This window comes from Grammomys surdaster, unplaced genomic scaffold, assembly GCF_004785775.1.
Source record: "Grammomys surdaster isolate TR1022 unplaced genomic scaffold, NIH_TR_1.0 343, whole genome shotgun sequence".
NCBI classification, from domain to species: domain Eukaryota; kingdom Metazoa; phylum Chordata; class Mammalia; order Rodentia; family Muridae; genus Grammomys; species Grammomys surdaster.
The window spans coordinates 2,382,393-2,454,481 of record NW_021604762.1 but is presented as its reverse complement, the minus strand read 5'-3'; the positions used below and the strand labels follow the sequence as shown (position 1 = coordinate 2,454,481).

Here is a 72,089-nt window from a genome sequence, read left to right as displayed (position 1 = left end):
GGCCTAGAGCCTTGTCCTCTGGCCAGTGGTTTCATAGTTCAGATTCCCGTGACCACTGTAGGATTGGTGCCCAAGAGCTCCAGACCTTCTAGCTGAGTCCCGCAGGGAACATGACACCTTTGCAATCAGCACCAGGCCTACAAGTCCTTCTGGCTTGCAAGAAGATAGAATTGCCCCACATTCTGGTGGCCTCTAGTCTAATACTCTAGGTGATCACTGCCATGATGAAACAGTTGATTTCCCATTTCAGGTAAAGGGATGGGCGGGGTCAAAAATCTGGGCTGGGTGAAAAACAGCGAATGTTGAAATAAGGAGCAGGAACTGGAAATCTGATCTTAATAGTTATTGGGGGGGGGTGCCTACATTCTCCGCACCCGGGAAGCCTCCTACAGTGCAATTTTCTTGTCTTAGTTACTTTCTTTGTCACTGTGACAAAATACCAGGCAAAAACAACATAAAGAAGAAAGGTTAATTTCAGCTCACTCTCAGGGGATCTTCCATCCTGAGTGACAGGAACTTGAGACAGCTGGTCACATTGTACCTGTAGTTAAGGACGCAGAGCAAGGTGAATGTTGGTGTTCAGCCCCCTTTCTGCTTCATATTCAGCCCAGGATCCCAGCTTGTGGAATGATACCACCTACGTTTAGTGTGGGGATGGGTGGGTGCAGCTTCCTACTTCAATTGTCACAATATGGTACGTATTTTACCAACATGACCGGAGGTTTGTTTCCGTTGTGATTCTAAATCTCAAGTTAATAACCAAGATTAATCGTTACATAGGTAAAGCCAATTTGTAAGAAAAGATACTTTGGGGTCAAGATCAGCCTCACCTCTTCCTTCAGAAGGTACCAGATTGGAGTCCCTGATGAACGTTCTCACGTCAAAGCTGACCAGCAGGTGTAAGGAAGTGATCACCTCACTTTGAGTGGCTTCGTGGTGTACCTTCAACCTGCTATCGCTGTGGGGGGTGGACTGAACCCGATCAATGGAAGTTTCCTGGCTCCTGGGGTAGATGTTTACTAGGTAGTCTGGCAACCTAATTGCTCACATGATGGTTATGTGATGTGACTCCATAGTGTCGACTCTCTGCAGGTCTGAATGTCAAGCTGGGCAAAGGAGCAGGGTCATTGCAAATAATGTAAAGAAGCCGAAGGGTTGCCCCATGGCCTTGACCCCTAACCCCATGGACTAGAACCCTGTGCATTGAAGCTACTTTATCTTCTTTGCAGAAAGCCTAAGTCTTTTAATGTGTCATTCTTGGAGTGAGGAGAGCTTAACCTGGGCCCTTTTTCTGGAACCAAACAACAAAGGTTCTGTAGAGCAACCATGTTTTGAATCTGCCATGTAATCCTATGTGGAAAGGAAGCACTAGCCTGTTTTGCCTAAGACTGGCAATAGCCATCTCCCTGATGTGGAGCAAGGGTCAGAGCTGAGCCTCTGCTACCACTATAGCTGCCAGAGCATCTGCACGTGGGCGGACTGGGAAAGACAGGGGCCCTTTAGATGGTAAAGCAATACAGAACACAGAAGGGCCAAGAGGCCCCAAAAGCTTCTGGGTGAAAAGGCAAGGGGTAACCTCACCAGAACTCAGGAGGTTACTACAAAGGACCCAGAACACAAAGGACCCAGGTTATAGTAACCTCAGCATCGCTTTCTAAAAGACCCATACATTCCTTAACGTGTACTTGGAAGCAGAGATAGCAGGTGCTCTGCAAATATTTATAGCAGTGTTTTAAAACTCATTACATTTTATGAGTAAAGGTCTACAGTGAATGTTATAAAAAAGATAAATAACGAAATAGTGGACACCCAAAAAAGTGAAAGGTTCACCTAATTCCACTGTGCTGGAAATAAACACCGGTAAAGGGTTAGGGTAGTTATGCTAGGACTTTCTTTAGCCAATCATGTGTTTGTATAGTAAAGACACATGTAGGGGGAAGGGTGTGTCTGAACTCATCTTCCAGCTGTCTGTGACTGAAGAGCCCTCTGCCAGATTCTTTAAGTCAAAGTACCACCTTCTGCCACCTGGGGAAAGCTATCTCATCTCCTGATAGGATGGGGGTACCCCAGCTCTCATCTCCTGATAGGATGGGGATATCCCAGCTATGGCAGTCTTTCCAGTTCAGTAGCGGCAATCTTACCCTATCAATGGGGTCCCATGCCTGTCACCAAGGAACTTCTTACTTGGAGTCAGTATGGCATCTGAGACAAGGCATGATGGGTAGGAGGATTTTGTGATATAATCTGAAATACATACTCGTCCTCTGTTCCTGCCTCCTGGTTTCTGAAGCCCTTCCATATCTCCCTCCTTGGTCTAGGAACATTTTTGTTCTGAGATTCACTATTGTTTATTACAGTTTGTGATTAGAATGTATATGGGGTATGATTTGATGGTTTCATATATGCATACGTTGCATATTGACCAAATCAAAGCAGCTAACCTATTGACCACATGCACTCATCATTTCTTTGTGGTGAGAACCTCAAACCCTCTCTTCTAGCTATTTTTAAATTTATCATGCCTTGTGACATAACAATCTTAAGATCTTTGTCATATACTGAGTGATAGGAACCTGTGGCACAGACCTCCTAAGTCCTCTGGAATTTTCCAGATGATATGAGCATCTTGGGTTTTGTTGATGAATTTCTAGGTGGGCTGCTGAATGGTCTCAGGATGGGGGCTGGTTGCCAGAGGAACCAGTCATGTGATTAGATGGTTGGAACTTTCAGCACTCATCTACCCTTCCCCTGCCTCTAGAAGGGACTGAAAGTTTGAATTAATCACTAGTGGCTAAGGACCTAATCAGTCATACCTTTGTATGAAGCTTCCATAAATACCCCTCAAAGAGAGCTTCCAGATAACTGAACACATGGGGATCCCTGGAGGTGGTGAACCCAGAGTGGAGGGAGAAAGGCGAGTGGAGAAGGAAGATGCCATGGGTTAGGAGTCAAGGAAATGTGGCCCAAGAGTTGGCCAATTGGAGTTAAAAGCAGCCCAGCTGAAACATAGTACTTGGTGTTATCGATAGGAAGGTAGCATTGTAGTATTTATTGTAAATAATAAAAGTTGTGTGTCTTTTATCTGGGAACTGAAGGATCAAAGGCAGGGTAGAAACCCTGGATTGGGGTTAAGCATTTCTACAACACAGAAGGGATATGGAAACTTTTATTCTTCCCATATGCCTGGACTCAGTCCTACACATCTCTTCCATTTGGCTATTCATCTGTAACTTCTTTCATAAATTACTAATCATAATGAAAGCATTTCTGTGAGTTCTGTGAGCCTCTCTAGTATATTTATTGAAGCCAAATGAAGATGTGTAGGGAAACGTAATTACATCCAGTTCACCAGAAGTAGAGGAGAAGACTTTGATATTGGAATTGGAGGAGAGTCTTGTGGCACTTTAAACTGGGTAGCCTGGTACTACCTCCAAGTAGACAGTGATAGAACTGTGTCAAATGACAGGACATTTAGTTGACACCTATGGAGCATGATTACCTTGTGCACAGAGAAGTGACACCTACATATTTAGTGTTAGCATGGTGTTGAGTTGTGTGACATCAGGAAACACACTTGGGCTTCCATGTCACATAGGTTTCTCAGGTTGTTCTAGGCAAGCAACACCCAAGGGCCTTCCCAGCACTGATTTGTCTTTAAGGCCCAAGGATGGTAAACTTCTAAAGGCCACCCTCACTTACATTCTTTTGCATTGTTGTCTACCAGAGTATGTAAGGAGAAGGCTGATGGGTCTTGATCATATACTGTTTGTCTTAGGATTTATACTGCTGTGAAGAGACACCGTGACCACAGCAACACATACAAAGGAAAATATTTCATTGGGACTGCATTGCAATTTCAGAGGTTTAGTCCTTTATCTTCATAATGAGAAGCGTGGCAGCACACAGTCAGACAGAGTGCTGGAGCAGGTGCCAAAAGTTCTACATCTGGGATCAGCAAGGAACAGTGGAGAGACTGAGACACATTGGACATGGCGTGAAGTTCTGAGGTGTCAAAGCCCACACCCTACTGATGCACTTCCTCTAACAAAGTCACTCCTACTCAAACAAGGCCATATCTCCTAATAATGCCACTCCCTATGGGCCACTGGGGATCATTTTGATTCAAACCACCATACTGTCTTAAGAGTTTAAACACACTGACGTCTTTCATGGTAAAATTGGTTGACTATTTCAAGGTTACAAAGCTAGGTTGGAGAGCTATTCTGAAGGCCATGCTAAGATGATGGAAAAATTAGAAGATGCTGCTGTTACACACACACACACACACACACACACACACACACACACACACTGGATCTGGATTTACTTCAGTTGTCTGTGTCTTCATACAGCAAGACAGCTCCATCTTGGTTGTGTTTTAGAATACTCAGAGCCTAAATGAACTGGCCCCTGCTATTATAGAAATACAATGGATTAATTACAGAAAATAAATATTTAAAAATATTTCCCTACCATCACCTCCTAACATAAGTATCAAGTTAGTGTATCATTGGATTGTATTATGTCAGAATATTTGATTTTTAAAATGACTGTTTGAGTTGCTGACTTGAGTTCTAAAATACCACTAGATAGATTTTTTTTTTTACCTCAGTATCAGATAGAATTTCCAATAATCTCTGAAATAGTCCTGAACATACATTGCAATTCTGCACTATTTATATGAATCTCAATACTGATGATTATAAAATCAAAATATCGACCAGCCGTGAAAAACATTGAAGATGTTCTATGTCCTGCAGTATCAAACATTCAGTCTAGATTTGTTTTTTTATATAAAAAGAACAAGCCCATTCACCTTGTTAATATACAAAGTTGCTTTTAAGTTTAGTAAACGATAAAGTTATATGTATTTTCATGAATCATTTAAAAATAAGTATCCTTATGTTCACTATCAGTATTTGATTTGCATGCCTATTTTGTTTTTATTTATTAATTTATTTTTGAGACTCAGACAGATGTAGAACGTCTTATATGACCTTGTACTTCTAATCCTCCTGCCTCTACTTTCTATGCTGGCATTACTGACATGTTTCTACACAGGTGGTTTATGTGGTCTTCAGCATTGAACACAGGGTTCCTGCTGGAAGGCAAGTACTCTCCCAGTTGAACTGTATACTGAGTTTATATAACTATCTATCTAGAGTTTATGTACAAAGTTTCTTGGCCAAAAGCCACAGCAGACAAAAACTAAGAAGCTCTGGTATTCCCTCTAATAGTGTAGCTTAGAGCAGCATGTCCACCTATTCTGGTCTGAGAACCAGCATCATGTCCTTGATACCTGTGGTGGTCTGCATAAAAATGGCCGTACAGACTCAAAAAGAGTACATTATTGGAGGTGTGGCCTTTTTGGAAAAGTGTGTCACTGAGGGCCTGCTTTGAGGTTTCAAATGTTCAAGCCAGGCCCAGTATCACTCTCTTTTCCTGTTGTCTGCTGGTCGTAGCTACCTCTCCAGCACCATGTCTGCCTGCATGCCACCATGTTTCCTGTCATGAGACTAATGTACTAAACCTCTGATTGTAAGCCAGCCCCAACTAAATGTTTCCTCATAAGAGTTGCTGTGGTGATGTTGTCTCTTCACAGCAATAGAAACCTCACTTAGGCAATACTCAAATACAGAGCAGTCAGTAGAGGGTCTAGGAAGATAAATTGGGGCCTCCAAGTAAACGAGCTCTTGAAGGCTGATGAGAAGCTTGCTTCTGTGACTTTGTGGCCTTCCTCATGTAAATGAAGATCTTGACAGCAGCTGGATGGGTTACTCTACCCTATTGTCCAACTTTAGACAGATGGGAGACAAGTTGTCTCTGAGATCTCAAGGAGTCCTTAGAGGCCCCAGGCAGGTAAGAAGCACACACTCTGTCCCTGTCCCCTTCTAGATGGCTCAGGAAAGCTATCCAGTTCACCATTGTCTTGATTTTCTCCCATGAGTTAGGCTGTAGTCCGCTATTATTTGTGACACCCCCCCCATAGTTGACCCAAGTCTTAGCTCTCAAATAATGCCTGGTAGACTGATCTATGAGTTTTAGATTGAATCACAAATGGCTGACTCCCAAGCTTCAATATTGGAAGCACTGTAGACATGGGAACTCAGGAATTCTACAATCACAGAGTCCTGAGGTCGAACTCTGATTCTACCAATTTTCCATCATGACCTTGGATGAATGTCCTGTCTGGGCCTTAGTTATCTCCTTTTCCAAGTTTAGATATCAATATTACCTGCTCCATAGGACTGTTTGAGGATCAAATAAGACCATGCAAATAAAGCACATATTTCAGACCTAGCCTATGATAAGACCCTACTTGCTATAACCTGGTCGCTGCCAGTACATATCTACTGTTCTGGCTTTCTTCCATCAGTGGACTGGCACCACCATGCCTGCCCCCACCTTTACATCTGTTGCTTACTGCTGTCCCCAGATCCCTTTCCTCACCTCTATTAATGTCTGTATTAATGTACTTTAATGAGCTCTCTCACATATTCTAGTAATTTCTCTTGTTTTTAAGGCCATCAGAAGAGTTGAGAGTTCATGACTACTCTCAAGCTCGCTGACAAGGAATACTCACAGCCCACTAGAAATAGCATAGTTCTATCAGCCACTGCTCTTAACCCACTCTGAAGTAGGTCCTCATTGACAGGTGAGGCATGAGAGCTTGTATTATCCCAGCATACGGTCCTGAGTATGAGTCCTGCCAACTGCTGTTAAAACCATGGGTTGCATGCTGCTACTGTGAGACTGGCTGATGCTATTTATCTCTGGTTTTCTCAGTAAGTTTTTTTTTTCCAACCAAATCTTAAGACTTTTATATAAATACATTCACATGTTTTTTTTAAGTCCTTTGCAAGCCATCAAAGACCTATATTTGGGCTCAATTAAATGCCCTACTTAATTGCAATTATATTTAGACAATGTAACAGGGACTTACCACTCAGTCTGCACCAATCTTGCCTGGCCTTAAGAAATAAAGAAGGAAGACAGAAAAAGAGTCGCTACTTGTTGGTAACCTCTAGGTTTGGTCCCTGGTACCCTCCATCTCATTTGAGACTCTTAGCAACTCCCTGTGGCAGGCAGACATATTCTTTGCATCAAACTCAGATTATGGAATTTGCCCTGAGACAGATAGGTTGCTGGCTGTAGGTCCGGGGTAGCGTTCAGGATGATTTTATCTTTACTCTCTATCAGTCCTCTCTGCTCCCAACCTTTATCGGCAGAAGATAACTGCCTTAAGCTGCCCATTTGCCTGCTATTGATACATTCAGAGAGAGCCATCATCCCAGTCAAGGATCAAGTTGCACATCTGGACTACTGTGTCTATACAGACATTGCCACTATTGTGTGAGCATGGTAGCTTCTGTTCACTATGTGGGTAGAGTCAAGGAGAAGGAGACAAGCTCGTTGAATGTTTGGAACAAGGTGTCATGCAGATCGTATATAACAGCTGGCCTATGGCATACTGGTCCTTAAGGCAGTAACTAGTAAGATAGGCAAGGAGGAGGCAGATGTGACTGAGACTCAGACCCTATGCTGATTCCATTCTACCTGCCTTCTGACCCTGGTGCAAAGCACCCCAGTCAGTGTCCCAGCCTACAGTGGGCTTTGCCTTTATTGACTGCCTTGTCCTAGGGATGGGAACCTATCAGATGCTCATTCTTTACCTCCAGGCTAGACGGAAATCATCCATCATCTGGTCTCAGAGAGTGGTGGGGTGTGTTGGCCTGACTCCCAGATGTATGCATCTGGCCCTATGGCTCTCCACCACCTTGTGTCACATGCCTTAATTCTTTGCCCCTTTATTTCTCAGTGATGGGTTAGACGTGTGAGCTATGACCCATGTTACAAGCCTCCGCAACAGACCATTTAAGCCAAGACATTCTGGCATCTCCATGGGGATGCAGAGAAAACGAGGGGAAGCGTAAGTTGTTTGTCAGTCATTCCTCCAGACTCCCCCACGAAGAAAATGACCGTGGAGAGCTTCTTTGACCCTACTGCCAGCAACTCAACCAGATATTCAAACACCATACAAAGATGACAGCTAGGACTTGACTACTGTCCTCTGCACTTTATGAGCTTGAGCATCCTTAATTAATAACACACGATGCTCCCTCTCTTCCACACTTGGAGGGGCTCAGCACCTTCTCCTCGGTCACCCCTGCCCGCTGACTTGTAATTATCTTTCAGTCTTGTCACCTTTGGAAGACTGGGAAGAGAGCACTCACCCAAGCTGGGCTGGAGCCAGGCCTGTTGGAGGACAATGCACATCTCAGAGTCCTTTCTACTTATCCCTTGCCTGGAATGCCAGCTCCCACACGAGAGAGGAGCTCTCCGTTGTCAACTGAAAGGAGAGAGAACTCCATAACCTCTCGCACCCTCCAAGGCTTTAAATTTTCACGTCTTTTTAAACTTTGTTTCTGAGAGTGCCTCACTAGCTATGGTTTCTGGTTTTGTTTGATTGTTTGTTTGTTTGTAGCTACATCATGATGAATATTTTCTCTTAAAGATTTATTTATTTTATGTGAGTACACTGTAACTGTCTTCAGACACAGCAGAAGACGGCATCGGATTCCATTACAGATGATTGTGAGCCACCATGTGGTTGCTGGGAATTGAACTCAGGACCTCTGGAAGAGCAATGAGTGCTCTTAACTGCTGAGTCATCTCTCCAGCCCTGAATATTTTTAATTGTAACAGCTCATAGTCATGGGACACCTACTCTCGGCTGGCCCTGAGTTTACACACATATCCTCAGTCACACCTTAGTACTGTGTGAAGCAGCTATATTTACAGATGTGGGGATCAATGTTCTGAGGGGTTATCCCCCTCTATTTGATGTTAGAGGTCATACAGTGGCTAGAGACTAGTCTGGAAACTGGAACACAGGTCACCTGACACAAAGGCCCTCTTTCAACCATTGCTTTCTCTCTCCCTTCACTACACCCACAGTTCTCTGCATCTGTCTAGGAGCATTGTCCGGAAAGCATCCCCAAAGATCCTTGGTTTCTGATTTATCGTTTCCCCCATGCTGTTCCAGCAGCAGGCGCTTGCCTGCTGCGTGCGATGGCACTTGCTCCCTTCTCTCAGATAGACATGTAAGAATGGGAATGCTCCCGTGGTGATTTCGAGTTCTGCATTTCATGTTCAGAATCTTAAGGAGCTGTCAAATGTCTCCTGAAGTGGCTGTTGCCATTTTATATATAGTCCCATCAGAACTGTATGACAGTGATGAGTTTTCCTCATGTTTGGGAACTCCTCACCTCGCTCCTCCATTTTAACTCCAAGTTAACCTTTAAGACTCACCTTTCCCTTTTCCTTTGGCCAGCAGGTGGATCTCGCCCCCTGCCCCTCCACCCACCTAAAATAAACACCTACATGTCTAAACTCCATGTTCAGATGGCACCTGTTCCTGTTTACATTAGCCAGGTACAGACTAAGACACACATGCCCCCGCCCCAACAAACCCTACCCAAAGATGCCCAGCCCACAGTGACCAGAGGATATATGAAATCGCTCTTATCCCCCAGAGAGGCTGCACACAGAGACCATACAGGTTTCTTGTTCCTTTGAGAAACATGAGATCTAAAGGCAATGTGCTGAACATGCTGGTGCATGCCTGTGTCCCAGCCCTCATCGGGCAGAGGGCAAGAGGCCAAGAGGCCAGCCTGGGCTACACAGCATGCGAATGTAGGATTCTATCGGATTAGTAAGAGCAGGTTGTGTTACGGCATTTAATCTGCCTTCTTTAGGAAACGGTTCTGGCAGCTTCTGTGTTCACTTCAGCCTTCTGTCTTAGAAGCTCTATCTTAAAGGTTATGTGTCTTGCCTGAGATCACCTAGCAAACAGAGGAAGCCCAGCCTCCAACTCAGACCAGACTGTGTTTCTTGTGTTTTATTCCGCTCTCCAAAATGGCAAGATGCATGGTCTCAGGCTCTTTCTATCTTGTCATGACTTGTCAGACACTTCATTGAGACCCTTGCTTTCCTTTTACATCCTGTGTGCTTCCTGCTGGTGACCTAGACACCCTCAGCTTAGAGCCCTGCATCTGTCTGACCTGGGCTTCCAGGGCCTACCCTGGTCACATGGGATTCTTTTGGCAAAACCAGCGCTAGCGTTTGCTTTAGCTGTTTTCTTTTCCACATCATTGTTTCCATAGGATGTCTGTCTTCCCAAAATAACACGGGGCGTTCCAGGTAAACTCAGCTTCCGACTAAAATCTCCATTCAGCAGCGGTCTGAGGGCCTCTGGGTAGCCATCGTTTTCCTCCCATCCTCTGATCTCTCAGGCTCAGAGGGATAGGAGTTTGAGCCAGGTCTACTGTGAAGCCTGGAAGGGAGAGGCAGAGGAGATGAGAGGGATTTAGCCAAGCTCACTGACCTCTGGCCCCTGCCCCAGGACTAGAGTTAACAGCCATGTCTGAGGCCTTCTCAGTGCCTGACGAATGCTATGGTGGCACACACAGTGTATTTTTAATGTTCCTAATATATACAAATGTTACATACCTAGTAACATTCCTGACTGGCCTCATTGGCTTTGGGAATATGCCTGTTATGTCTATGTGCCATCTCTTGCATCCTTATTCCTGGGTCATAACACACTGCTGGCTTGCCAGCAGTCTCAGCCTTGAGGGAATTTTCTCTGTAGATCTTGTGAGCAAGCTGAGTTTTGTCTGATGCTTGCTTTCTCTCTACCACTTTCTGAGCATTTCCTGCAATTTCTCTTGATCTGTCTGACAGTTCATGTCCAGAAGAGCCGTTATTGTCCTGATTTGGCAGTTTTACAGTGTTTTTCTTTTCACTGAAAAAGAAAAAGAAGCCAGCTAACACAAGATCCTAGGGGCCAGAGTGATGGCTCAGTGGGCAAAACAGCTGCTGGGCAAGCCTGAGTACTTAAACTCGAGGCCTCAGAACCTAATAAAAGCTCAGAGCTGAGGGAGGGTGCTTATAATTTCAGTGATATCATGAGCACATGAGAAGAGAGGTAGGAGAATTTTGACTTAGCCCAGAATACAAAGAGAAGAAAATAACAGAGACACTTCTTTAAGTGAGAGGTGATGGATGACTGCCACCCAAGGCTGTCCTCTGACTTCTACATGTGTGCCATGACATGAACACACGCACATATGAATATACATATACACACATGAACACATGAGTGCTCACACATAAACACAAACATATACACACACAAACAAACATACACATACATATATGAAGGAACACACGGATACACATGAATGAACACACACACACAGAGACACACACACAGGCACACAGACACACACACAGACACACACAGGCACACAGACACAGACACACAGACACACAGAGACACACACACACACACACACACACACACACACACACACACAGATCTCAGCAGCTTCGATCCCTTGGGGAGATGACCTTAGGTAACCTCCAAAGGAACTACTGTTCCTGTCTTTGGTCCTGGACAGGAAGACTCCACTGCAGCATGAAGAAGCATCTTCTCTGGTCCCGCCTTAGGGGCTCGGCTGATGTTGACCAGTGAGTATGGTGTGTGACTACCACGGAGACCTGTTCTCATCACAAAAGACTTCCAGCACAGAGATAAACAAAAGGGATAAAGGAGCAAAGCCGCTGAGGCTTTGGCTCCAATGTCAGGATAAAGGAGCAAAGCCGCTGAGGCTTTGGCTCCAATGTCAAGCCAGTAGTCTTTTCCTTCTTAGCTCTAGTCCACCCGTCCTCCTGCCCAGGCCCTGTTGCTACCTCCTACTCTATCCATAGGCATCTTAGTCTGCATTTCCAAAACATCAGGGTCCTTAAGAAGACTTAACTGTAACATCTCAGCACATTAAACATCTGGCAATTCTTTAATATAGTCATGTCCAACTTTGGTCTAATTTTCTCATTATTTTTCTACGGCTTGGAAATTTATTTTCCAATATTTGTTTTAGTAGAAAAACTTGTCAAATACTTAAAAATATCTTATCTGTGTGTTTTCATGTCAGGGATTCATCCAGGGAGCTTGTTAAAATGAAGACTCTCAAATTCCATTTGGTTATAGAGGCTCCAGAAGTTCCCTTATCTGTGCATGTCTATCAGAATTCTAGCCACTTTCCCTGTCTCTGTTGAACTCTTTGGTCTCCCCTTTAAAGCACCTCCTTACATTGTGATTTAGTTACAGGGACTTTATTTTTTTTAAATGTCACCTGCTTTCTTTGTCTGGCATTTGCTTCTGCCTGGGACAGGCTCTATGACACCTCTATGCCCTCTTCTCTTAATTCTCTCCCATCCATCTTGGGGTGCCTGGCTTAGCATCGTGTCCTCTCTCTTGCTGTCTCTAAGAGTGATTGTGGGTCAGATGACCCTCTTGTCTCCTCTCCAGTGCCCCATCTTTCCTGTCACAACAGCAGCTTTGTCACAGTTCCTGGTCCTGCTCTTCTAGAAGACCAAAAACTCCCCGAGAGTGGAGACTCCATTGTCTTGTTTACCCGTGTAGGCCCAGACCCACCACGGACCTGGCCAACAGCCAGGATTTGGCAAATCATCATGGAAACAGAAACCAAATTCAGATGAAAGTTTATTTCAGTCACATAAACTAGGGACAGATCCACTAGCAGAAAACACCCGAGCTTTGACTGTGTCCTGTAGAAAATCTCAAGCATTCTCACATCTGGGCAAAGCACACACTCTAAACATCTATGAACAGGATGTTTTAAATCACATTTGCTGGCTACGTGCTGTCTTTTCTTGGCATCCACATACAGATACGCAACAGTTATCATTGGAGAATTGAGAACAGCAAATAGAGTTTCATCCATTAACTTAGTTCTTTCCTTTTATTGGGGAAAGGTGGTCACCCTCCATATTTATATCTGGCTCAAGGAAGGGCAGCCATGTCCCCTCTTCAAATACAGTCTCCTCATGCCATTGCTTTAAGAGACGTCTCCAGCCTTTCCCCAAGCACACTATATGATTTTCTGTCACCTTTCCCTGCTTCTGTGGAGCACTTTCTTGATGTGAGATTACCTATTTGTTCATGAGTCTCCTGCTTACTGTCTGTAGCCTTCCCTTACAACTCTTGTCTCTGGGAGAAGGCAGGATGGGGACTCCAAGCAACCTCAAGTACCTTTTTCTAGTCAGCTCTTGGAATTTCTACATCCTCTTGAACTTGATTTGGAGTAATTCTCTAATCACACCCTGCTCTGAAAATTAGCCATTCCTTCTGCTTCTGCTGAGAACTTGAGTCAGGTAACATTTTCAGAGAAGACCTTCACGTCCAACGCTAATGTAAGGTTGCTTTTCCTAACCTTTCTCAGCCATTAGGGAGCTATAGCATCACCTCATCCTGTTTGATCTTTTGTTTCTCACAACCATTCGATCCCGTCACTCTTCCACATGTACCAGAAAATGGTCAGTGAGCAGAAGGCCGCCTGTATTCACCTTTTCCATGTGGTGGGCTAAAGTCACTTTGTGCTGGAATCCCTGGAGCCCAGGAAAAACGGCTTGCAGTTTCCTCCTCCGGTCACAAGGGGGCGATGCACATTCCAGAGTCCTGATTCCTACTCAATGCCCTTTGGGAAGCTGGGAAAGCAGATGCATGTCCCTCCTTGAACAGCAAGCTGCTTGCAGGCAGAAGGAACTCATGAATACACAAACACATTAGATGGAGACCCACAACCCTTCAGAGACTCACAGGCTGTCACCAGTGGGGAGGCAGGGCAGGAAGTGGTTTTGAGAGCCACTCCCTCTGCTTTATAGACCAGAAAATAAAGGAACCTGTAGGATTAAAATCAGAACCATCTGGAATGCAGTCTCCTCATTCTTCCTTCAAGTCCCCCTATGCCATTCTATCTTTGATTCTGGGCTATCCTGGGCAGTGTGGAGAATGGCTAGACCTAGAACAGGTTTCTCTGGAAGACAATCATGGAGAAGGCAGGGAAGGAACTTAAGACTTGATTTCAAAGGCCTTGCCTTGAATCTTGATGTCCTAATAGTTTCAGGGCAAGGCCAGGGCCCCAGACTATTTCCCTCCAAGTCATAATCATAATTTGGTATAACTGTCTCTGTACTGCTAGGCAGTTTTAAGGATTCTATGAGGAATCCTAGCACAGGCTTAGAAACTCTGAAACACAAGGTAGATATGCAGCTAATTTAGTCAGACTGGCAAAGCTGCCTGCAGAGGTGGGAGAGCGTATACCCACAGGGCTTCTCCTAACCATTACAAATAATCCCAAGCTCTCATGGTGTTGACATCGCTAGTGATCTGGGTCTCCTTTAGTGAAGCATTTGCTTTGTGCTGGTGGAATGCTCTGCTCTTTGATGCTGCCAGGACCGTGGCTATTTCTGAGGAATTGATGTTGGTTCTCTGAGCCTCTTGCACCCCATAACACAAAGGTCAGTATTCCCAGCCCTTGACTTGGCTACAGCTTCAGGAAAGACATTCTACTCTCTTTAGGATGTTTTGAACATATTCAGCAGCAGGACAATGTCACTGCTACTGTGATAGATTTGACACTCCTAGGAGGTACTGACAGGGTGCCTACTCAAAATGTTACTCTAACCCAATGGACCCCAGACTGGCTAGTGCCATGATGAGTGGCAAGGTCATAGGTCAGGTACCAAGGCATTCAGATTATTTCCTCCCTGATACAGGTGCACAAGGCTAAGCAACCATCTGGGAACAAGGAAAGAGAGGTCTGGGTACATCCATTCACTCTCCTGATCTCAAATGCATAGGCCCTGGATAGTGGGTCATCAATGTCTTCTGTGGGATAAAATGACATCTTTGTCTCACATGGCATATTTATTCACAGTTTCTTGAAACCTCAGAGCAAGCCTACTTCCCTCAGATGCAGGTGGTTCAAATGTGCCCTGGGGAATTCTGGATAATCAACAGAGTCTTTGCTGCTTGTCAAGCAGGCTTGAGTGGGTACAGGCCAGGATAACCACCATCCCTTCAAAGATGCCCCCCCTTTGGTGGCTTGCAAAATTGCAGATGGCTTTTTGTGCAATTGGATTGAAATTCCATACCTAAAAAATAAGTTTGTAAAGTGTCCCGTTAAAGAAAGAGGGACAATTGAGGATCTCTGTCCTACGTGACCTGCATGGATTAGCTCACAAGAATCCTTTGAGTAGACATGGCTAGTCCTACATCAAAGACAAAGAGACCAAGGCTCAAGAAAAAGAAGGGATTGACTCTAAGGGGGGGGGGGGATGATCCCAGGACTGTAAGCCAGGTATGGCTCCAGCCAGCATCCCAAGACCCACAAAACCATTCCACAGAGGAGTGGGGAGCTATAGGTCTAGGTTCGAGTCCAGCTCTGAGCTCTTCATACTCAAATGTTCCCTGACTTGGTGTGCCATGTCATTGTTTTCTTCCCCAACCACATAGGACTGCTAATAACACCAGCGAGAGGAGACAGGAACCCTAGCAGTCAGTGCTCTGCTACAGGGTCGTGGGAGACAGCTCAACAAGACTCCCACAACCTCAGCCTTCAATCCGGATGCTCCAGCATCACATCCAGCATCCTCACTCCCAGACCTCTCATGTTGGAGTCATGAACCACAAAGGTGAACTTTCCTTGGATGGTCCGGGAGTCTTTTGCTCTCAAGATTCAAAGCTTCAGGGGTCTATGTCAGGTGCTGTGGGAGGGTGACACATTCTTTTCCTCCTCTGGCTTCTTTAATTAGCTCAGAGCAATACCTTCTGGAGGTTCTTATCAGTGCTTCCTGATAAGGTAATTAATGGGCTTCTCAGCTCCCCTGAGCATCCTGGGGCCCCAGAGGGCTGTGCTCAAAAGGAAGGTGCTAATTAGTTCCTGTGTGATTATCTGGTGAAAGTAACAGAGCCAGGTCTGCAAATCCAGGTGGAGCCTTTATCCTCCCTGGGGGCAAGGCTCAGGCTCTCTGACTCTCCTTTCTTTTGGCTTGGTGCCAGGTCATCCCACAAAATTCAGTCCCACCCATACCAGCCCCTTTGCTACTTTCAGCCTCTGCAGGTGGCAGCCTACGACAAGGGCCTAGCCTTGAGTCCTCAAGCCAGTCACCTGGAAGCTCCTAGAAGTCTCCTGGAATCAGAGCTAGATTGCAAATAGTTTTCTCGAGCCTGCCCTCAAGGAAAGCAGTCAGATCCTACATGGGGGCCAGAGTCACTGAGTGACCTTGGATAGATGCTTTGACTTTAAGACTCAGTTTCTTTAACTAGCAATAAAATGAGGGTTGGTTTACTCTCAGAGGTAGTGTGTGGTCTGGATGGCTCTGCGGACTTGGTCACTGTTTTCTACTTTGTTGTCAATAGTGGAGCCATGTTCTACTTCTGTGGAAAGTATTAGGTTACAGATCCTCTAGCTGCCCTTCCTCCCAGAAATCAGGATACCTCTCCTCCATTCTCTTTCCCTGGGTAAAGGGTTGATAAACAAAACTTCTGTGACCTTATGGTTTTCCTCTCTTTCAGCTTTCTATAACCCAGAGCCACCCCCCTATGCCCAATCTCAAAATAAAAATAAATTTAAAATTTACTTTTATTTAATGCCTTTCTGCCTTGAGACATACATGGTATGAAATCTCCCCTCATGATGCCCCAGACGTCCATAAGAATAAGAGACTCCCTTTGTTGTCTAGAACGAAAGGCCTCTTCCCTTCAGGGCTCTCAGCTGTCTGTGAGGGCCATTTCTCTTCATGAAGCCCCTTTGCAGACCTGAAGCCTTGTTCTTCCACTGCAGGGCCTCACCATGCTGCCGATGCTATAACTTATCTGAGAAAGCCTCCTTCTGAAGGGCAGTTCACCTCAGCTTCCTGCTCACTGAGCCAGCCATCTGAGTTATAACAGGAAGTTGAAGGGGTTTGACTATGATCAACCTCAGTGTTCATTCATGCGGCTGCAGCATGTCCTGTCAGTGACATGACTGGCATTTGCTGCAGGTGGTTCTTGATATGCTTTATGGTATGTGTAGGGTCTTTAGACAACAGTCACCGACTAAATGGTGACACATATAGGCATTTCCTTTGCTGTGGAGCAGAGATCTCAAGTCTCCCATTGGATTCTTGGAAACAAGGATAGTATTGAACCCTATCTATACCGCATTTTCTCCATGTATACATACATTCTTATGATCAAGTTTAATTTCTAAATCAGGAAGGGCAAGAGAGTAAAGACAGTGAGTAATGATAAAAAGAACAGTAGTAATACACAGTGGAAAAATTGCAGTACTGTTACTTTTGGAGCTCCTGGTCATAAAATAAGGGTTTCTGAACTCAAGCGCTGTGGTAATGTGACATTAGACCTAATAACTGATTACTAGACTCGTAGTAAATGACTGATAGGTAGGTGGTATATACGTAGGTGGTATATACATGGTGAGTATGCTGGACAAAGGGACAAGTCTTACATTACTCTAGACAAGAAGGACAGAAGGAGCTTCTTGTCATGCTACACTGTAGGGGACAGAATGTCAAACTTATCATTGTTTTTTCTAGAAGTTCCCGTTGAGCTTAGGTTGAACTCAGGTAACTGAGACCTCAGAAGGCAAAACCCTAGACAAGAGGGACAACTGCACTCCACAAATCCCCAAATAGCCCCTGGGAGAACAATAGCACCAATAGTTGACAGCCACGATTATTCTGGCAGCAAATAATACAGACTGTGCTTGAAGTGGCTTAACTAAAAAATGAAACGCATTCTCATGCCTTAGAGAAGCTGCAGGTGAGACTGGAGCTTCTCGCTCCCCTTTAGTGGACTCTACAGTAGGGAAGAATTTCCTGCATGCTCTCCGTTTGCAAACCCCTCTTCTGTTTTTCGAGGACTGATGAGAGAGGGGCACCAAAGCTCTTTCTAGGTTCCATGAAATAGAATGGGGCATCGGAAGTCCTTTTCTTTAGTTCTGACAGATTAGTAGGGACAGAAGTACAGCCAACTGTTGTGCCTACTTAGGACTTAGAATCTAGAGATGTTACACAAAGCTTCAAGGGTCCATCAGAAGCTTGTTCATGGCAGCAGTCTTGGGAGTAAGAGGTAGTGGAGGGGCCAGGGTGAAGTAGAAGCTTCTAGTTTCTTTAGAAAGTCAGTTGTGTCAAATGGTGTTTTGCTGGGGCAGATACACAAAAGAGTGTTGTCCTGAAGTGGACATAAGTGAAGAAACGTTTTGTTAAGCAAACACAGGTAAAAGGATGTTTTACTAAAGCAAACCCATAATAGGAGGGGTGATAAAAGACTCTTCACTAACGACACTGGTATCTTGGTTCGCCATACATTATGCTGTTGTGACTCTATAGAGAGAAATGCACCAAAGGACTCGTGAGGTTCCTGAGGCTTCTTGTCTCAGACTTAGGCTGATTGGCACAGTGGTATCAGTTGAGAAAGACTCACACAAAGTTTTGCTAAGACAGACTCAGGTACTGAGAGACAAGACATGTTAGGTAAGACAAGACCCATAAAGGACACCTGGTGTTTAGAGAGAGTGTCAATCGGACCCAGCAGACTGTGCCAAGGGCTTGCTTGCTGACATATCTAGCTTTTCAATACTTCACTTTGTCAAGAGAGTCACAGCAGAGAACCATGGTCCTGGTCCCTCCTGCTGACTTGTGCCAATTCAGCCAAGACCTGACTGTTTCTGCTAGGTCGTACCACTGCTGCTGACTGTGTTTGCTATCCTGACACTACTAAACTAGTCGGCTAATACATTCATGAAGTATTTATGAGTAGATCGAGCTGCCTCTAGTAAATCCTATCAACTTAGTAAACTGGATTGCTAATATATTTGTAAAGTATTTTCAAGAGGATGGAGCCGCCACCACTAAATCCTATAAACTACTGATTTCCTGACAGCACAGACGGGATTTGCTCCAAAAAAAAAAATTTCTAAACAGGTCCACTTCCCCCATATCCTAATAACCTTTTTTCTCTACTACCTCAGGTGGGCGGTTCACTAAAAAAGAGATTAAAACATTTAAAACTGCTATTAAGATTAAGGTTTAAAAAAGTTAAAGTCACACTAGGGTCCCTCAATAAAGAGCCCAGTGTGGCAGTGCCAGTGGAGGCCATCAGAACATCCCACAGGTTTCTTCTAGTATGAGATGGACTCTGCCAGCTTCACTTTCTGCATGGGGCTTGTTATTCAGCCTTCACAATCATTCTGAAAGTGATCTAGTCTCTCTCCAAATGCCCGTTTTCCTTAATAAATTAACCCAAGTTGCTTTCTGTTGCTTGATGTTCAAATGTTCACTAATACAGCTAGAGCAGCGCCCGGGAGAGGAGGCATATCTAGAGGAGAAATGGGGAGTTCCACAGTCTCAGGAGAACTGGGATCAGAAGCCATCACAACCTCAAAAGATCCCCACAATGGTGACTGTGACTATTAATCTTGTTTTTCAACTTGAAAAACTTGGTATTTAGAATCACCATGGAAACCAATCTCTGGACATGTAGAGATTAGATTTGGGTGGAAAGACTCATCCTAAATGTGGGTGGTGCCGTTTCATAGATTGGGGTCTGGGACTGAGAATACCAAAACGAGAAAGCGAGCTGAATGAAAGAAACTACTGCCCCTTGCTTTTTGACATCAGATGCAATGTGACCTGAGGCCTCAAGGTCAAGCCACAGGTTCCCAGACTCCTTAATGTACACACAGCATCAAGGACTATATCTCCAAGCTGTGAGCCAAAATAAACCCTTTTTTCCTTAAACTGTGACTTCAGGTATTTCACTGTAGCAACACAGTGACTACAGCAGCGACCTTGTTGAAAGTCTAATTCCTTCCTACAGGCCAGCTTCACTAACATGGCAGACATATTTTCTGAGCTTGATTCCTGGCACCGCTTCCATGGCTTCCTTCTTTGCTAAGCTCAGGTCCCAAGGGAAAATGGGCTGGTTCTATCTTGTACTTACCATTCATGAGGCCTTTTTCTTTTTCTCTTTTCTTCTTTTTTTGATATGAAAGGCTATGTGGCTAGGCTACCCGACAGTTGTCACTGTCAGTTCTAGAAAGACAACATAAAGGAGCAACTTTATAAAAAAATAAATAAACACAACCTTCCATGTACCTGGACCTTCCCCTCCTCTCTGATCTCTTAAGACATGGTATGAAAAGGGTCTGCTTTTTGTTGAGGTTTGGTCTTCTGTGCACTGTAATACTAAGTGCAAGCCCCCAAGATAAGAGAGTCTGTATGCAGACCCAAGTGACTCTATGTGACCTTCCTCCCAAGTTATTTCTGATTGGTAAATAAAGATGCCAACAGCCAATAGCTGGGCAAAAGAGACATAGGTGGGGTTTAGGATTCCTGGGCTTGGGGTCAGAGGAGAACCACAAGGGGGAGAAGAAGAAGAGGAGGAGGGAGGAGGAGGAGGAAGAGGAGGAAGAGGGAGGAAAAAGAGGAAGAGGAAGGAGGAGAAGCAGCCATGGGTTAGGTGAGTCATGAAAACATGGCCCTGAGGGCTGGCCAATTGGAGTTAATAGCAGCTCAGATGAAGCATAGTAAGCAATAACTCAGGATTATCGATAGGAAAATAGATTCTAATAGCTTAGAGGGTAGATATCTGCCCAGCTCTAGTGCTGATTAAGGGTTATTGTAAATAATAAAAGTTGTATGTCTTTTATCCTGGAACTAAATGGCCAAAGGCAGAGTAGAAAGCCCAGATGAGGATTAAAAGTGTTTACAACAGCTTTTGGCCAGTGTGTGTGTGGGAGGGAGGAGGCCTCTACAGTGGAGGTGATTACAATATCCCCCCCTCTTCCTCTGTACCAGGAAACAGCAAAAGGTAAAAAGCCTAAACGGGGGCCAGAATCCAGAAGAAAGAAATGTAGGAACAGCAGCTACAAAGAGCGGAAATGGCAATGTGAAACTCCCTGCTTTCCTTTGAAGGCCTCTGCAGAGCAGCCTTCTGTGGCCCAGGCTGAAGCTCTTCTTGGAGTCTTTTCAGGCAACTGTCCCCCTCCCCTCCCCCACCTCACCAGAGCTGGAATGGTGAGAGCGTGAGGTTGAGACCAAGAAATATAGATTTGGGATCAGATGATCTGGCTCCAAATCCCAGCTGAGTGTTTGGGCAAGTCATTAAATCACTATGGTGTCTCACAAGACTTCCAGGAGAGCCTTTGACTATTTGTTTTCTAGTACTGGAGAGTGAACCCAGGGCCTCATGAAGTTTAGGCAAGTTCTCTACCATTGATCTGTAGACTTAACCCTATTTTTATATATACATATTGTCTTAGTCAGGGTTTTACTGCTGTGAACAGACACCATGACCAAGGCAACTCTTGTAAGGACAACATTTAATTGGGGCTGGCTTACAGGTTCAGTGGTTCAGTCCATTATCATCAAGGCGGGGGCATGGCAACATCCAGGCAGGCATGGTACAGGAGGAGCTGAGAGTTCATCTGAAGGCTGCTAGCAGAATACATACCCACAGTGACACACCTACTCCAACAGGGTCACACCTTCTAATAGTGCCACTCCCTCGGCCAAGCATATACAAACCATCACACATAGTTTTTAATATACATACATATACAGTGCTTTGATTATATCCCCACATTATCTTCTCTTATTTTCTTCCCCTTTCGCTAAACCCTTTCTTCTGCCCAAGAAGTTCCTCTCCTACTTTCGTGTCTTTTGTATGTCTGTGCATGTCTACTGCATTAATTGGGTGGGAGTTTATTCACTGGGCCAGTGGCAACTTGCCAATGACTAGACCACTGAGAAATCTGCTTCCCTCTCCCCCAGCATTGAGAGCTTATAGTGTATGAGCACTTCCTAAATCCACGATGGAATGCTGACAGGCCCAATCTTACCAGCTAGCTACTGCTGCTCTGAGTTCACGGGTCCACTGATGTTATACCCAGAAAACAGATCCGCTGCCTGTCTTCCTGTCTGCCAGCTCTCTCTTCCGTTATGTGCATGAGTCATGGGAGGAGTTATATAGATGTCTTGTTTAGGGCTGAGACTCAGCAGTTACTCAGTCTTAGCATTTATTACTTATAATAAATTGTGTACTTATTTACTTATTTGATGTGTGTGCGTGTGCATGTGCGTGTTTGTGTGTGTGTGCTCTCATGAGCACATGTGTGCACTTTACAGTGCACATGTAAAAGTCACAGGACAACCATGTGAGTCCCAGGAGTCAAATTCAGATTTTCAGGCTGAGTGGCAAGTGTTTTTCTTCACTGAACCACCTCAGAAACCTTCTTCTCAGCACTTTGATCAGCACTTTGAGTCTCTTTATTAACTATTGCCCAATTCTCTGATCAAGGCTGAGAACAACACTAACCTAGGGGTAAAAACATGAATATTTAGAAAGCAGTCGACACCATTCCTGTTTAGCAAACTACAGTAATAGGTTCCTATCTAGACCTGATCACCTCCTCAGCTATTGGTTTTTGACCAAGTTTGCAGTACCATGCACGGATTCTCTCTATGGATAGACCTCAAATCCAATCAGAATGTGGGTGGTCACCCCACCCCCAATGGTCAGTTGTGCCACTAGTGTACCAGAGGGCACACCTTGCCTCGTAAGTTGGTATTGTAACTCAGCATTTCCCACTATAGAAGATTTGTCAGTAAGTCCTCCCCAGTAGCCTTCATAGCACCTTCTGGAACTATGAAAGCTATCCAGAAAGAAAGAAGCTTCTAGTTCAGTTCAAGCTTAACTTCTTCACGTCCTGCAACCAAAATATATGCTGTTCATGTCCATGAGGTCTTACCATCTGGTTCTAGTGGATCACCAAAAATATTCCTAGCCCTACTTTTTAAATTTTATTTTGAGATAGGGTCTAAGTGGCACAGGCAGACTGTACCCCCATTCTAAAGCCCAGGTGGCTCTTGAACTTGCAACCTCTCTGTACCAGCTCCTTAAGGGGCTGGAATTAGAAGTTTGTACCACCATGCGACCAACTGTGAGGTTTAAGTGAGGTAGAATATGTTCAGAATGGAACGTGGTGCAGGACAACCTCAGTAAATGTCACTGTCTTGGCTCTCCTGGATCATGACTGCACTATGTTTGCTCCTCCTGACTTGCTACATAAATAATGGAGAATATATAACACTTCGCAGAATTCCTGACTTGGGTCAGAGGTCTGGGAAGAGCAAAGCCCACACAGGAGTTGGTTCCCTCCTCCCATCCTCCTTAAAAACAAATGGAGAGTGTGTTTGGTAACGGAGAGTGTGCTTGGCAGCCCTCTTGCTAGGATGTATCACCCCAGGACACTTTGACAAGCCCATAGAGACACACACATACCCACAAGCCCAGGAACACATACACATTCACGTGGACACACAGATACACACAGACAGAACACAATACTGACGCCAGCAGCTCAGCATGGCCTCTAGCGCCATGTGAGTGTAGAATGACCGCAGTCACATCCAGCCTATCCCAGGAGCAGGATGCTTCTACTCATGATTCTTTTTTTTTTTTTTTTTGGTTTTTCAGGACAGAGTTTCTCTGTGTAGTCCTGGCTGTCCCGGAACTAACTCTGTAGACCAGGCTGGCCCCGAACTCAGAAATCCACCTGCCTCTGCCTCCCAAGTGCTGGGATTAAAGGCGTGTGCCACCACCGCCCGGCTCTACTCATGATTCTATATGCTGAGTCTACAGTTAGAGCCCCGGAAGTGGAGAAGCAACGGTGTGAACTAGCCTTCTTAATCTACCCACTCGAAGCTTCTCATTTCCCCCTTTCCCCTTTCTAACACAATTCACAGTTCTGAGCAATTGTCTCCCAGGCAGGTTTTGAGTCTGAATGAGACCTTTAGCAAGAATAACAATGATACTCATACTAATAACCATTGAATTTACATGCTAAGCACTTAAAAATAGCTGCCACTGTTTTATATGACTTCTGTATATGAACTCCTTTTAATCCTTTTAAAGAATCTAATAAAGTGAGTACTATACTCACCAGCCCATTTTACAGATGGGAAAACCGAATCACAAACAATTAGTAACTTGTCCTAAGGTCAGCGAGAGTCTGGTTCCATGGACTGGGCTGTTAGGTGCATTTTCTTAGATACTGAGGAATTTATAGCCCCTCAAACAACATCCTATATACATAGGTAACTCAAAATAAAGCCAGGTCTGCACCATAAGAGAATGTGAGAAATGGAGGCAGCCCTCTAGCGGTGTCCCCTGAGGCCCACGTAATGCTTTCAAGTCAGGCTGCCAACTTTCTAGACTGCATTTTCTCTAATGTCTCCTTGCTCAAAAGATTTCTTAAGCATGGCTGCTTAGTTTAGCAGATAATCCAAACGCTGCTTGCTTCTTCTTCCTCTGGTCAAAATGGCTTCTACCAGAAAGTTCAAGGTTACCTAATCCTGGTTTTGGTTTCTGTTCCTTGAGAGGGATAGATGGTATTTCTTGGCCAGAAGGAGAGTGACTTTGGACCACACTGCAAATGGCAGAAGGATGGCTACAAAGTGTGCAATTGTGAGCTCCTTTGTATCTCTACAGAGAACGAAGTCTGGTGTCAGTCAAAGTCCATGGGAAATACTTGGGACTACCCTATGGCTCTTTGTGCTCCCCCTTACCCTGTCTATCTGTCTGTCTGTCTGTCTGTCTCTTATCAGTTTATAGGACCAAAGCTGGTAGTTCTATGTTCCCAAGGTCCATGATGGTAAATATAAAGGAACAGTACTTCCAACCAATTGAGGACAAGAGAGATGATGTGTTTATCTACTGAACAGGGTAAGATGCACATTTTACCTGGCCATCTGGGGCCTTCCCAAGAATCAACATGCCTGACTGTGAGCAGGCCTAACTTGCTCCTGGGAGAAGGAAGGGCTGAAGCTTGCACGATGTTATTAATAGCCCAGGCTCCCTGGGACTCTTTTTCCCTGAGCTGTTTCCATGTGAGGCTCTATTGGGGTTTTGTTTCTGGTTCTCATGAGTTATTTCTGCCCTCTGCCCTCACTCCCTTTGAGGTCAGCTGGGTGGGGGTGGGGACTGTCTGATGGCACATTTAGTGGTCAGAGAATCAGGAAGGGTTGTGAGGATGGGCAGGGCCTTCCACAGTCTCCACGCTGTGCTCCAGAGAAAGAGCTGCAGGGAATGAATGCTGACCCTGATTGCAGCAAACCATGCATCCAGGAAGCCGACAAGTAGGAGAGTGGGGGAGGGGGCGCCAGGAGACAGGCTCCCACCAAGGGAGGAATGTCTTCCCTCTGAGCACAGGGAAGGCTCTATCCAAAGCTGCAACCTAGAATCCCCCAAGTGAGCTGCCAGGCTATAAATGCAGGCTCAGCTCAGGCGATGCCACTGTGCTGGCTGCACCCAGCACCACCCAGTTCTCGGAACCATCTGGGAGCATCCTGTGGCTTCTTCAATGCAGTGAATTAAGGACAGCAACTATTTTCCTCAGGCAGAGAAAGTGCCACCAGTGACACTGTGGGTTGACGTGGCGAATGTATGTGAAAGCTTTGAGAATCTGAGGGAAAAGCTTAAGTGAAAGAGTCATTAAGGGTGAGACAAGTAAGACTGTCCTGAGCTGAAGTTTGCGTATTGTAAGTCAGGGTGTGAGGCTAGCTCAGTGCCTAGGAGCTGCTTCATAAATGCTGTGGAAGAGAGGGAAGATGGGTCATCAGGATAGGACAAGGACAAAAGCTGTACAAATAAGAAGATTATTGTGTCACACACTTAATGCCATCCTGTCTGAATGCCCCCAAAGTCTGTATGTGGAGGTGACTGACTATACTTGTGCTGTAGTGACAAAGTTTTGCCCGTTTATTTTGATGGCAAACTTGCCCTAAGGACTTCAGGCTACTTTGAAACAGACAGGAATCTGTCTCCTGGCTCCTTACCTGCAGGAGGATGGGCATCTGTGTCGTCGTCTTCTTTTCATTCTCTGTAGTGTGCTGTGGGTGCAAACCCAGAAGTTCAGAGTGAGATGCCCAAAGATGCAGGTAGTTCATGGCAGCCAAAGCAGGAAGTAGCACACGCCAAGGTTTAACCTCAGCCTTTCATTGCAAAAAGCAGACAGAACCTCCAGAAGGAAAGACAAAAACTCAGCCAGGGCAGGGACAGGAAGTGGCATTCTAGAGCATGTGCTCCACCCGTAGTGCTCCACCCGTACAGCGTCTCCCGTAGAAGTCTAAGATGAGAAGATGCGCCAGAGCTGTTAGGGTTACGTTTAACAGAGGGCAGCAGATGGGTCTAACCCATCTCTCTAGCTCATCCCTCTCCTAGAATAAGAAAGCTAGCATGGCCGGTTAATGGCACTATCAGGGACCTAGGCTTTGTATCTCTGTTCTCTGGCATCCTTAGATGAAGGCATTTGTCTTCTTTGTCATAAGTTGCTTGCTGTATCTCCAGACACAGCATCAGAGCTCCAGGCAAAAAAAGGAGAAAATGACAGGCAAAGCTTTGCCCATTTATTTTGATGGCAAACTTGCCCTAAGGACTTCGGGCTACTTTGAAACAGCTAGGATGATGTCTCCTGGCTCCTTACCTGAAGGGGGATGCGCATCTGGGTCATTGTCTTTTCATTCTGTAATGGAGGAAGGTAAGATGTAAGTGAATTGAAAGCTTATCAGCTTTGTGGTAATAGTGTGTTTACAACTGTTTATAGTCTACTTACAAAGTTTATGTTTACAAAAGGTGCGAGTGATCTATTTTGTTAGAGGGCATTGGTAGACGGGCTTGTGGATTTCAGCTGACTCAGGAGTGGCATTTTATCTGTCGGGTTGGCATAGGCTAATTCCATGAGGCCTGATCATAGTACCTATGGGAAGCTGATATAAACACTGTGCATGCTTATTGGCAAAAGTCAAGTATATTTCTCTACAGAGAGCTATTCTTACATTTCAGGAGGATAGTAGGAGTCAACTGGTTTTTGTTAAATTTCTTATAACCCTTTTCTTTATTTAATTGCTCATTTATCCATCCATCCATCCATCCATCCATCCATCCCCCTGTACATCCATCCGTCCACCTGGCCATCCATCCGTGTGTCCATGCATCCACCTTCCTCACTTTCACCCATTATCCATCTAGCTGTCCTGTCAGCTATCCATTTATCAGTCTTTCTATGCATGTATGTGTCTATCTGTCCATCCAGTCATCATCCTTCAATCTGTCCACATTTCATCTGTCCAATCAGCTGCTCAGTAAACATTTTAAGACCTATGTGCCAGCTGCATTCTCTATGTGCTAAGCTTGTCTTCCTGCCTCTTTCTTTACTCCAGGCCTGGCTGAGACCTTTTCCAAACGTGGGAGCCTAAGGATGGAGAGTTATCAAAAACAGTTGCTATTTCAGTCCAGAACTTGAAGTTAAAAATGTTCAAATGGAAAAAAAAGTTTAAAAATATAAATGTGTATTTTTCTAAAACCCCATTAAGCTGTCAAGGGCTCTCACTGTGTGTTTCCTTTCCCATCGTTGCTAATCGGCAAGGTATGTGCGTGCCCCAAACAGAAGAGTAGCCCTCCTTTTCCTCTTCTTCTTCCTCCTCCAGCTCTGCCCCTCCCCCATCCCTTCCCTTCCCTCTTCTGCTGCTTATACTTAATCTATTCTGCAGCCTTAGGGACCCCGTAGTTTTGGCCTCCACTCCCTGGAAAGATTGCTAAAGGGAACACAGCCTTGCTTCTGCCTGGAGGCTTGGATACCCATAGCACCCTCCATAGTGCGCTCAGACTGCCTAAGCATCTCAAATCCTGGCTATGTCTTTTACTAGGTGTATCATTTTGAGTATTTTACTGCTCTGGATCCCAGCTTCCTCTCATGTAAAGTGAGAATTGGCATCCTCTACATCTTCTTGTCGTAGTAGGTTGGTCTGGTGCTGCTTGTATTTAAATGCTAGATACTGGCTTCCAGGATCTGGTTGTCCCCAATGAGCAGATCTTCATGTACACCAAGTGATGCTATGTAAACCTTGCTCCCTAATTTAACTGGCCAATAAAAGGCTAGAGCCTGTGACTGTGCAGGAGAGGGAGATGGGTGGAACTTGAGGATCAAGTTGGGTGTCTCAGGAGAGGCAAAATGGGAACAGAAAGGACACAGAGACTGGAGGAGGCCTCCATGACAGGAGATGGACCATGAGCATGTGGCCAGAACAACAGGAAGTAACAAGGGACATATGGTGAGAAATCAGTTAGAATATCGAAAAACCTGCCCCACCTTTTACGTTTATGGCTTGTCTGCCGTTTTATATGAGCTAGCTAGAACTCATAATTCCTTTGGCATCTTGTCTCTGTGAGTCGAAATTAGCAGAGCTTATCAGGCGCCAGGCAGAGTTCGGTCTCATGTTTACCGTGAGAACTGCCTCTACAGCATGCTGTGGTCTCGCTGCCCTCTGTGTCATCCTACACATTTAGAGTTTTATTATAGGACTAGAAGTTAGACCTGAGACTTCCTCAGCCAACCCTGTAATTCCAATTAAGACGATTATACAATAATTTGATGTAACTAGTGAGAAAATAAAATGGAAGAGATTTTCGTAAAACTGATCAGGTAGTGTGTGAGGGAAACCAACCTGCTGGTCACAGGAGTGCCTCTTAGCTCTCTTCTCTCTCCACAGTCTACCAAATGCTTATAGCAAGGTATTTAATATTGTCTTGTTTATGATCTTGTGTCCCTCAATGTTGTGTCCTACCATCGCGGCAGTTCCTTCCCTGCTAACATCTAGAGAATCAAAAACACACAAGTAAATTGTTTTCCTCATTGCCTAGCACAGCAGGGAGAAGCCTGGGGAATGTGCCTAGGAAAGAAATCCCAGCACCGAGGACTGCAAGGAGCAGGCAGAGCAGGGTGGCGAGGCTCTCCACTCAGATGTAAGGCAGCATCTACTCATCAACTTCTGCCTGGCTAAATAGAGGGTTTGTTCCAAAGGAAGCAGTTACCAGGCCTGATGGGTGGTAAATGCGTATAATCCTAGCCCTCTGGAGAACAAGGTAGAGGATGAGGAATTAGAGGCCAGCCTGGGCTACATACATAGGGAGTCATAGAAAGACTTTGTCTTAAAACTAACAAATAAACACCAAATAACAAAAGAAACATTTACAAAAAAAGTTGAAGATGAGCCTGAAATACAGAACATTTTCTAGCCTTGGGATCATATGATTCTGATCTTGATACTTATAACTGCAAACAGGGGGGAGTCAAAGTTCTGTGGCTGCTGTGAACATTTCCACACATTAAGCTAGGGCAGTTTAGGAGCAATGTTTTTAAAAACAAGACAAATTAAAACACACACACACACACACACACACACACACACACACACACACTGAGATCCAGTGTTCCCCAAACCTCTCAGTAGAGCATGGCTTTGCCTCTGGGCTCTTCACCACATCAGCTGTTTAGAAATCAGCTGACTGATTGTTGGAGGCCTGGCAGGGTGGGGCAGGAGGGGTAGGGAGTGGGGGGATGTGTGCCACAAGGAATTCCAGATAGGTGTGTCAGGATCCCAGCTTTTTAGAGGCTTGCAATTCAGCTTCTCAAATATACAAATGATTGTGGCTGTGCATGATAGTTTGGGGCATCCCAGAAGAGCACAGCTGAATGCATCTCTAGGCTGCAGTGACAGGGGTCACTGAGCCGGACGTCCTAGCATCTGCCACATCTTGCTATTGTGGGGAAGACCCTTGGCTACTCTCTGTGAAGCCAATAACTGGCCCATGCTTACCTCTGTGAACCTCTTACCCAAAAGATCTGCTTCAACTTTCATGCCCCATGTCTTTGCTCAACGATACCTCAACTTGACAGCTAGGACCTGGCTTCTCATAGAAGACATGACTGCATAATGGAAGCACAGTGCTCAGTGTGGCTAGGCCTTCGGCCTTACCAGCCCCACACTGAAGGCACTCTCAGTGAGGGCAGAGAAAAACATACGGGTGCTAAGAGCAAGCAATGAAGGAATGCGCACGGGGAGGGCGTAGGGAGTACTCTTTGCTGAGGGTGTGCACAACCTTACTCCCTGATCCGATGGGTCAGATACAAGAACAAAAGAGCTATTATCTGAGAGACAGTGTTCCCAGAAAAGTACTCTGAGCTAGAAAATCCCTGTATCCTTGCTCATTTATTTTGTAAGATACAAGGACTCAAAAAGAAAAAAAATTCTTTCCCTTTCCTGTGGAGCCCTGACATAAAGGAGAGCCTGTGTATGGCGGTGGCGGTGACTGAGCACAGCCTCCCAGGCTGCTGCTCTCCTGATGTTGAGCCACATAGTCCATTAGTACCCAAATGCTGGCAATCCCACCAAGGCCGCCATCCCTCTGTCTTTCGGGTTCAATCCTGCCTCTATGCATGCTCTACTGAAACACAAAGATCCTTTCTTAGCAACAGAAACTCCATTTATCAGTTAGGAGGCTTTGGGTTGTAAGTCCCAAAATACCCAACCAGGAATGAACTGAAGCACAAATAAATTCTCTCACTCTGAGCACTAAGTCTGGAGCAGACAGTAGTTACAATTGTTTCGTGTACCCAGTGACTTCAGAGGGGCATAGGTTTCCCCTGTCCTTCCCATCTGTCATCACACGGTCACAAGATGGTGGCCATAATTCCAAGATCTCACAGAAGACCTCCCCAAAGTGGAAGTAAGTGTCAGAAGTCATTGCATTAGTAACTTGTTTTGTGGCTGTTACTGTCTTCTTGCCTGACAAGAATGGCTGGTTTATGTTGGCTCACCCAGTGGATAGTTATGGTGAGGAAGTCATGATGGAAGGTGCTTGAGGTAGCTGCTCAAATTGCACTCACATTCAAGAAACAGAGGGTGGCGAGTGCTGGTGCCCAACTCCTTTTTTCACGAGCCTCAACACAGGGCACAATTGAGTCCAGCCTCAGAGTAGGCTTCCCATCTCAGTTAACCTAATCTAAGTCTTCCCAGGCATGTCTGCCAGGTGACTCTAGATCCTGCCAGTTTGACCGGATGTTAACCCTTAGGGTGGTTTCCATTGACATCTCTTATTGAGAAAGTCTTCCTCAAACAGGATTTTTTCATGTTTCACAGACCAGAACAGGGTCAGATGACAATTGCCAATCATTAGCAAAAGCAAAAAAAAAAATCTCTTTGATAACTTAAAACATTCATCTTCTGCAGAGAGTGGAAATTGGTCTTGGGGGTCATAGAAACACACACACACACACACACACACACACACACACACACACACACTGAGGGCGTAGTATGCTGATGGTACACACTGTTAAGAAGAGAGGCAATTAGAAACAACCTGCCTAAAAGGCTCCTTCAGGGAAGGCCCTTTCCCGAGTCATGACTTATTGCTAGTTCCTGGGGACATCTCTTTTGGCCTGGCAAACAAGGGAATGACGGCTAAAGAAGTACCAACCATGTCTGCCACACCCTACCTGGAAAGAACTGTGCTCTGCAGGATGAAACATGGTGGCTTTCTGTGACTTCAAAAGTATGCTGGACCACCTACTCGCTCTCAAAGGTGGCCATGGTTGTTAACTACATGTCTGAGCTGAGCATTTAACTTGACAGCCAGAAGTGAGTTTCTGGGGACAAAAATGGAAATTAACAAAGGACCTGAGATTAATAAAGAGACATTTAAAGAATATTTTTACACATTCAGGCTGTGTGGTGAGTGACTTTGTTAAATGACTTAACACATTCCCCCCTCACCCCCTTCTTGTGTGATGCTCTAAGAGGATAAGGCCTGTGGGTCTCAGTCAATAGCGCTCTACTCCAGTGCATGAATACCGCAGAACAGTGGAAGAGCTGAACGGGTTAATCTTGATGAGCAGGTGGCTGGCTCCTGGCAGCCAGGAGAGAACAGAGGCAAGAGGGATCCCTTGCCTTATTCCTTTCCCAGCTCATCTCCAGTCCCCTCCCTTCCCCTCTGATGCTTACACTTTCGTCTATGATTTCTGGACCTTCCAGTCATGTCCTTGCCTTGAGACGGCCAGCATTCTCAGCACAGAAGAGGCTCTGGGTCTGGCTCAGCATTCTGTATGGTGGGTATGTGGAACAGCTGAAGACGATGAACAGGTTGGTCTGGATCCTCTGCAGTTTTCCCCATATCTCGGTATCCATCACCACACCCCCCATTTTGATTACTCTGAGTCTTGACTTACAGAGTTACCTGCTGCCTGCATGTTTGCTTTGGTGGCCTCTACAGGGCTATAGGAAGCAAGGACAGGCAGTGCCACACACATCATGGGAAATGTGCTCCTGAAGGGGATAGTGACAGTGGGATGATGCTCTCTTTTAGGACTAAAAACCTGGTCGACCTAAACTGGTGCTCTTGACACAAGTGGGTTCCACTGTTTCCTCTCTTTGACCAGGTCACCACAACTCACACTGATCACTTCTCCATTAGCGTCTCTACAAACCAAGAGGGGTCCTATCCAAGGAGCGGCATGTGGGGCTGATGTTCAGACTCGTGATTTTCTGTAAGTCAATGCTTCCTGAGACTAGCTGTAGACTAACTACTCTGGGAGTTTTAAAGTCAGAATTGATTCCCAAGTCCCAGCCCAGGTCAGTCTCTTCAGCTGGGAACCAGGCCTTGGGTTTTAAAAACAAACTCCCAAGTGACTACTACGTGATATCAAGACTAAGAAACAAATGTGTGTGTTCTGTGTATGGATGGGTATTTTTCTTCCACCAAGTATATACTTTGTGTTTAAAATATCAAAAGAAAGTAAAACAATTCTCATTTTTGGAAAGAGATCAAGTCAATTTTTGCTTATTTCTTTCTATAAAAAAGATCTTTTTATAAAATGTGAATACACACACACACACGCGCGCGTGCGCGCACACATGCACACACACACACATATATACATGTGGAGAAAGCTTTCATTTTTAGTGTTAAGCACAATGAGGAATCAAGTAGGAAAATTTTTAGAAAGTTAGTAAGATAACTTCAAATAGACATAATTTATATGTCACTTATTTAAATGAGGAGGAGAGTACAGAAGAGACATTTGAAGTGAGTGGCATGCCAGCTGAACAGTTTCTGGTGAGCCTCAGCATGCATCCTTGCCATGTGCCCATCTTTAAATAGGTGTGTTATTTCTGAACCGCCCCAGATGATAGCTGCTTCTGGTGAAAGCTGAGGTTTCCTAACGGCATGTTTCGTACCACATGTGGTTATAGGAGTAGTAGGTGCCATGACTGAGGTTGCCTGGAAAGGAAAATGGAAGCACAATGGGGTAGAGAAGCCGGACTGAAAATACCGTTACTGGTATTCCCTGTCCACACTGCCAAGTCAGGCCGTTAGGAAGAGCTAGCCTCAGGCCTTCTGCCCATTTGCTGAGGGTGGGCTCCAAAATGGCCTTTGCTGAGAACTGGCAGTGACACAGAGGCAGCTAGGCCCTGAGGCTCTGACTCCAAGCAGTGTTGGCAAAATCCTGAGCCAGAAGCTTCTGAGAGCAGGATGGCTCCAATAGAGCTTCAGCCTTTGGCCAGATTCATGACAGCCATGTCATGGTGACCATGACTCTTTCTCCCTCTCTCCCTCTCTCTATCTCTCCATATCTCTCTCTCACTCCCTCTCTCCATCTCTCTCTGTCTCTGTCTCTCTATTTGTATGTGTGTGAGCATGTGTGTGCATATGTGTGCATGTACACATGTATGCACAGTTGTATGCACCCATGTGTGTGCATGTGGAGACCAGAGATTGACATCAGAAGTCTTCTTCTGTTCCTCTTCACCTCGTTTTTGAGACAGGGTCTCTCACTGAACCCAGACCTCACTATTTCAGTTAGTCTGGCTGGCCAACAGATTTCTGGGATCCATTTATCTCTCCCCACTTACCTCAGTGTTGGGTTTAATTTTTAAATACACAGAGCTGTGCTCAGCTATTACACGGGATCTGAACTCAGGACCCCATGCTGGTATAAACACTGTGCCCACTGAGCCCCTAGATCTTGACTTTTAATGTTATTGCAGGCAATGCGTTGATAAAGAATTTGCCTAAAATTTCTTTTAAAGATAGAGAGAAAAACAATGTTTTTGCTAAGTGCTAAGCATTCTCTGGGCCTTAAACCCCATATGAAATCATATAGCTGATTGGAATCATATAACCATTGCTCTCATCTCTTTGGTCATGACTTTACCTCACCTACTTATGTAAGGTAGCAAAGGCCTTTGTTATCAACAGCTCCAATATATAGTGATTAATCCACATTTTCTCCTTTAAAGTTATTCTCAAGTATCTGTGCAACAATGCCTTTTGTTAAGTAGACCTTAAAAGCCTCAGAGAGGGGGGGACCATACTTTTGATGTTTCTCATCAAGAAGTCTATAATATGGGGCTAGGAGATGCCCTGCAGGCATGGGGACCTGTGTTTGATCCCCAGAACTCACATCTTTAAAAGCTGGGCGAGGTGCTACACACTTGTCATCCCTGGGCTGAGACACACTGGCCAGCCAGCCTAACTTACTTTGTGAGTTCCAGACCAATGAAAGACCTTGTCTAAAAAACAAACCACCAACAAAGTAGACAGAAGGATTGCAACCGAGGCCATGACCTAGCCTGTACATGCACAAGCACAAAAAATAAGACAAATAAGAATTGACCAGGCTGGAGTGCACACTCATTTTGCCCAATGTGTTCAATGCCACCATCTAGTAACTTGATCACCAGCCTTTCCATACTGTGATTTTAGTACCCAATGTCAAAAACTGGAGTAGAGTCTGTAGTCAGAACCTAAGGCTCTTGAGGGAGCATCTGGGATTTGATCTAGCCCAGTGTTCTCATATTATAGAAATAGAGATTTTAAAACAGAGGGGAGAGAAAAAGGAAGGAAATGGAGACTCAGACAAGTAGCTCTCTACTCAGCATATGTGAAGAAGGGATTTGAAGTTACCATCTCTAGACTGCTACCAGCAGCTCACTTTACCCTGGCAGAGCCCTGACACCAACACTAATCAGTGCTGGAATTATTAAACTCCACTGCAAAGGAAAATACAAGTCTGCATTAACTATGGAAAGACATGGATATCCCTCTGTAACAATTAGAACACCAAGCAACACTAAGGAGTGTACAACTGTCCTGGTTCTGCTTTCGAAAAGCAGACTAACAACTACCTTAGCTATTGAGTTATACCTGACATCTTTTGTGCTAGGGAGAAAATGAAGACACCTCAATGCCAGCTGCCATGAAAAAGGATACAAATACCATTGCCAGGCTATCCTTGGTCCCTGCCCAGGTAATGGCTTCCAGGAACCCAACGAGGGTAAGCAAGTCTGCATGGCTGTTCATTTCCTGCTTTTCCTGTTGTGCAAATCTGCTCAGAGACCTTTTCTGTTCCTCTTGAAGGAAACCAAGTAGCAGTATGAATGCATTGTCCTGAGAAGGAAGGTTTCTGCCTGAGTCTGTGGTGCCTTGTGAGTCCAGTTCCCTTCAGGGAACCCTTCAACAGGTGGCCACACATCTCAGTACTGCCATGCCCCCTGCCTTCTCCCTCAATACAATGCCATCTGGCATTCAGCAGAGTGGAATTCTGCTCCTGCTGGGTTCTTGCTCTTCTGGCTACAATAGCTGATAAATATTGCCTCCTGGTTCCATAATGCTGTACTTCAGAGCTCCAACTCACAGCATCATAAAGTAAAAGTTGAGTAATTGCTCCTTCAGTTACTGGTTGGGTAACTGCAAGTCAGATGTGTTTCTTTTCCTTCCCAGGTAACTGAGGATAATCTTGAAGTTCTGATCTTCCTGGTGAAAGCTCACACTATAGGTGTGTACTGCCACACCAAGTTTTATGTGGTTCTTGAGTCGAACCCAAGGCTCTGTGAATGTTAGGACAGCATTCTACCACCTGAGCCATAACATCAACCCCAGAACTTAACTTCCATTTTAAATAATGCATATATTTAATGTATCTGGGCTCATTTAGCCATGAATATATATATCAAGGCTCATTTATCATGAATATATATAATATAATATAATATAATATAATATAATATAATATAATATAATATAATATAATATATATATATACATACATACATATATGTTATTTTTAACTGCTTTTTTTCTCTTGTTTGAGATCAGAATTTTTTTAACCTTCCTCAAAATGATAGCTGATAGGAAAATTGTGTGTGTTTGTGTTTGTGTGTGTGTGTTTGTGTGTGTGTTTGTGTTGTGGTGCATGCATGCATAAACACCCATGAGGAGGACGGAACAGGACACAGGTATTTTCCTTTAATTCTCTGTCTTACTACCTTGAGAGAAGATATCTCACAGAGCTGTATGATTGTCATTTTTTGGCTAGGCTGATTGTCCAATGAGTTCTCAGGATCCACTTGTCTCTACCTCACAATGCTAGAGTTACAGGTAGTCATGCCTGGCCTTTTATGTGGTGCCAAGGCTTCAAACTCAGATTCTCCTACCTACAAAACAAGTGATCCTACCAACAGAACTGTCTCCCCAACCCCTGATCCCCATTTTTAAACCCTGACAATCTGCATAATATTGGAAGATTCTTTTTCTCTGAATAATTCTTTCGGTTAGGCAGCAAGCCCTGAGTATTTGTAGACATTGTCATGACCAGTCCTAGAAAATGCTATGGCTCTCTCTTGCCTCATTCTGTCTAGCTCCTTTCAGTAGCAACAGTTCCTCTCATTGTTAAAATCTGTCTGCTTAGGGGGTCTTCTATGTGGTCCTATATTCAAATTCATGTGTACCTAAGTCCTATCCTATTGGTTTTCAACCTTCCTAAAGCTCTAACCTTTTAATGCAGCTTCTTATGTTTAGTGAGCCCCCAACCATATAATTATTTCATTGCTACTCTGTAACTGTAATTTTGTTATGGATCATAATGTATCTGATATGCAGGGCATCTAATACGCAACCCCAAGGGGGTCTATACCTATAGGTTGAGAACTATTGTCCTAGCCTGTAGACTTCTGTGTCTTACTGTAATTGTTTCGCTGAAACAATTGAAACAATTCCACTTGATTCTCTGAACAAAGCTTCTCACTCACTGTTAGTTGGGAGATGTGATGGGTAATCCACATGGTTACCTTGACAGGCTTTAGCACCACCTAGGAGACATAGCTCTGGGCATGTCTGGGAGGGTGTTACTAAGGATGGGAGAGCAATCCTGAATGTGGGTAGCACTAATCTATGGGCTAGAGTCCTAGAGTGAATAAAATGGAGACTGTGAGGTAATCACTGTTGTTCACCATCTTACATTCCTGCTGCCACAGCTGGAGACAGGTTTTACTATGATACCTTCCCAGTATAGTTGGACTGTACTCTCAAGCTGGCAGCCAAATGGCATCCTTATTCCCTTAAATTGCCAGCTTATTTTGACACAATAACAAGCAAAGTGATACAGAAGATTCAGAGCTCAAACACCCTGCATGCCTATATCCTAGGCAACCAGAGACAACAATAGGCACCATAGGTGACCATAGGCAACCCTAGGCAACCATAGGCAAACTGTAGGTGACTTTGAGCTGTTCTCTGATGAGTCTAAGTACAAGCTATTGCTTATTGTTTCTTTCACATAGCATCTGTACTGATTTACACAGCCCAAGGCTTCTTTAACACGACATCTCCAGGTCACCAAGGAAGATACATGGGCATCAGATATTCCAAGGTTGCACCTTCAGGATGTAGTTGGCTCTCCCATGAATCCAGAGATAAGGGGTCCCCTGGTGGGCAGGAACCACACTCTGAGGGTCAGAAGGTAGAAGAGGAAGCTGGGATGTTGATTCCAGCCCAACAACATAAAGTTCTTGTGATATCCTCTAAAGAACAGGAAGCCAAGTGTGCAGCCTAAAGCAAGGTCCACTAACAGTCTTAGGGCTAGAGGCTGAGGACCAGGGAAGCCTGAAAAGACAGGCTGTGGCTAGATGGATGAGATAGGATGGTGAGCAGAGCCATAGGTGTACCGTGTATTGTGAGGGATTCCTGAGGTCATGGAGTTTCTCCCATGTCACATGAGGAAAACAGTCCCAAGGGACACTGCCTGGATCAGACCCAAGGTCTTCTGATGCCAGCTCTGACTCAACAGCTTGGTTCCTATAAAGAGGGAGGGCCAATCTGGGAAGACTCATAGTTTTCTAAGTAAATTAAAGGACAGGATATGGCAAGTGCCAAAGGAGGGCACAAACATCAGATGGGTTTATAGTTCCACTTTACTCTAAATGCCAAGGCTAGTCTTTGTGGCATGGCATGCATCTAGCAAATATCCAGTCTTCGTCATGAAGAGTTCACCTTCCTGAGAGGCCTGACACCAACTATGGATTGGGCCTGCCTGCCTGCTACCTCCTCTTACCTGTCCAAACAAAGACGAAAGATGTTCAGAAATGGAAGTGACCATCACCAACCTGTCCTGTTGATCTATTCAAGATGGCCCGGAGGAGCACATGCATGACATGGCTGCCAGTATCACTTAATGGCTCCAGTTGACCTGCTCATCCTAGATGCCATGAAGTTTAAAATACATCTCTCAACAGAAAGAAAAAGGATAGGATAGGTATGCATATTGACTAGGGTATCTCTAAACGAGGTTCACATTACAGGACAGTCTGGAGATGGGCCTTGAAATACAGATGATTAGAAATTACAAACATGTTAGGAAGAGAGAATAAAGTGGGTGTAAGAAAAGAAATAGACAAAATGTATCTCGGCCTAAGCATCTACCTGTGCTGTGAGCTGTTCTTCAGGCTCATCTAATCTGAGTCCTTCTTGGTTGTGCATTGTAAGAATAGCCATCCTAGAAACAGTGAATATTTATTGTGTACTGTAGATGTCTGATCTTGTTCAACCCTGACACAGCTTTATGAAGTGAATACTGTCAGTATCCCGTTTTTCAGCTCCTAGCTCTGAGTTTATAGCTGGAAAGAGGCAGGGCTCAGGATAGCGCTCCACAGCTGCTGGCATTCATTTGTTCACTGATTGATTGACTCATTCATTCATTCACTCATTCATTTCTTTATCAGACATGTACCAACTCAGAGATCAAGCCATAGATCTAAAAGATGGGTACACATAGACGCTGCCTCAAGACTCACAGGCTAGCGAGAGAAACGCTATACAAGCAGAGAGTCCAACTTTTTCAACGTTCATGTGACAACATTCACCCTAACAAGTGATCCACATAGACCGTGATCTAGCAACGCTGTGGGTTTCCTTGTCTAATCTTTCTCACCCCACCATCCTTTGCCATCTTTTAAGATGTTGATATCTGCATGCTGATTTCTTGCGATGCCCTTCTGATGTGCTTTGTCACGTTGCTGGACTTGGCAGCCTTCCGGCTTCATTCAGCATTTGCCACAGAGTGCCCTCTCAGCATGAGTGGAGGAGGGGAAGGACCCTGAGACAGACTGACTTCATGAGTCACTTCTCCTAACTCTGCCTCTGCCGCCAACTAGTCCTTGGGTCAGTCCCTTTATGTGAAGGAGCCTTGGTTCTCACTCCCTGTAAAAGAGGTCATGAGATTAGATGTTCTCTGAGTCACCAACAAGGGTCAGCCGAGGAGGGGCTGGGAGGCTGCAGGAGGCACAGACTCAGGACTCTTACCAAGCTCACCTTTTCCTTTTCTTCCCTTAGCTTCAGTCTCCCTCCTCAAAGGCTTTCTTCCCCCATACCCCTCCTTTCTAGTCCCCTTAACCTGTGTGGACTCAGACCTTGGATTACCCCCAAGGTCACAGACTTTTAATTTCTGAACCAAATTATTTTATTAGGTGCTGCCTTGCTCGTAACTGTGTCCAAGTGCTGGAGACGTCTAAGCTCATGGCACTTGGTCAGGTTCACTGCTCCCTGAGTGAGCTGGCCACTTCCATTTGATGAAGGTTAAGACTTCCTTGCTACCTGCAGTTGGTCATAGCCCACAGAAAGGAGGCTCACTGGCTGTCTCCAGACCCAGCTTACCTTAATGAACTCTGAGTGCAGTGAGCACTCAGGTATGTTCATGGCTCAGGATGTTGACTTTCTTTCTGTTCCCCTCCAAATCAACCGCAGGCCAGAGACCAGAGCTGATGTTGATGCTGAGACAGGAGTCATTCCTGTATCCCAGAGTCATTGCACATCCAGCATAAACAGTATCCACAATGCACTGTCTTCCCTTCCCTAGAAGACCCTGGCCCTAGGCTCTGCTTCCAGTCTGTTCTTACTAGTGCTATTTCTCTCAATAGAAAGGGAGCATAGCTGTCTGCCAGATACCCAGGCCTCCTGTCATTCCTTTTTTTTTTTTTTTGGTTCCAGAAAGTTTTATTGTCATGGCAGATGGTGGATGGATTTGTATGTACCCTCCCCCTTAATCTCAGGGTAGACCTGAGTTAAAACGGGAGGGAGGAAGGGGGAGATTCTGGGAAGAAAGCTTAATTTGCTCCACCCTCTGGCCTTTATTAGTATGTAAATCCCGAGGGCATGAGGCCTATGGTCACACCCCCTACCTATGCACTTTGGGAGGGGCTGTAATGGCCTAAGTGACTGAACAATGTAGGTCTATGGAGACGAGACTGTGTGTCAGGACTCTGGGTACTGGGGACGTGGCCGAACGTCTGCCTTTCTCACTTAGAGTCTTGGGGTTCTAGGCCCATGCCCAGCCATGAATCAGGATACCCTTACGCAGTCCCACATCTCCTCCCCTTTACTTTTTTTTTTTAAAAAAAGGGGGTGTTACTGTGTCATCTTTGGTGAAAATTTTAGATGAGGAAGCCAAAAGAAAGCACTATGTTGGCCAGAGGAGTTTGCACAATTAAGTCACAGGATAAGAGGAGTTGGGGGTGGGGGTGGGAAGGCAAAGAACATTGAATCAATTAATTACAGTTGGTATAGTTTGAGGGTAATAACATCTGACTAATCTAGATAGACATTAAGTTTTCCTCACTAACATGTAACTTTAGCTATTTGACTTTGGCAAAGGAGTTCATCTGTAGTTGGAGGATTTAGTATGTGTCTCTAGATCTTGGCATGTGTCTGGAGTTCAGCGTGTGTCTCTGGGTCTTCAGTCAGATGGTGTGGCTGGAAGAAGGCAGCTTGGCATCCTAGGCGGGTTCCAGGAGGTAGTGTTGTCTCCACTGGACTTGTGGGAGCACCTGTAGGATAATCACAACAGGGAAGCAGCACCTCGACAGGATGATGTCTGCAAAGGGTGTGTAGTAACCATTAGGCTATTTGGGAGCAAGCACGTCATGGTGTGTCATTGAGATCAGGTTCAGAGGTTCCGTTATTATCATCAAGGTAGGAACATGGTAGCATCTAGGCAGACATTGTGCAGGAGGAGCTGAGAGTTCTACATCTTCATCTGAAGGCTGCTATGCCTCCTGTCATTTTTATGGGACACCTTCTTACAGGACAAGGAGCTAAAGCTGACAAATCTTAGGTATTTACTATGTTTTGACTATGTCCAAAACTTGGTAATGACCTCAGCAGCCTAAAACCAATTTATCTCAATACTTAACACGATGTACTTATTGCATGCTGGGAATGTAGTTAGAGGCAAGTCCCTCACCTCTGAGAGCTTATGTGTCATCAGAATGTCTAGGGCATGATAAGGCTGGGACAATATGCATATATGAAGGATATAAGTTCCTAATCCAAAGGAACTATAATCAAGGAGGGAAAGTAAAATTTGCCATCTTTCCAGAGAGTTAGTACCAATATAATACATATGGACACATATATAATGTTGTGTGCTCATATGCATACAAATATAATCTCAGGATTATTTTGCATGTGTAATACTTATATATGTAAAAAACGGGGACATTGAGAAGATACTCACTTGGTAAAACACCTGCTATGCAAGCATGAGGCCTTGAGTTTAGATTTCCAGCACCCGTGTAAGCAGCCTGGCATAGTGGTGTACATGTATAACCCCAGCACTAGCACTGGGGCAACAGGAGGCAGAAAGATCCCTGGAGCTCACTAGCCAGCTTGGCCAACTCAAAGAGCTCTGGGTTCAGTGAGATACCCTGACTCAAAAACTAAGGCGGAGGGCAATTGAGGAAGGCCACTCGGCATCGCCCACTGGCTTCCACATGCACATGCAAACTTGTGCACGTACGTCCACACTCCTAAATGCATATATCCATCCACATGAACAAATAGAAGAGAGAAAAAAAGAGAGGAGAGATTTCTTTTTCATTATTTAATTTTTTGAGATTAGAGTATAATTATCTCATTTCTCCCTCTCCTTTCCTTTTGTCCGTATACCCCTCCTTGCTCCCTTTCAAATGCATAGCCTCTTTTTCATTAATTGCTGTTACATACATGTACATGTGTGTGCGCCTGCGTGTGTAGTGTGTGTGTGTGTGTGTATGTGTGTGTGTAGGAATATATATGTATTCCTAAACACATAAATATAAACAGTTCAGTCTGTATGGTGTTATTTATATGTAGATTTTCAGGGCTGATCATTTGGTATTGTTGGATAATCAATCTCGCTGTGCTCTTCCCTGGGGACTGTTAGTTCTCCCACTCTTAGCATTCCTTAGTTGCCTGTAGTGCTTTGTGTAGAGTCGAGCTGCTCAACCGTCCATGCAATTCTGAGTGTCTACTGTGTAGCTCAGGTTTAGAAAATATTGTAGGTGAGAATTCGCTGTTATAGCTTCTGACATTCCTAGCAGACCCTGTCTCATAGAAAACTCCCTGGTCCTCTGGCCCTCAACAATCTTCCCACTTGAGAAAGGGGGATATCTTATGGGAGTATAGAAGCTGAGTCTCTTCACTTACAGTCTGAGCTGCAGAACCAGGGATGCTAGTGCTATGATTCTGTCTGAGGAGTTCTAAGTTTGACAGGAGGAGAAGATCTGCATCTTAGCTGAAGCAAAGACAAATGTCTATTGTTCTGACTCCAATGGCTTGGATGGGGCCCACCCATACCCATCAGGGCCTTGGATGGGGCTCACTCATACTGGTCAGGACCTTGGACACACCAGTCAGGGCCTTGAACAGCCCCAACTCATACCCATCAGGGCTGGCTCACTCAAATCTACTGCTCCAACTGCTAATCTGATCTTGAACACACTCAGGAGCACTATTTTAACATAAGGTCTCATTTATCCTTCAGCCCCGTGAACATTGGGTATCCGAGTGATTGGCTAACAGTATTTCTTCTGAAATCCATGGCCAATGATTTCAGCCAGCCCTCTACAGGTCCCTTTTCTTGGTGTAGATAAAGATTATGGTAGAAAAAGCTTTGGCACCAGAGGCCTCAGTTCCACCTTGTTTACATGATTTTGGGCTCTGCTGGATGCTGGCCTGAGGCTTGAGCGAGTCCTTTACTTCACCTTCTCTTCCTAGTGTGAGAGTAAATGTGCTAAATACACATGAAATCAGCTGTCAAACTACAAATCACCAAGATGAAGTTATTACTCTTGAGACAAAGATATTCTAAAACAAAGTATTTTGAGTATCGTAATAGAACTCTTTGTATTCCCAAGCAATTAAAGAACTCATTCCCTGACAAGTATAGTTAAGTGTTTCCATATCAAAGTTATTGGGCCAAGTTTCCTACCATAGTCTTCATTCGGACACAGATCAATTTAAGTGGAATTCACCATTACTCACATGGAGCGGATGTTGATTTCCCAGCTGATTACTGCCGTTGAAATCTGTAATGAGACTAGAATGCACTCTTAAGTTAGATGAAGCTCACCACCTGGGCAAGGAGAACACAGCTGCATGAGAATGAGTGGACCGATCAGGTACAAGTCTGAACAGGTGACTCATTCCTATGACGAGCATCTGCTTGGCTCCAGACTCTGGGAAGACAAGGTGGTCAAGACCAATGCAGTAGCTGTGCTCACGAAGACTTCAAGCCAGCAACTCCTCCTGGGAGAAGTTGGAAGCTGTAGGGTATACTGAAGTTAGCTGTAGAGTAGGATGGGCAAGCAGTCAACAGAGGTTCCAGTCAGAGGGAACAGTATACAATAACGGGCTTATTTAAGCTGAAGGGCAGAGATTGAAGGAAATCTGAGGTCTAGGAAACGGATGGCAGAGGTGATATGCTCAGAGCTGAGGCCACAGTATCTGGGTAGGAAGGACCCCCTTATGTGGTTTGGGTTTCCCTTGTGAAAAGGTGACCCTATAATGTAGTTTTCCAGGGAAAGGCATGGTCTATGTATCTTGCACCAAAGTCATGATTAATACTCTGTCTCCTCTCACCCTTCAAAGCCTCATGGGATGGATGGTAAATTATATGGTCACTGATCATTAGGGCTTCAGGAAGAGGCAGCTAATCAAGGCAGGGACTGTGAAGGTGTGAGACCTTCACAGAGAACTCCAGCCCCACTGGAGGATGTGTACAAACATCTCAAGACACAAATGGGCTCATATATGCCTTTAAGATAACTGTGGCTTCAAAGCCAAAAGAAGTGGTTCAGTTTATGGCCTCGAGGATGCCCTATGACCAGTAGCCTTTCTGCAAGTCATCTAAAGAAGTTTAAGATAGACTACTCGGCGTCAAACGTTTCAGACAGAACCCTCTAGATGTTATGTGGTCAGTTATAAGAGATGCAGAGCAGAAGTCAAAATACATCTGGGTTTCACAGAAGAAGCCTGAATCAGGCAGATCTTCTTTTAATGCTGCTCACGCATGGATGGGTGACTAAACTCATGCAGCTTACGGGCTCTCAATCTCTTCCCCACACTGAATCCTATTGGTCAGGGCCTACTCTGAGGATACTCCAGCCTGTTCTCCTCCTTCTTCATCTCAGTGCTCAGGAGCTCTGGGGACTGGGGCGTTCTGAGAGGTCAGCTCTCTGGACCCGGCTTCTGGTGGAAGAGACCTCTTATCAGAGTTAATGAGAGTTACTCATAGTGTAAATGCTGTTTCCAGCCCGGAGTTGGCATTTCTGCTAGATTCTGCCTCTCCCACGGTAATTAACTAATTAACTATCAACAAAGGAGTGATGTAATTATGATACAGCAAGCCAGGCTGCTTATCCTCCCACTGAAGAACCCTCCCTCCACCCCCAAGCTCTTAGACCCAGGAGAGTCCAGCCAGTGTCAAACAGGACTTCCTGGGAATCAGGATGGTCACTTGCCCAGGCCTTTGCCCCATCCCTTTCCTTTGTCCCAGAGGCCAGGCTGGGACCCAGTTGGTTCTGAATGTGAACCCTGGACTCTACAAGGAACCTGTTTAGTGGCTAACTAGTCTGTCCTAACCATGGGCCTAGTGCTGTGGTTGAGGGTTTAGGCTCAATCTGTTTCCTCATCAGTAAGCAGATCTCTCCAGTGCTGTTCTATCAGTGACTACAGAATCCTCCATGAAGTTTGGACAACTCTTCCACATATGTGGGTATTAACTGAGACCCAGAGTATCATAGCATTTGACTGGGACCATCAGCAGGCATACAGACCTGGGGTCAGAATCTAGAACATCTAAGCCCAGACATCCTCGCCCTCCTTGCTTCACTAAGGATGTGGTATTCTAGTTTTGCTGGTGCTTTTCCACAGACAGAAAACCCAGTGATTCTACACTCCCTCTGTTCTGGCTTCTATAGGTGGAGACCCAGGAACTACAGAGAGCAGAGACATAGGGGTTGGGAAGTTTCCATAGGCAGGCCTTGGGGAATGCTCAGTCTGTGAGCCCCTGATGCTGTAACAGCCCAAGGACATTCATGTTGGACTGTGACTGGGATAGCAGAAGTGGCCAGCTGGCTCCTGTCTCTGTTTAACATGTGGCTTACAAGCTGTGTCTCATGTTCCAGAGATGTCTGGCAGGGAGCTCTTTAGCTCTAGACTTTTGGTAATCTGCCTTGGAATCTCAAGACAGAATAATTGTGGAAGCAGTCTTCATCAGAACTGGCCCTGTTGTTGCTTATGTAGCGATAGCCCCCGACTCTGCTGTGATGTCCTCTCAGGACAAGCCTCAAGTCCTAATCACCTCTGAAAGCCCAACTCCCTTATCATAGGCCCCCCCCCCAGCAACTGTTTGATCAAATCCACTTTATCAATTGCAGACTATTTATACTGCCTCTGTTTTCTTTCCCAACCCTGTCAGCGTGGCTTCTAAAAGATGTTAGCTCATTGTAATGATATGCAAATGATATTTGATCCCCTAAATTCTTTATTTGACATTATTTTATCTATTATCCACCATAACACATAGTCTGCATACTTGTCATTGTTATTAATAATAGCTACACTGAATTCCAAGGTTCCAACGGCCATGCTTTGTTTAAGCATTCTCTGATTGTTGGGTATTTGGGTTGCCTCCAGTATTTGAGCACTATAAATACCACTACAGGGCCACCTGGCTTTTTTCCCCTTCACCTGGAAATGTCTGTGCACACGAAGTTCCCTAGACTAGAGGTAGCATTAGCCTGCTACTCTGTCACAGACAGGCCAGTATCACATACTGGTGTTCAGGGCTTTCTTATCAAGCTCTTAGTGGCCCAGCAGAGGCAGAGTGGGGGTGGACTCCTTTGTGGCTAAAGCCTCTGAGTCCAGACTTGACAGGAGTCCTTCAGGAAGCTGCTGTCTCTGAACCTGGCTTCTTAGGCCTGTTTTTTCCATTGGAACATCTCATCAAATGGGCCCTGAGGTGGGCCTGATAATATAGACTTTTGTTCCTGGCAGGTCGTTTCTAGATTATAATAGGAAACAAACACCACAGGAGCTGAAAGGTGGTGTTTTGGTTGAACTGCCACCCTTTTTATTTACAACAAAGAGTAAAAGGAGCTTTCCTAAGACCACTCAGCCTGCTAGTGGCCGAACTGGGCCAGGGGTCAAAAACACCTCTCAGGTCTAGGCTAGGCTTTTGTATCCTCTACCTCCCCAGGGGAACATGTTTACAAGTTAGAATACTTACGATATGTAAGATGCAAATTCTCTAGTAACTGACACAATTTAACACAATTCCAATCAAACTCACAGAAGGGTTCTTTGCAGATATAGGTAGACACACCACGTCTTTATGGGAATGGAGTGCTGGCCTGATATTGAAACAGAGGTATCTTGGAGACTCACTATTGACAGTAAAAGCTGCAGCAATCAAGATAGAGAGGGGTGTTGATGGAAGGATGTGTAGAAAAGAGAGTGCAGAATTAGACTCCCATAGATATTATCAGATGGTTTTTGATATATACCATGGTGACTCCATGGAGGAAAGAATAATTCTTTCAATAAATGGTTTAAAAATGAGGTATCCTATGCAGAATAATAAAACTTGATATACACCCTACACTCTATTCAAAAATGAACCAACAGTCAATCGTAGACCTAAATACGAAATATGAAATATAAAAGTTTCTGAAAATAACAGAGGAGAAGATCTTTGTGATCCTAAGTTAGTCAGAGAGTTCTTAATCACGGAAACCAACTCATGATCCATAAAAAAAACAACAAACTGGATTTTATCTAAATAAGACACGTTGCTTTCTGTTACAGAAGTGTTAAAGGTAATGAGGGGAAAACCCTACAGATTTGCAAAAATATTTTCAGATCACACATCAGACAATTAACTTATATTTCAGAGAATAAATGTTTAAAAAATAAACAAACAAACATGAGAGCAGAAATGGCCACAATCTTTAAACTGGTAAAAGCTTAGAAAATATGCCCAAACAAACAAGGCAGCAAACAGAGATGCTTAACACTGTAAGTCATTAAGAAAATACCTATTCAAACCAGAATGAGATCCCATCCCATACCCCCTAAGACACGGACTCCACCAAGTGCTGTGAGATGTGAAACATCTTGAACAGTCACAGGCTTATCCGGGGAAGGGAAGCAAAATAGCACATTCATTATGGAAAATAGATTGATCGTGTCTCACAAAGTTAAATGTATGCTTGCTGGGCAATAAAGCAATCCCACCCCAAGATGTTTACAATAAAAGAATTAAAGCATCATCACATGAAAACCCATCAAGTAATGTATAGATTATTAGTAATTGCCAAAATCTGGATCTAAGCCAAATGTCTCCTCATAAATGCTCTCTGACACATTCATTCCCTAGGATACTCATTTTTTCATAAAGAGCAACAAACTGGTGCTATATACTGGAACTCTCATACACTAGTGATGGGAATAAAAAACTTGCATAGCAATTATGGAAACTAGCTTGGCTATTTCTCATAAAGTGGATCTCAGTGAATGACTAAATCTTAATGAATGAGTGAATCTCCATGAATAAATAAATTTCAGAAGCATGATGTTAGGTGAAATAAGCCATGAGGTAATGCTATATAATTCTACTTACATTACTTTATAGAATGAGCAACATTTTAGGGACATGATGCAGATTCCTGGTTACCAGTGGTTGGGAATGAAGGGAAGGTCTGAATGCCAAGGAAAGGTAGAAATACCTTCTCTCTGCTGTTACAATTGCTCTTTGTTTTGTTAATAGTAGTGCTCTAAGAGCCTGTTATATATTGAATAAAACTCAGGACTGTACATGCAAAAATAAAAAACCCAACTTCTACTATATATTTTAAAACACATATTGTTGATAAAGTTTTGCATTGCTAAATTACTTGGATTTCCTAACTATCCATTGCAGAGTCCATTGGGTACTTGGAAGAAGGAGTAGATCACTCTTTTACTTAAGAAATGTGTGTAGGTGCCTGTAGCAGGGAAGGTGTAGTCTTGACCTACAGTGCTCTAATCCTGAACACAAAATTGCCCTATATGCGAGCTTGTAACTTTCATTTCAACCTGTCTTGTAGTTTCCATTCATCCAAGGAATTGAGCTATGGTTTCTCTGTGGGTCCTTCCTCCTGCTCTTCAAGGCTGTACCAAGCAGATGATGCTGATCACAGCAGCACTTCCAAACATCTGGTGCCCAGTCTTCCCAGGTAAACCTCCTTACAGGTGCATTCGGCCTGACATTACTGACAAGTAACAAGGGTCACTATGACACAGCTCCAGGTCTCTTTCTGGATTTCAGACCGTTTCTACTGTGATCCCAATTTCTCTAGGGATTCACATCACCCCAAGTGTACAGTAGAATTGAAGGACAGTGCAACAGCAATGGTGGGAAGAAGAAAGAGCAAGACGGATGAGTGGATGAGCAGCAGTCATGTATGCCAGGTACCACCCTAGTCACCAGACACAGGATTAGTGAAGGCTCCTAGCAATCCAATAAAACAGGTAAAGTCTTCTCCCAGTAAAGAGTCTTGAAGATGGCTGTTCAGGTGAACTGCCTAATTCCAGCAAATAGGAAAAGACAAAAATCCCATATCTACCTCAAATCCTTTGGAGTCAGGAACCCACACCCTTCCCCACCCACTCTGTCTCAGGCTTACAGCTGGTTTCATTGGCAAATGGCTTAGCTTTCTTCAAAGCAGTGTCCGTGTCTCACCTGGGCCATTGAGACCAAGCAGCAGGGTCCCACTCTTACTCTGAGTTCTGACTTGTTTAGCTTCAGGCAAAGAGCTCATTAGTTCCCTGATTTGGATATCTAAAGGGAACATTTAAAAGTGTCTTTCATCGGGTGACAAACAATGATCCAAATATATCTGCCCCAAACTGCAAACCGAACTCAATACATTCCGTTCTCAGTTGACTCTCAGGCCATCCGGCTCAGCTCCGCAATACACATTCATGGGCTTGACTTCCATGCAGGCTGACTCAGCCTTGAATCTCAGTCCATGCAATCGTGACAGAAGTGCCTAAGAGAATATCTTCAAGGAAGCTCTATATGAAGGAGGTCAGGGCCAGAAGCATAGTGGATAAAGGAGAAGGGCCTGGGGATAATATTCCTCTGTGCTCTGAGAGGTGGGATGAGGGTTTGTAGGAGCAAGAGGAACTTCAGTCTGTTTCCAGTCTGCAAAGTCTGTTACGGTGCAGGTGGTGATTTGAATATGAATAGCCCCATAGGCTCATATAATTGAATGTGTGGGCATTAGAGAGTAGTGTTACTTGAGAGAGATTAGGTGAGGCCTTGTTGGAGGAAGTCTGGCACGGGAGGTGGGCCTTGAGGTTTCAAATGCTCAAGCCAGGCCCAAACTTTCTCTCTTCCTGCTGCCTGCTAATCCCCACGTAGAACTTTCAACTACCTCTCCAGCACCATGTCTGCCTGTGTGCTGCCATGCTTCCCACCACGACTAGAGTGGATTAAATCTCTGAAACGTAAGCTAGCCTCTATCAAATGCTTTCTTTTATAAGGGTTGCTGTGGTCATAATGTCTCTTCACAGTGAAAGAAACTCTATCGGTGCAGCAGCCTCTTCTGGACCCTGAGGACACAGTATAGGGTTTTGGGATAAACATGGCGAGGTCAGACACTAAGGGACACAGGGAGTAGAGGAGACTCAGAGTCAGGAGTAGACTCTGTCTTTTGACCAGGAAAAGTGATGGTGCCAGTCTAAGACTGGCAGGGAATGTGAGTTCTGGAGAGTGGTCTGAGTACTCTGTCAGGATCTGGGGTTCAAGGACAGTTATCTATAACTAGAAGAAACTAACCCCCAAACACCAGTGCAGACACTGAGGGGGTTGGGAACCCATACAATGATCTAAACCAAGGGGACGCCAGATGGGGTTCTCAGTGTTAAGAGTAGGGTATTGGGCCAGTACTCACCCATGAAGCTTGGGGAGCATCTCCAGGACTTGTCCTAAAAGAGGGATCAAGAGCAACTCCAAAGAAGTTGGGTCTAGCTTCTGACCAAGGGCTGACTTGGGAACTAGAACTATCCTTCATACCTCAGACCAATGTTACTGGGCTTGCCAGTTTGCGACCAAAAGGCCTGATAGGGGCTAGATGGAGGATGGGGTGAGAAACTTGGGATGCATGCCATAGCCTGCTGTGACAAAGCCACTTATGGGTACGGTGGGAAGAATAGCCTTCTAGTCTGACTTCACTAGCTGTGCAAAGGGATCACATTTCTCTTAGAGTGAGATAGGAAAACCAGACTTAAGAAATAGCAACACACAGAGTGTCTATTACCTAGCAGATAACTGAACATAGGGGATCTAATACATCTGAGTATCATTTCCCAAGTCTGTGTGTCTCAGGCTTGACTGCGCATCCCAGGGAGTTCATCAAACCATAGTACTTCTGCTCATCCTCCGAGGGTATTTCCTGGTCTGTAGCTCTGGGCTGGGCTCAGACAATGCACTATCTGTATCTCACACGCAGCAGCTGATGGGCAGAGACCACCGTCCTTGACAAGTACTGGATATAAGTTTTCTAGCCAGTACTTTAGAGTGAGGGAAGATTCATCTTGTTTTACCTCTTTGCTGTGGGTGGGACCTGGACAACTTTCTCTATTGTGTCTTAGTTTCGTCACCTCTAAAATAAAGGTAATAGTTGTTCCTTAGGATTATTGTAAGGATTAGCTGTGTGAACAACTTCAAAGAGCACCTTATGGTAATACAAAGCAAGCACATCAAAGTCCCAGCTCTTAGTACATACTGGGAGCTTTTAAAAACATGTCATCTGGGTTGACAAAGACCATTCAAAATGAATATTATCACTGTTTCATCAGAAAATTCATGATGAGGTTAACCATGCAATTAGGATCTGAACCCTGGGGCTATTTCAAAGTGGGTTTTACTGCTTCCTTCCTCTCTGTCCACCTTCCTTTAAACTCTAAACCCAGCAAATGGCTGAACCCTAAAGGATGAATAGACTTAGGCTTTTAAGAATTCTGGGAGCTCAGAGAACAGGAGTCAAAAGGAGGAGGTGGGGGTGGATGTGGTAATTGGGCACAGAAGCTGCCCAGGACCCACATGGTGGACATTTTTGTGTGTTCAGAGAACAGATATGTACAATGACTCAGTGTTTTGCCCACACACTCCCGCTTTTCTCTTGGCTGTCTTAGCTGATTGAAGTCATCAGTGGTGATGTGGCAGGTGCAAACGGATCACCCACTGATGGATTACACAGCACTGGAGAGTATCCCTCCCTTCTGCCTAATATGGACACCAAATCCAGCCTCTGAGCTATAAGCATGAAGAGACACTGTGACTTGTGGATGATGAATCAGAGCATCCCACTCTCCCACATGGACCACAATGTCCCAGCAGCAGGAAGGATCTATTGTAGCCAGCCCATACATAGTAGGTGGGGAGTCTGTGTAGCTCTTGCCCTAATTGCAGTCACTTGCCTTGCATTACACGCTTATGAACAGAGGTGGAAACCATGTGTTTGGTCATCCCAACTCCTTACTGCTGTCAGACAGAAAACTCATCCATATTTAGCATCTGAAGGCTTTATAGACTGGCAACTGCCACTGTGGTTTTGGCAGCCTGAATTTTAGTCTGAATTTCCTTTGGTCTGGAAGATAAATCTACCTGGCATCCCTTACACTCCCTGAATTCACCATGCCTAAAAACCTCTTCTGCACCCTTTAATCTCTGAGCCTTCCCTTTCTTCACCACTGTCTCTGGGTGGTAACATCAGTAAACATCCAAGCCAGAGGCCCAGAGTAGACCCAACATATGTTTTGAAATTTTAATTAGTTGATTTTATTTTTTGAAAAAGAAGAACAAATAGTTCCCAGATGCCCCTTCTCTGTTACTCCTAAAACCAATGTCTTCCATTAGATGGTGCACAGAAATTTGTTATGATGGATGAACCAAAACCAACCCATTACTTATTAAAGTCCTTGTTAACATAAAGGCTGACTCTTTGTGTTAAATATTTTGTAAGTTTTAGTAATAGATTTCTGCATGGTATTCTTATTCTAATGGTGGACACATAATATCAAGACACACATTGTAATAGAAAGGTCAGTCCTTAAGCAGATAGAAGTGAGGTCTACATAGAAGACTCCTCCTAAGAAGGACATCAGGACATGATTGGTAACACCTCGCTATCCTTGCCACTTGGTCTCAGGAATATCCACAATCTTAGCTGGTTTCTGGTTTCTCCTGACCTCCTCAGATAGGTGGCAGAGCATGTTGTTTTTAGATTAACTTATTTATTTGTTTGATTGGTTTTTGTGTTTGTTTTGAGACAGAGTTTCTCTGTGTAGTCCTGGTTACTCACTGTGTAGACCAGGTTAGCCTTCAACTCAGAGATCTGCCTGCCTCTCCCTCTTGAGTACTGGGGTTAAAGATATGTGCCACCACTACCACTGCCCAGTAATTAACTCTTATTTTAAGTGCCAGCTCATGGAATCACCTGTAAATGATCTAGCGATCTTTCTGTAGAATATATGTACTAGCTGAGCTAGCAGGCTATTCTCTTGATCCCAATGTCTGTAATGTATTTTCAGGTTTCTGGGCTGATCAGTGGTATCCATCTATGGACCTGGTTTCTAAAGCAAGATGTCCATCATCCACCAGTCCCTGGTAGAGAGTCAATGACTTGGGATATCTTCTTTTCCTTCTGACTTCCATATAATCTCAAGGACAATCTCTGCTCATTTGTTTCCTCATCTTCTCCTACTTTCAAAGGCCCCACCTCCACCTCAGTGATGGGACCAGACAAAAGGAAGAAAGAAGACAAGAGCAAGCACTACCATACCAGGGAATTCAACTAGGTGCCCACTGTTCACATTGGCACTACCTTGGTTAGCTTTTCATTCTTAGATGTGGAAACGGTTAACTTCAGAAGCATCAATGGAATGATCTGGAATGCCTCCACTTGTTACAGGATAAATTCATTCAGGGAAAAGGAATGCATTGTTCACATATTTTAGACTTCTTTTTCCTTTTAATTTGAGTGCTGTGGGCTATTAAAATGTTTTCTCACAAAGAGGGGGCGTTAAGAAGGCTAAGGAAGTATTCATTTCTGTTATGTTCACTATAACTAATTTGAGGGGCATGTTGTGTGCTATAGGACGTGATGCAGAAGCAGGTCTTTGGTGTGGTGATCATTCTAGCCACATCTCCAAAGCAGAGTGTCTGTATCAAGTATGCATACTTTTCATCCACGATTAGGGTCCTCTCCAGTTTATCTAATGATGGTCCCAAGGATCAAAAATCTCTGGGCACAGCTGTAAGACCTTGATCAGATACCAGCTCAGAGTCTTTGAGTTCCGTTGTGAAATGAGGGCCTTTCACTGGAAGGCCTAGTGCAACCACGTCTACTGGATTTCACATTCTGTGCATGCTTCTGTGCATGAGAAGAAATTGAATTCAATCAACAATACAATTATTGGGTTCTGTCCACTGCTTACTATCTCAACCATTGGCGCAGAAATTCCAACAGTGTCTTCCCTTGCCTCTTAGAGACTTAAACTAGCTTGTAACATTGTCTTCTCTAGGAAGAGGGAGTCCTTCCAAAGACACTTACATCGTATTGACAACTTTCATGCATATTGTAGGAAAAAATGGTGCCTCAGGAGAAAACTATGCACCCTCTATGGCCCACCTCTCCAGGGGATCAGATCCTACTGTTCATTGTCTTTGAGCTGTTTAACAATGTTCTATAAATGATAAGTAATAGATATGGAAATTGTGTTCTGTCTGTTCTAATTAGCTTTCTCCTTATTTGGGGAAAAACCAGTTTTGTTTCCATCCAAAATCCATCTCAACATTCCTTTACCCTACAGAAGTGTGTGTGTGTGTGTGTGTGTGTGTGTGTGTATGCACGCGAGTGTGCGTGCGTGTTTTGGCTTCTCATTTGAACATCTGCCTGGCTTCCTGCTATCTAGAGTAAATGTGCTCTTTAATGTGGGTATTTTTATTTTTGTATGCGAGTCATGATTTTTATCTCTCTCTGAAAATTATCTTTAATAGCATATTGTCTCCTCCAAACCTTCCCGAAGACTCTTTCTATTTTCAGCCCATAACTGAATGTTGTTGTCCATCATCAGCTCTGCTCTTTAGTGCTCTCCTCTCTCCCTCCCTCCCTTCCTCCTTTCCCTCCCTCCTGTTAAAACACCTCCTAGATTCCTGTGCTCTTTATCCCAGACTTGGGCAAAAATCAGGCTCCAACATATCCGGGTCTTGCTGGAAAGCAAATGTTTTGAGGTTTGTTGTGTTGGAAATTTCAGCTACAGTACTTAGGAAATGCAGCCTGGGCATGCTTTGGTATTTAAGATCACTTAAGGGCTGCCTAGTCAGTGCCAGGAGACAGAGACCGGAGGTGCTACTTTCCTAACTTTGGGAGGCAGACTGGAGGCCTGCATCTTTTCAGATACTCGGGATGATGTTAATTATGTGATTATTTAACCCTTTGCTTTGCTTTGATTTTTTTTTTTGGTTTTTGTTTTTATTTTCTCTTTAAAATAAGATGTCAGATTAAACTGGATGTCTGTTACCTTCAGTTAGTGCTTTTTTTTTCTTCAAAGAATTACAACAGCCCCAAGTGTGACTTTGCTAATATATTTAGGCTGTCTTATTTAGGTGTGCATTGATGTGTGACACACACAGAGAAAATAGAGGAAATGAGAGAAGGCCCCACCAGTTTGCAAAGTGTTTGAACTGTGGTACTTCCTCAAATCATCCCCTATGCCTCATTCGAAGCCACTTCTCAGTTCCACACATCCCGGGGAAGCAGCTGCCCCTGGGGGCTGCTGTGGTGATAACTTCCCTGGGTCCCTACGATAGGGACTTTTTTTTTTTTTTGGAAACGTGTTCAAGCTAATTAGAGATGTTCAATTATCTCTGTTAAATTCATAGCTAAGGGAAATAAGAGGGGGAAGTGAGTCACAGATGCTGCACTTTCTACTTTAAAGTTTTAACCCTTTCTCTACAGTGGTGTGAACAACATTCATTTTAACCACCGCTCCCACTGAACACAAGAGTCATGTCTTCTGCCAGAAAACATGTTATATTGGAGAAAGGGGGAAATTATAAGGTACGTGGTTTGCGGAGGAGCATCTTTGAAAACGGAGGTAGAGGACAGCTACAGACCAATACTAAACAGACCCTGTCTGGGCCTTAAGAAACTTTCTCTGGATAGCTCAGAGAGCACTGAAGAGGTCATTTCTACATTCTATGAATGAAATTCTTTACTAAATTATTCATTAGGAAGTCCCGGACTTGATCCTAGGCTAAAATAAAATGAAGCTATGGATGCTAGGTTGAAGCTTGCTTCACATTATAAAAACACAGTGACATAAAGACTCCAATTTGCCAAGCTCTCAGAGCACCAGATGGTACGCTTACACAGAGGAAATTCCTCTATGAACAGGCAGAAGTCTGTGATGTCAGAGGCAAGAGAAATCACCCTACTCGAGGCCTTAAAATTAGATACATCCGAAGTACAAAACTACAGTTTAGTTTAAAGATCTCAATCAGCTCTATTTTCAATTCTACAATCACATATTTCAGGCAATAAAACAGAGTAAGACTGCCAGTGGACTAAATGGGGAGGGTTTGTGTGTGTGTGTATGGCGGTTATAGCAGCGGAGTGCTGGAGAAAGGAAAACCAAACTGAAAAATATGGATGAGAGATGTTGCTCATGTCAGGCAACGCCCTCTGTAAAGCAGGCAGTCGGGCTATAACTCAAAAAGAACTGATTGGTTAACAGATTACTTCCGCTCGTGCGTGCATGCGTGCGTGTGTGCGTGTGCGTATTAGGGCCTAGTGTGAGAATAAGACTTTGTTTGAAAACAGTGGCCATCAGAAATATTTTCTTAGCAGCACTAAGTCTTTTTTTTTTTTTCCATCAGAATTTAAAACCCAACAGATACCCAAGCAGTGTGGTGGCCTTGGCCCCGCCTCTTCCTCCAGTCAGTCCCTGGTACTAACAGAGTGACCCGAAAAGGAGAGTCAGGAACTCCAAGCCCCTGGAAACCCTACTGTGGTTTTCTGTGAGATGATGACATTTTCCCAGAACCAACCAGAAGGCCATTTGGGACACCTCAGGTCACTTTTGACACTCCCTTCTTCCTCTTGCTCTGCCCATGCTATGCACCGTTGACCCAGCCCAACTATTCCAGCCTCTGGCAACTGGCTGCCACTGAGCTGCAGGCTTCTCTCGTTGACTGAATAGATGAATGGAAGACTCTACTCTGAGTCTGTCTGTCCTCTCTGTCTCTTCTACCTGTCCTTCTCATGCCACAAGAATGGTTTTCGATGTAAATCTTAGTCATGTCCCTTTCTTGCTTAAAATTCCTTGATGGCATCTTGCTCCCTGCACCAGTGAGGGCAAAAGTCAGCCTGCTTAAAGGTTGATTTAGGTCCTACCTTAAAGGCTTGACAGTCAGTCTTGAAAGATCACATTACCCTAAGTATATTCCTTGAATCCTAGAGCAACATTTAAAGGCATTTTCAGAGGAGGACTTGAGCTTTGGATGACGGTGAAATTCATATTACCTGGCACCCAATAAAACTGATCAAAACCAAAGAACTAGAAAGATAAACTTAATTTAGAAATAAATGCAGATAGGAACAAGATGATAGAAGTAACAGGACAGAGTATTTCTTAAAGATACAAGTACAAACCATAAGATAAAGAAGAAAGATGGCAACATGACATATTAGGGAGGAGAAGAAAACACACAGGAATGAAAAAAGAAGGGCCAGGTCAAATTTCTAAAGATTAAAGGAGCGCTTCTGGTAAGAGAGAGAGAGAGAGAGAGAGAGAGAGAGAGAGAGAGAGAGAGAGAAAGCACCTGAGGTTAGAATAATTCTATCTTAGACACTTAAGACAGAAGACAATAACTCCATGGAGTTTTAGTTACCTGCAAGTGGACTTAAAGCAAGTTAGTACACAAGTAAATTGTCCCCAGAAGAGTAGAAGGATAAAGGGGAGAAATAAAAGAGGAATAATTTCCCAACTTCAGAAAAGTGGGTCCAGAAAGTTCTACCAGAAACATATAGGAAACTTTTCAAAGCACAAAATGAAATGGCCTTAAAGCAGCAAGAAAAAAAAAAAAACCTTAAAAACATCTGGGAAAGGAGCATGAAGAACAAAGGGAAGAACAGCTAGCTGGCTCATCCTTGAGGATAACACAGGGCAAAGGACACTGGTTCAGCTCTGAGCTAAAAGAATACACCGTGAACCTAGACTTCTATGCAAAGCAAATATACATACATAGTATTATGACATATATGTATGTATATATGTATGTGTATGTATATCTACATATATGACAAGTGAAGGATAAGTGTTTTTTCAGACATACAGAATTGAAACAATGGATCACCAGTCTACAAGAAAGTTAAAGGAGAATCGGTAGAAAACAGGAAGATGACATAAGAAGTCTTGATCTGCACAAATAAATGCAAAGATTCTAAATGGTAAATATTTTAGAACTTAAATTTACTTTAAAAGCCTCTTTAATAAAAGATACTTCATCCATGAAAAAACTTAATGTAATATAGAATTTACAGTGTACAAGGAAATAAAATCTCCATAAGACAGACAAAAGATGGTGTGAACAGGAGGCTGTTAGATACGTTGGCATCCTATCAATGAAGGTGACTGGATAGTCAGGCTTGATGTTGCTGGAATAACACCATGACCAAAGGCAACTGGAGGAGGAGAGAGTTAATTTCTAGTGTATGGCTTATGGTCCATTATTGAGTAAAACCAAGGCAAGAACTCAGAGTAGAAATCTGAAGGCAGGAAGTAAAGCAGAGACCAGGGCGGAGCTCTGCCCACTGTCTCAGCCTTGTCATCATCTCAGGCCTGCCAGCCCTGGCATTGTCCACAATCAAAGCCCATTACAAGTTATAAATCTAAAAACAAAATGACACAGTAAACATAACTAAAAAGCCAATCAAAGAAATGAAATCAAATGATAAAAATTTAATCTAAAAGAAGATAAAAAATACCAAAACCCAAAACAGGTGGGACAAGGGGCAACACAGCAAAGATAGTGTGACATTGATTTTATGTGTAGCCACACTGAGTGTAAATGTGTAAAAGACTTATTTTGAATGACAAGCACCATCCAAAAATATTGTTTATGAAGGCAAGCTCTATTCTGTTCATTAGAAACAAAACAGAAATATGAAGACACAAATAGATTAAATAAGAAATGGTGGAACATGCTACAGTCACAGCTATTAGAAAGGGCTTTTCTACACTGAGAACTAGGAAAAGTGGTAAGGACAGCAAGGAGCGGATAAGGCATCATATCCACCCCTTCTATAATTTGTCTTACCAGAGAGTAGTGGCTCAAAACTTTCCTAAGGCTTTGACCCTTTAATACAGTTCCTCATATGGTGGTGACCCCCAACCATAAAATTATTTTCATTGCTACTTCATAACTGTGACTTTGCTACTGCTGTGAATCATAGTGTAAATATCTGTTTTCCAGTAGTCTTAAGCAACCCCAGTGAAAGGGTAGTTCAATCTCCCCAAAGGAGCCACTGTGGTTGAGAATCACTTCTGTGGAGGTTGTCTCCTTCCTCTGTCAACCGCTGTGGAATGTTGGAGGCAGTCCCAGACACTCACTGTGACCAGCCCCTCGAAGACAGAGAATGGGAAAAGTGGAGGAGAAAGGACCTCCAGGTGAGACTCAGGTATTGTGCTCAAGTGGGAGGGCGAGATCGAACAAGCTTTTAGGAAAATTCGGACAGGGAGAGCTATTGGTTGAATGACTGGGGAAGGGGCCAGGTCATCGAGGTTCCCAAGCTGGAAGAGCATGGGAGCATAGTGCAGGGCAGGGCAGCCTCTAATGAGTTGGTATTGTTTCCTTTTAACCAAACCTTATAAGAATGCTGAGCTCCATACAGCACCGGGGCAAGCGAGAGCCAAACTAGCACTGGGCGACTCTGCCTCGCAGAGGAAAATCAATTAAACATGGGCAAAGGCGACCCTAAGAAGCTGAGAGGCAAAATGTCTTCATATGCATTCTTTGTGCAAACCTGCCAGGAGGAACACAGAAGCCCCTGGATGCTTCTGTCAACTTCTCAGAGTTCTCCAAGAAGTGCTCAGAGAGGTGGAAGACCATGTCTGCTAAAGAAAAGGGGAAATTTGAAGATATGGCAAAGGCTGACAAGGCTCGTTATGGAAGAGAAATGAAAACCTACATCCCCCCAAAGGGAGACCAAAAAGAAATTCAAGAACCCCAATGCACCCAAGAGGCCGCCTTCGGCCTTCTTCCTGTTCTGTTCTGAGTACTGTCCCAAAATCAAAGGCAAGCATCCTGGCTTATCCATTGGTGATGTTGCAAAGAGACTAGGAGAAATGTGGAACAACACTGCAGCAGATGACAAGCAGCCCTACGAGAAGAAGGCTGCCAAACTGAAGAAGTATGAGAAGGATATTGCTGCCTACCTACAGAGCTAAAGGAAAACGGGTGTGGTCAAGGCTGAAAAGAGCAAGAAAAAAGAAGGAAGAGGAAAATTAAGAGGAGGATGAAGAGGATGAGGAAGAGAAGGAAGAAGAGGATGAGGAAGATGAAGAAGATGGTGAATAAGTTTGTTCTATCGAAGTTTTTTTTCTTGTCTATAAAGCATTTAACCCCCCTGTACACAGCTCACTCCTTTTAAAGAAAATAATTGAAATGTAAGGCTGTGTAAGATTTGTTTTTAAACCGTACAGTGTCTTTTTTGTATAGTTAACACACTACCGAATGTGTCTTTAGGTAGCCCCATCCTGGTGGTGTTTTGAATAGCCACTAATCTTGCCTGGTACAGTCTGGGGGTTGTAAATTGGCATGGAAATTTACAGCAGGTTCTTGTTGGTACACAGCACAAATTAGTTATATATGGGGAAAGTAGTTTGGTTTTTGTCTTTTTTTTCTTTTGTTTTTTTTTCATCTTCAGTTGTCTCTGATGCAGCTTATACAAAGATAATTGTTCTGTTAACTAAATACCACTGTGTAGTTGAAAAAAAATGTGGCTGTTTTGCTGACATTCTGAATGCTTCCAAGTAAATACAATTTTTTTATTAAAAAAAAAAGAATGCCATAGGGTGCTGAATACAAGCAATTTAGCGGGGCTGCAGCTTTGTTCAGTAGGTTCTAGATATAAGATCAGGCCTAGAATATAAATCTATATGCTTCCTCTATCTATCCTCCCCAAACACAGCCACATGCAGAATGCCAAAGTCCTCCTCCCTGGAGCTTCATGCCACGGTGCTGGAGATCACCTTGTACTAACAGGGACCATATTGACTTCGAGGGAGCCCCCACAGTCCTTGTTGAGAGACACATGAATGGAGAAGGAACAAAGGAGAAGCAGGAAAGTTAAGCCATTGAGAGATGATGTCAGGAGGAGGAGAGAGGAGGGTTGGACCAGGGAAAGGAGAGGAGAAAGGACCTGTGCCCAGCTAACAGGTGGTGCCATGAGAAAATCTTCCCTTTGACAATGAACGTAAGAGCTACTCACATCTGTCCTTGAAAGCAAAGAGCTCTGAGCAAAATTTTCAAAACTTTCAGACAACGTAGGCCATATTCCCCCAGACCTGACTACCAGCTCCATTTGAGAAGCTTCAAGGCCTCTGTACTTGACAAAACAGAAACATTGCAAGCAAGTAATTGTGGGGCTCAAGGGGACCAGAGGAACTTCCCCAAAACAGGAATCCAGGGAAATGAGGTGTCACAGCTGAAGGTGAAAGGACTCTCCCTATCCCACTATTTCTTTCAGAAAAGATCAGTTACCCCAAACCCAATAGACTGGTACTCCAAAGTTGCTCGAGCAGCCCCGTTCTACCCAAACCAATGCCCTGAGCCACCACCCAGACCCTCTGCTGTGACTCAAGACTTTCTGCCTTGAACTTGTGTTTTCTCCTCTACCCTCTGCCCAGCCTGGAGTGGGATCATAATATCACAGCCCCCCTTAGTCACAGAACAAAATCCATTCTCCAGCCTTAACATAAATGGCATGTTTGTGTTCCTCAGGGCACCTGCTGCCAACTTGCCATGGCGTTACTAAGGTTTGATTGTGGGAAGCAAGAGCAGAAGATGTAAAGAGTGAGGCAGGAAGCCAGGAGAAGCAACACCAGTGTGTGAGGCCGAACAGACACAGCTTACATCGGATGTTCTGATAGCTTGATCCTCTAGAGCTATCTCCCAAGATGCTATATGGGCCGCTGACTCTCAGATCAGTTCAAACTTCAGAGACTACAGGACAGCCTGAAAGAGGAAGTGGGTTTGTGGGTGGGTCTAGACCATTGGTGCTCAGCCTTCCTGATGCTGTGACCCTTCAATGCAGTTCCTCATGTGGTGGTGACCCCCTAACTATAAAATTTTTTTCATTGCTACTTCATAATCGTAATGTAAATATATGTGATTTGTGACGCTCTTAGGCGACCCTACAGGTTGAGAACTGTGGCCTGTGCCTTGGACTACTTACCACCTGACCCTGCCCTTGGGGGATCGAGGTGAGGTGGTGCTGAGTCAATAATACAGACTCTGGGAACATGTAAGAAACATTGCAGCAAGCTCATCTGAACACTGCTGTAAGTTCATTTAATACCCTCCATCCATGCCCCATTGGTCCCAAGACAACATCTCTTCTAAACAACAGTTCCTGATTGACTGATATTGTCTACACAAACAATCCTTGGTCTCTCAGGCAGTCCTCAATTAAGTCCTCCTATAAGAGATGTTTTCACAGCTGTGCATCCCCCAGAGTTTACATAGAGGTGGCCCTGCCATTCCTACTACAGAGAACTGCTGGTCTGGAGTGACAGACAGCCTATGCCTAATGCGATTAGAGAGGGCTTCTGTCTATAAGTGTCTAGGACACAGCCAGTTGCCAATGGCCCCTAAAACATGGGACTGAGAAAAGGATCTAGAAGATGCGTAAGTGAGATCTTACCTACAGGGCAGGTCTACATCCTCTCCTGGCAGTGGGCATCTTAATGCCTATAATACCACCTGGCCTATGCCTCCCTAAACTAGAAAATATGTTTGTCTGTCCCCTGGTCCTTCTCCTAATAGAATCTTTCTCAGTGGATGTTCCCAACAGACCCCTAGACCCCTCTTGCCATGCAGGTGGTGGGATTGGTCATGGGATGAGAAAGTGGGCCTGAGGGTAGAGTGAGGCTGTGCCCAGGAGACCCTCCACTCACACACACACACCCCTGAAGGTTTCCCCTGGCCAATCCCCACCTGCCCACTCTGCTGCTCTCCACTTGGTCAATAGAGGTGAATCCACACAGTGGGCCTTCTGCCCACAGCATCAGCTGGGCCCCTCTGGTACTTTGCAGCATTGTTGGGGATGTGGATTTTTCCTTAGCTGAGCATCACAAGACCAGCAGGCTTTGTGGTTAACCTGAATGAGGTATGGAAAATGCTAGAGTTCCCATTTGAGGTACTCTACTGTAAGCATCCCTTTCTCTATGTCTCATCCACAATTCAGACCTCCTCACACGATCTCCATAGCACTCTCTACCTGTGTCCCCAGGTCTGGAAGGGAGGTCTTTGGCTTGAGTAAGTACTTTCAATGGGGGCTTCAAAGTAGCCAAGCTGTTCCAGGCTAAAGATACAACTGTGGAATCAAGGAATTAGTGTGAATGCACTTCCTTCCTTTGGGAGCAGAGGATCCCATAGCCTTCCCTACATAAATTCTTTTCTGGAGCTTGCCTTGAACTGCTCCAGAACTGACTGGGAAGTTCTAGAGGTAAAATCCAAATGTAGCCAGAGGGAACTTGGGGATTGAATAGCTCTTTCACGGGGGTCTCAGATATCTTGCATGTTATATATTTACATTACAATCCATATCAGTAGCAAAATTACAGTTATGAAGTAGCAACAAAATAACTTTATGGCTGGGGGTCACCACACATGAGGAACTGTATTAAAGGGTCGCAGTGTTAGGAAAGTTGAAACGCCCTGCTGTAGAGTGCTCTCTGTATGTGTTCCTCACAATTAAGTAACTCAGTTCCCAAAAGCCAGTTCATGTGTTCATTCATCCAGCAAGAAAGTTACTAACTCAAGGAGACTGTTAATCATGAAGTCCAGCAGCAGCAAGGGATCCATAAGCAAGCCACTAAAAAGCCAGAAGGAAAACACACTATCTGCTTACCAATGAGGAAAACTAGCACTGCCTAAAGGAATCATGGAGAGAGGCTTTTTAAACTGGGTCGTGAAGAATCAGTAAGACTTTGAGGGACAGGGGAGGCTGGTGGTGAAGCAGTAAAGAGACTATGGGCAGCATTGGTAGGTTCCAGGTTGAGAAGAGAAGGTGTGTCAAGCTCTGGGGTATGAGGACAAAGCAGATGATTTCTCTCTCTCTCTATTAGAAAAGCAGCACCCAGATGAGCAAAAGCCTGTGACTTTTCACGATTATACTTTCTCAGCCCAGCAGTCTGTGAAGGAGAAGGGGCTATGAGCATGAGTGGAGGAGAGAGGAACACTGATACTGAGATCAGGAAAAGCCTGTCTGAGCTTACTCCCGAGGCTGAGGGACACAGGAGACAGGACAGCACATGTGAGGTTTCTGAGGCAGGAATGCAGCCTCCAGATCATCAGGGAGGAATCTGAGATGGAGAGGACTCTGGGTGTGCTGGAGATGGGTGAGTACTGCAGGGGAGATTGGAAACTGAGGGAGCTCTATGCTAGCTAGCAACCGGGGAGTGAGGTGTGTGCTAGCAAAAGCCTCTTGCTGTTGTGGAGACAATGGAGCAGTGCAAAGGCTGGGAGACAAGTTAGATCTAGGGACCCAGCCATAAATGCAGGATGGGGTTGTCTGCAGAGATTTAGTAAGGCTGTCTGGAGCCCACTCCCAGAAGTTCTGTTTCCCTTACTTTGAGGTATGGCTTGAGGAGGGAATTAAAGATCCACAGGAGACATAAGTGCACAACACAGACCACAAACCTTGAGTTAGAGGGAGATTGCTAAGAAGGAGGGGAGATAAAGGAGGTGAGGGGAGAGAAGGAAGGGGTGAGAAGGAAAATAAAGAGGAGGAAACAGAAAGGGGAAAAGAGGACAGAGAATATGTCTGTATCCTGGATGATACCTTGACCTAGAGTAGTGCACTAGAGGAGAGGAAAGTATGGGAGATTTGAAGAGGTCAAATGAAACTAAGAGTTCTGCCAGACATACATACAAACTCCCCCACTCTCTCTTTCTCTCTCTTTCTCTCTCACACACACTCTCACACACACACACTCACACACATACACTCACACACACACAGACACTGACACTGACATACAATACACTCACACAAACACACATACTTAGTTTGGGTACAGACAAAATCTTGGATAAATACCACTTGTAGGGTCCGTGACGTAAACTTAAGTTTGGCCATGTTGAGTCTTTGGTACCTGTAACTCATGTGAGTGGTCAGCTAACACCTGGATACACAGATCTAAATGCTCAGGGAGTCTGAGTTTGGGGCATCCAGGACTCTGAAGCACGAGGGTCCCCCAGAAGTGGCCAGTCTCCCTCTACTTTATCTCTAGTCACCATATAGTTCAATAATTCCATTCTACAAGAGGCCAAGTCACCCAATGGCTCTTGACTATAGATGCTTGTGCTGAGTCCAATGTTCTAGTTTGGAAATTAAAAGCAGAGACAGAATTAAAAGGAGGATTTAACCAGATACTTGTACACTCACATTCATGTCTATCATTTTCTTTGAAGGAGTAAATAAAACATTAAATATACACACAATGGGATATTATTCAGCAATAAAAATGAATGAATTATGCTACGAGCTGGAACACAACACAGAAGAACCAAAACACGTTATCCTGAGTAAACCATTGATAGAAAGACAGAAGGAATGTGGCTTCACTTGTTCAGACTCCAAGAATAGGCAAGTTCAGAGAGACAGACAGTAGCTGTGATTCTGTTTCTAATAATAAGAATGTTCTAAAAATGGAAGCGGTGAAGTTTGCACACTATTATCAATGCACTTGAAGCCACTGAATCACACACTTAAAATGGTTAAGCTGGTAGGCTTTATGCATGTTTTCCACAATAAAAAGTCTCTGCATAAGTATTTTATATGGGGTAAAAAGGCCAACAAATCATCGTTGATAATTACTGTATTGCTATGGTGGATGAGTGTTCCAAAGGTCACAGGCAGATTGGCAGGCAGAAAGGTGCTGTGCAAACACAGTCTGTTCTGGCCCAGACCTGTTGCTCATCGTTGGCTCCAGCCAAGGACTCGATGACCAAGTTCAAGAATGAATGGATGATGGCATTGCAGAGCCATGACTATGTTCACCCTGGAAGCCTGTTGTTCCTTCCACTCTGAAAGAATTCCCTTTGGGGACCAGGGATTATGGTCTTGGCTGAGAGATCTAAGATAGCTGTAGTGTTGTTGATAGAAAAGATCGACTCACAAGAGGCTAAGTCCTCACCAACCCCCAACCATGGGCACTTGTTCTGAACTCAGCCTGGTCCAGTTTTCTGGTCCAGGAAAGAGAAGCTCTGTGGAAAGTATATGGTACCTCCAACCTGGCACAAGAACCCACTGGCCTGAGTATGTGAACAGCTTCTCAGTTTTCCAAGCAAACCAATTTTCTTTTTCTTTCTTCTTTTTTTTCTGTTTTCTTTTTTTTGTTTGTTTGTTTGTTTGTTTTGAGACAAGGTTTCTCTGTGTAGTCCTGGCTGTTCTGGAACTCACTCTGTAGACCAGGCTGGCCTCGAGCAAACCAATTTTCAATGATCAAATTTTAGAGACACACAGAAAGTGTAAGGTCTGACAAAAGTGTCCAGGAACCAAAGGTCTTCTCAGACAGCAAGTGTGTCCAGTGTAATGTGAGTTCCCTGTATGTTCCACCTTCCTGGCCCATGATTCTCCTGAAATCTGTAATCAGCTGTTGGCATCTGTGGGGAAGATGTCTATAGGTTCCATTGGATTCTCAAGTGGCTGCATGTCCAACCCCCAAATGCTTTAAAATGCTTTGTACATTTAAAATGTGACCCTATCGATCAACTTGTAAACATCTGCCCCATGTTCAGGTCCCTGGGGCCTTGTGGATTGCCTCAGATGATATAGTAGAATGTATAAACCTGGTGGCTTAACAGGTACATTGCTGTCCTGGGAGGGAGGGCACCGTGTATCTTCCCGTGTATGTGTGTGTGTGTGTGTGTGTGTGTGTGTGTGTGAGAGAGAGAGAGAGAGAGAGAGAGAGAGAGAGAGAGAGAGAGAGAGACATGTGCATATGCATATGGAGGCTGGAGATCAATACCTGGTATTTTTGTTTGAGTCAGAGTCTCTCCCTGAACCTGGAGCTCACTAATATGTCTAGGAAAGCCAGGCAGCAAACTTCAGGGATGCTGCTGGCTCAAGCTTCTCAGTCCTGGGTATCTAGGCTTTTGTGTATGGGCTCTGCAGGTATTGGATAAAAGTCTTCATGTTTTTGTAACAAGGACTCTATCACCTAAGCCATCTCCCTAGCCCAAGCCATTTTTCAACAGTGACAGTGCCGTTTCATGGGACAGCCGTGTCTCCTTGTTGACCTCTATGTCCTCTCATTCTGCAGGGCTTTTGTGTACGTGTGAATGACATGCCCACATCTCCAGTTTGTCCCTGAATATAGAGTAACTGGCTATAAAAGCCCGTCCTCCAGTCCACTTGTATCCCTCCAATAGTTTTGTACGGATTCTTTTAAGCTGCAAAATGAGTCTTGTGTGGTCTGCATGGGGTGGCCTGCCAGTCTGGCCAGACTGGCAAGCAGCAGACACATGGCCCTGCCCTTCCCCCTGCAGGGCAAGGATACAGGAAGGAGAGGGCCTTGATGAATGTAATTTAAAGACTCCAAAGAGTGACTCAGACATTCCACCGGAGTTTTTCTTTCCCTTTGTGTTGATGTGTGCAATGTAATTGTAGTCATTTTTTCCAGCATTGATAAACAATGATTATCCATGGCAGATTATGAACTGGGGCCGGCGAGAACAGTGTGTGTGCCAGCAATTCTCTCTCCCACCAGCAACACCTAAGACAACTGTCCAAGCCTGGGATTTCTGGTTTCTTGATCCTAGGGGTTTTAGCAAGGGTTCAGGCTGTGAGTGTTGAGAGGGGTCTGTTGAAAAGAGTGGGAAAGAAGGCAGTTGGGAGCTTGAGAATTCTGGCCTGACCCTGGCCCTATCCCATACTCCTTTGTTGCTTGGGTTGAAGGATAAATACAGAGATGGTTGGGTTGGCAGAGTCAGCTATAGGGAAAGAGACAGAAGACAATACTTGGCGAGAACCTTGTGCAGGGCAGCTGCTCTGCTAACCAACTCTTCCACCAGGCTCTATTTCCTTCTCTACAACAATAGGGAAATGCCCAATGCTGTCTGCATAGTCATACTTGATGTGATTTAACAACAGTTAGTTCACAGACCTCTCTCAACACCCACAGCCTGGATTGAAACTGCTTTTTAAAATTACTTCTATTCTAAACCTGTATACATGGTTGTTTCCTGTCATTATTCAATAAAAATTATTTACATGGGATGCACACATGTGAAGTGTTGTAAGTAATCTAGACTTGACTTAAGGAGTACAGAAGGACTTGTGCAGATTCTGTGCGAACACTTCACTATCGTACGGATGAGAGTAGAGCATCTTCTGATGTTGGCACGTGGCAAGAGGGTATTAGAAACTGACTCGCGCCTTCCTCCAACTTAGAGATGAAGAGTTTGGAGCTGAGAGAGTATATCACATGGCTACTCAGTGAGCAGGGAGGAAATCAGATTTAGAACCAAGATCATATAACTCCAAAGTCTGTTTTCTCACCCCAGCAAAGGCTGCTTCCCGTCAGGAGCTGGCCTTACTGTATCCCTGTAAGGAAGACAATCGTATATCTGTAGCTATGGCAATGTGGGAGAACCCAGGTAGTAATTCTACCAGCCATTAAGACGCTGACTGCTAACAAAAGGCTGCTCTACCCATGAACTGGTCACTGGGGAACAGATGTTCTAGGGAGTGACCAGAGGCAAAATTGGCTGGAAAGCCAGACCAGCTGTGTGTCACCAATATCTGTTTTCTCTATTGTCCCAGAGGCAATGGGACACAGGAGCTCCTCAGAGTGGCAACACAATGGCTTTACTTGGCGTTCTCCAGAGAAACAGAACACACACACACACACACACACACACACACACACACGCTATAGACATTCCATCAACATGTTATAGTAGTTGAGACTTCCCACCAGCCGCCATCTGCAGACTGGAGGACAAGGGAGGTGTAATTCAGACAGACCTTCTGTTTCTACTCAGGCCCTTAATGAATAGCATGATGCCACCCACATGCAGAAGGCTGTGTTTAACTTATCCATCCAAATGCTGATTTCTTCCAGAAACACCCTCCTAGATATACCTAAGAATCATATGTCACCCGGCATCCAAATATCCCTTAGCCCAGTCAAGTTGATACACAGAGTTAACCATCACAATACTCCTGAGTATGGAGGAATTGTGGGGGAATTTCTCTGGGAGCAGCAACACAGGGGACTCCTGGAGGACCCACAAGCCAGGCTCAAACGTCAGTGCTGGTGTTGGATAAAGGATGAAGAAGCCAGCAGACCTGGGGTCCTTGGGGGAATTCTGGCTAGGTTTCTCCCCATGCCTCTTGGTCCTTGGTCCCAGAGTATGATGGGGTACTGACAGTGAGGGATGAACATTTGGGTGAATACCAATCATACTGGGCAGAGCAGGGAATTATGGGAACCAGAAAACTAGTGACCTGAAACAAAGGTTAGATAAACAGAAGTACCCTTTCTAGTCCAGTTTATACTATAGGCCAGTTGGGGCTTGGACTTCCAAGCTTAAATTTCAAATTTTTTTAAAAAGTATTTTTTTAATGTATGTGGATGTGTCTGCCTGTCTGTCTGTGTGGCATGTGTGCATAGGTGCATCTCTGCACCCCCTACCTCCCACAGAAGCTTACATTCTAATTAGACCCAAGAGCTTTTCTAAAGGGTTGAATAAGGAGGAGCAGGTAATTTAGTCAAATGAGCCTTGGGAGACAGGGGTGCTGTGGAGGCTTGGAATTAGAACTTCACTGATACCCTGGGGTTCCCAGCTGCTGTTTCTCACCATTTAAATGGGGCCCTGAATTCCTCAGTCACTGATATTTGACACGTAGAAACCATGTGATTGATCATTGTGTCTTTTTAAGTACACGTTGGTATATTAGTCAGGGCCCTCTAGAGGAACAGAAAGACCTGGATTCCTGGAGAGCCCCTGATCTTCAGTCTATGTTGGAAAGCCAAAGAATCTGGATTCAGATGGGAGTGAAGGACCCAAGTCACAGTAGATGCTTTGACCAGGAAGAAGCCGGTTCTCTCTCTATATGACCTGTCTGTCACTGGAAGAAGCTGCCCATTCAGAACTCCCCCCATTCCTTAATCCTTTCTGAGAATACTTTCACAAACACAACCAGACATGTCTCTTTGTTGATCTGAGGACCCAACTTAAAAAGGGTCAGGGGAGTTTGGGATGACCCAGACAACAAGGACTGGCCCCTTTACAGGGCACCATCCCCTACTCCTGAAGATGTAAAGATGGGGCTGGCTGAACGCAGAGGGCTTATAAAACATTTAACCCAGAGTCCTTTAGGGTACTCCCACTTCTGGGGTTCCTCCCATAATCCCAATGGAAGCTGTCCATTGAAGTTCAAATGAAGTTTGTTATTTCTGTATTTTCTCCTCTCTGCGGCATCTGTGTACCCCCTGCCTCTGCCTGCCTTCTTTCTGCCTGTCAGCCCACTGTCCTGTGGATCCCACTCCTGCAATCTCTGCCCAGTGACCAGCCTCTCTCCTCCTGTCACACGAGCTTTTCCTATGTGGAGCTTCATTCCCAGATATGCAATTCTTTGTCCATCACAGGAATAAACCTGGCGGCTTCCCTAGAGGACCATCCTTTACCTAAGATCCCCAAAGCACAATCAAGCTGACAACTAAAATCAGCCATCCAGGGATAAATCAACAATTAATTATTTGACTGGTTTAAGAATCTTATGTTCCCCTTTAAATCTACAAATTGTTGTCAAATATGTTTCTGTGATGACAATCCCTTGAGGTGAAGGGAAGGGCATGACACTCTTCTGGGTTTGTGCCATTCAAAGGTGGTTTGCAAACCTCCCCAACCAGTGGCATTAGCATCACCTAGAAGCTTAAAGCTGCAGCTCCTTGGGCCCCACCTTGCCCTACTGAACCAAATTTACATCAGAACAAGAGCTCCAGAAGGTTCATATGCTCTCTGCCTTCCATTCTTGGGTAGGAGTCACATATGGCATTTTAAAGGCACCAGAGGCTGGGATCACCCAGAGAGGTAGTAGTTTCTTTGGTCTGGAATGAGGCCTGGACATCTGGGTAGTTTTTAAAGCTCCTTGGCAATTCTTACACGTATCAGGGATTGAAGTGTTTCCCACTCCCCGTAACGTATCTCAGATACCAGGGGAACCTGGCAAGGGCAAGCTAGGAGGTGTCTTTCTAGGTTTCCCCATGCAGGCTCTCCTGGCCAGCAGAAGCCAGTCTTGGCATTCCTGAGGGTAGCCCAGGACTGAAAAGGAAGGAGACTGTCCAAGAATTCTGACCTCTAATCTCAGCTCTGCCTCACCAACTGGCTGCACGTCCCTCAAACCAGGCTGTGCTGACCAAACAGGGCTAAGCTCTCGGTACCCCCTAAATCTTTAGTCTCCTTGCTTGCAGAACAGCCTGGTGGTTTTCTCCAACCATGACATCTTAGCACTTCACCACCCACTCTGTCCTTTTCCTGTCTCATGGTTCTGAGGAAGTAGCAGCTTATACCAGCTGTGTTCCTGAAGGTCATAGAGGACCTGGCTCCTTCCCACATGAAGGCCATTCTCAAACAGGGTGACAACCATCAGCCTAGTGGTGCCTCCTCGGTGGTGTCATTGACTGGGAAGGGATTTGAGGAGCGTTGGTATAGCATTCCTTATCTGTCCCTTATGGTGGCTTCGTGGTGAACAGACAGTGACTGTATAGTCAGCCAGGAACCAAGCTCTTTATGCAGATTATACGTCAATTATGAAGAGTGTGTGGAGCTCGGTGGGCCCCAGGAAAAGATGAGTCTTTGGTGCAGTTGCAGGGGACTTGGGCAAGCTTGAGCGTTAAAGCAAAAGTTGGGAGGAGGGAATGTGAGAGCAAGAGAGAGACCCAGACAAGTGTGGACAGAGATGAAGAAATAGCTGGAGAAGCAAAAACTTCCCTCCAGTTCTAGCCAGCCAAATGAGTCCTGGGTGAAAGATGGGTTTGGCTTCTAAGCAGAGTGACAAGCCTTACTGGCTTATTCTGGAACTATCTTCAATTTATCTGCTAAAATTCTCTGTCTCAGAGAACCTCTCTGATCAAGATAAAGGGGTTACCAGTTCATCACCTAGTCCCAAGTCTGGGGCTGTGGGTGGTGTTTAGACAGTGCAATGCAGCAGATAGGCTGACTTTACCCAGAAAGGGAACCCACAACACACCAAAGTATCTACTGCACCAAAGTCCAACAAGGCGAACCAATGTTTTTTTGTTGGGATTACTGACAGAGTATAGGTGCAGGGCTACATACAGGAGCAGAAATGACTCCAAAGCAGCAGCATCA

At 44.6% G+C, this 72,089-nt stretch overlaps 2 long non-coding RNA genes across 2 annotated transcripts; both read left to right on the top strand.

The window, feature by feature from the left end:
- The first annotated feature begins 26,247 nt into the window (after positions 1-26,247).
- Positions 26,248-35,059, top strand: LOC114630698. Its single transcript, XR_003712847.1, has 3 exons — positions 26,248-26,474; positions 32,214-32,321; positions 35,001-35,059. It is a non-coding gene; the product is annotated as an uncharacterized LOC114630698 (long non-coding RNA).
- An 8-nt stretch (positions 35,060-35,067) lies between these two features.
- Positions 35,068-54,189, top strand: LOC114630700. Its single transcript, XR_003712848.1, has 3 exons — positions 35,068-35,111; positions 48,514-48,642; positions 53,006-54,189. It is a non-coding gene; the product is annotated as an uncharacterized LOC114630700 (long non-coding RNA).
- The last annotated feature ends 17,900 nt before the right edge of the window (positions 54,190-72,089 follow it).